General features: G+C 38.3%; 3 protein-coding genes across 3 annotated transcripts in view; 2 read left to right on the top strand and 1 right to left on the bottom strand.

Moving 5' to 3' along the window:
• The window catches only part of COL4A3 (collagen type IV alpha 3 chain), a 175,015-nt gene extending 160,292 nt beyond the window's left edge, over window positions 1–14,723 (top strand). The window contains 7 exon segments of the mRNA XM_020970941.2: window positions 622–720; window positions 6,324–6,536; window positions 7,955–8,132; window positions 8,276–8,390; window positions 8,518–8,690; window positions 11,604–11,641; window positions 11,644–14,723. Of these exon segments, the coding sequence (XP_020826600.1) occupies window positions 622–720; window positions 6,324–6,536; window positions 7,955–8,132; window positions 8,276–8,390; window positions 8,518–8,690; window positions 11,604–11,641; window positions 11,644–11,687 (860 nt within the window). The 3' untranslated portion in view covers window positions 11,688–14,723.
• A 6,212-nt stretch (window positions 14,724–20,935) lies between these two features.
• On the top strand, window positions 20,936–61,838 carry MFF (mitochondrial fission factor). The gene is made up of 13 exons (XM_078147658.1): window positions 20,936–21,161; window positions 26,387–26,495; window positions 29,361–29,430; window positions 29,549–29,733; window positions 30,728–30,945; window positions 37,699–37,871; window positions 38,085–38,120; window positions 40,433–40,524; window positions 43,343–43,417; window positions 48,067–48,225; window positions 54,924–54,980; window positions 59,158–59,248; window positions 60,957–61,838. Exons 4-13 carry the CDS (start codon window positions 29,696–29,698, stop codon window positions 61,086–61,088), a joined length of 1,071 nt encoding a protein of 356 aa, XP_078003784.1. The 5' UTR covers window positions 20,936–21,161; window positions 26,387–26,495; window positions 29,361–29,430; window positions 29,549–29,695; the 3' UTR covers window positions 61,089–61,838.
• Window positions 61,839–65,108: 3,270 nt separating this feature from the next.
• Window positions 65,109–72,089, bottom strand: part of TM4SF20 (transmembrane 4 L six family member 20) — a 26,216-nt gene continuing 19,235 nt past the window's right edge. Inside the window, 2 exon segments of the mRNA XM_020970957.2 lie at window positions 65,109–66,171; window positions 68,710–68,861. Of these exon segments, the coding sequence (XP_020826616.1) occupies window positions 65,880–66,171; window positions 68,710–68,861 (444 nt within the window). The 3' untranslated portion in view covers window positions 65,109–65,879.

Genomic DNA, 72,089 nt, shown 5'->3' with positions numbered 1-72,089 from the left:
CTCCCAGATCCTTTTTTTTCCCCTTCCAGATCCTTTTTTTTCCCCTTTTGTCTAGGTAAAGAGGCCATTCTCTGCCTCATTTCTTATTAAACTGTGATCACTGAATGCACATTGCCTCAGTCAAACTGAGACCTGTTACAGACCTTAGCTAGAAAAGGCCAAAGTCCCCCACTGTATCCCGGGCCATCTCCAGCTGTCCAGATCTATATCTGGCCACTGTACCCAGATGGCCCTGGAGGAAAAAGTGAGGCTGATGACTGCACAACCCTCTCTCACTTAAATCCAATTCACTTGCAAGTCATGGCATCACCTTCCTGAGGTTGTGATCCTCTTCAAGAACAAAGGACAGACCACAAACACCCCCATTTTATAATTGAAGAAATTGAAGCAAACAGTGACTAAATGACTTGCCCAGGATCACACAGCTAGTCAGAGGACACATTTAAACTCAGGTCTTCCTGACTCCAGGTCCAGCGCTTTATACACTGTGTGCTACCTAGCTGCCCCTTACTTCTTTTTGTTATTGTTTTCTCATGTATGAGAATGGTGGTTGATTTGTTGTTTTTTGTTTTGCGTTTCCACATGCATGAATGTAATGATGCAATGTTTGGTGCTGAATAGGACTGCAAGGACCAAGAGGTCAACCAGGGAAACCAGGAAAACCAGGAATTCCTGGCCCAGTTGGAGAAAAAGGCAACAAAGGCTCTAAAGGAGAAATTGGTAAATACATCTCTACTTATTTTCTCAACAAAATTAGGCTTGTAAAGAGTCATTTGCTAAGAGAAATAAGTACCATGTTGTGTTTAGCAAGAGGTTGTGTAACTTCAAGGTAATATGGGATTTCTTCATTTACCCTTCCTGTTAACCACAGAGAGAAGTAGTCAAGAGGAACAGAAAAGAAATCTAGGAATTACTAGACAGAACAGTTTCATCTACTCCATAACCCTACATGGCTCAATCTCCAAAACCAGGAGAAGGGAAGGGAAAGGCAAAGGGAAAAAGAATATTTTATAGATATATTATATGTGCCAGTCATTGTGCTCAACACTTTATAAATATTATTTCATTGGAGCCTCACAATAACTCTGCAAGATGGGTGCTGTTCTTATTCTCCATTTTACAGTTGAGGAAACTAAGGAAAGCAGAGGTTAAGAGATTTGCCCAGGGTTACTTGGCCAATAAGTGCCTGAGGCTAGATTTGATATCAGACATTCCTGACTCCAGGCCTAGCACTCTATCCACTCTGTAGCCTGGCTGCCTCTAATACAAAAGAACACAGGGGAAGTCAAAGTGATCCATACTGTTTTATCTGCAAGGCTATTTTGAACAGATCAGTTTCTAACAAGTCAGGTAGAATGTTATGGGACATTAATAGATATTTTAATTTGATAAGGTTCAATCCTGCCCTTTAGGTACATAGATCTGTCACTAGATAGAACAACTATCAGTAAAACCAGAAAAAGAATGAAACAGATATTGCTGGAGAAGCATCTTCATGCTTACATAAGAATGACTACTTTTAACTAAATCATAAACACATTTCCTACCTTGGTTGTTCTATTGACATCTTGTACTTGGACACAAACCAACTGCTTGACACATACATTCTACTTGGCTTTTAAAATCCATTTGTCAGAGTGATCAACCTGGATTAAATATTGCCTGCTGCCAAAGCTGCATGAAAATATTCTGTGCATCCATGTTGAAAACTAACCAGCTGTTCAAACTTAACACTTACCACTGAATTTTTTAAATTAAGAAAAATTGAAAATATCCTTCCTATTTTCTAATATAAATGCCCAAATCTATAAGATACAACAGATGTTAAAAGTCCAAAGTTGAAAAAGTTGAAATATAAGGCTAACAATTTCCCTTATTAAATGCTGGCTCTGGAGTAATCCAAAGTACCCTGAAAACATAGGCTTTGTATGACTGTACAGATGGCTTAGGACCAATACATTTTCCTAATTTGAAAATATCAGTGACAAAATTTGCTTCCCACGATTAGCTCAATGCATAAAATGGGGTACTTTTATAGAACTTCAGTATCTCTACCACCAGAAAAAGAATAACAAAAATTCATTGTACTTTATATATTAGAATTACAATATAAATTTAAAGTATTGTATGCAATAAATATTTAATAAATGGAAAGACCAACTAATGTATATAGAGAAACAGATTGTTATTAAGCCATATGTAAAAACTTATGGATAAGGCTTGCCCAAATGCAGAGAAAGATTTAGGGCTGTTAAAATTCATTAAGCTGGTTAGTTCTGACTTTAGACAGGTAGAATAGATAACCTCTCCTAGAGAAGAAACTATTTCTTCTATTTTTATCTATCTTTCTGATTCTTGAAGCTGGAACATCTCACAAAGTGTTCTGTTCTGTCTTATTTTGCTCACCCCTTCAATTCAAACCACAGAATTTTGGCATTGGAAAGACCTTCAGCAGTTCCCTCTTTCTTTGTAATCTCTGATCTCTCTTTATCCATTGGCACCCTCTTCCTCCCTCCAAACATGTCCCCAGCCTTAAAAAAAAAAATATTCCCTTGACATTGCCATCCCCTCAAGTTACAATCCTATATCTCTCCTCCCTTTCAGTCAAACTCAAAGAGAAAGCAGCTGTTTATAGGTGTTTTCCACTGTCTCAGCCCAGTCACTTCTCTCTACCTCCTGCATTCTGACTGCTAACCCCACCCCTCGAACAAAACTGCTCTGTCCAAGGCTACCAACAATTTTTAAATTGCCAAATCCAGCTGCCTTTTCTTAGTGCTCAGGCTTCTTAACCTGTCTACAGCAATCAGGACTAAAGATCCTGCCTTCTTCCTGGATTCTCCTTCCTGGGTTTCTATAACAGGGTTCTCCTCCTACCTTCCCAACCTGACCTTTGTAGTCTCCTTTGCAAGCTCTGCCTGGGCCCTTCCCTCTTTATACTTACTTTTTCTCATTGGTCTCATCTAGTCCCATGGGATCAATTTTTGTCCCTATGCATATGACTCCAAAATCTACATTATGTAGTCCTTTCATTTCTCCTATGCTCTAGTCCCCCAGCTGCATGTTGGATATTTCCACCTGAATGTCCCAAAGGTACCTCAAACTGAGGTTCAAAACATAATTTTCTTTCTTTTTTAGAAATGTCTAATTCGTATGGATAGCTTTTGTTTTTATATCACCTTCATTTTGGAATGTATACCTCCCCCTTCCCTACTTGGTGTACTTTTCCTTTTTTTTTTTTTGGCAATGGAAGTTAAGTGACTTGCCCAGGGTCACACAGCTAGTAAGTGTTATATGTCTGAGGTGACATTTGAACTCAGGTCCTCCTGAATCTAGGTGCTCCATCCACTGTGCCACCTAGCTGCCTCCCCCAAACCCCCTCATCCCCTATACACACCCCTCACTTTTCCTTTTAACAAAGAAGAAAAAGAGAATAAACAAGTTAGCAAAACTAACCACAGCATCAGTCAAGTCTGCTGGTATAAGCATTGTTCCATAGGCATACCTAGCGCCCCACCTCTGCAAAGGAGGGGAAGGGAAGCGTATTTTCTCATCTCTTTGGGGGAAAGCACAGACACTATAATTATACAACCTTTGATACACATACATATTTTTTTTTCCATTTACAGTATGTAATTTGCTTTCCTGGCTCTGCTTAATTCACTCTGCACCAGTTCCAAGTCTTCCCATGATCCTCTGAATTTTTTTTATCATGTTTTCCAGTACAGTAAGAATCTATTACTCATGTGCCACAATTTGTTTAGCCATTCCCCAATCAACCGACAATGTGCCAGGCAATGTGCTAAGTGCGGGGGATATGTAAGACCTTCTTTCCAGTTCTTTACAACAAAAGGAGCTACTATGAATATTTTGGTGGACACAGGAACATTCTGTCTTTAGTCTCTTCAGGATATATACATAACAGTGGGATCTCTGTGTCAAAGAAAATAGTTATTTGAAGTACAAGGAGTCCAGATAAGAATCATCATTCCACACAGAGAAAACTTTAGCAAACTACTGATACTCACAAGGGGAGGAGAACAGCTGGGCATGAAGCAAAACCTCAGAGTTGTTTTGATTTGCATTTCTCTTTTTATTGATCTGAAGCATTCTCTTATATGACAGCTGATAATTTGCAGTTCTTTTGAGGATTGTTTGTTAATATCCTTTGGGCGTGAATCCATTTTGTCTTACATATTTCTATTAGTTGCCTACAAATCTTGAACATTAGACTCTTATCAGAGCTCTTTGGTACTATGATTTTTTTTCTCAGTCAACTGCTTCCCTTCTTACCCAAGTTGTATTCATTTTGATCACATAAAAGCTTTCCAACTTCCTGTAATTAAAATTATTTATTTTTGAGATCACCTCTATACTTTAAGAATTCATTCCCTAGACATAGTACAAAAGGCACCTAATCTGATTCTTTTTAAAGATTTTCAAAGCATTATCTTTAATATTTTGGTGATACATCCGTTTTGAACTTATATAGTATATAAAGTGGTATAAGTATATATAGTGGTATATAGTATAAGAGATTGATCAAAACCTCATTTACACCAAACGTCTTTCCTTTTTTGCCAGGAGTTGTGAAAGAGGGAACTCTTTCCCAAGTAATTTATGTTATCTAGTTTATAAAAACTGGGTTATTTTTTAAAAACATCATTCCCTGAAACCCACTTCTCTTCCTAACTCCCCGATTTTTGTTGAGGGCACCACTGATTGCCTCTTCCAGTCATCCTGGTTTGGACCCTGGAGTTACTCTCCACTCTGCCCTCTCACCCTCCAACCCTCATCTGTTCTTCCTCCACAGCACCTCTTGCATCTGTGCCTTTCTATTCACTCACAGTGCCACTCCCCTTGTTCAGACCCTCATCATCTCTCCCCTGGACCACTGCAATAGACTCCTAATTGATCCCCCTCCTTCCAGGTCCTTCCCACTCCATTTCATCCTCCACAAGGCTGCCATAGTGATATCTCTTAAGCGCAGGTCTGACCATAAAACCTCACTATCCAATAACTCCAGTGGTTTCCTAGTGCCGATGGGACAAAATACCAAATACAAACTCCTTTATTTGGCATTTAAAGCCCTTCATAATCCAGCTTCAATAGATCTTTACAGCCTGATTACACATGACTTTGCCTCGTGTGAGGCACATTCCAGGTACCTTGATCTACTGACTATTCCCAATCCACAGTGTTACGCTTGCCACCTCAGTGCCTGTATAGAGAAGGTCCTCCCATCCTTGGAATGCTCTTACTTCTTAACCTTTACACCTGTTAGCATCCTTAGCTCCCTTCAGGGCCCAGCTCCAGTGGCAGCTCCTGCATGAGGCCCACCCCTCCCTTCAGGAGGAGTGCCCTTCCCCCTTGTGAAATCACATGTTTTGTATCAGTTTAACTATCTCTATGTGGGCACACACACAGAAGAATAGAAGCTCTTTGAGGTCAGGGCTTCACTTTTATCTTTGTATTCCTAGCACCTACAGCAATGCCTGACACATGGCAAGTGCTTATACATTTTTGCTGAGTTTACTGTTCAAGGGCAGGTAACCTCATAATTGTTTTGCTAACATACCTCTTTCAAAATGTGAAATTTCAGTTGATTCTGTTTGGCTTTCTAAGATCTCTGATATTTGAGCTAATTCATTTAATGAATATTTGAGTACTTACAATGTATAGGGTGCTAGTTACCGAGGTATTGGACAGGAAACAAATATGATTAAGAAATTTTATTTTTTAAAGAGCTTCAGTATATTAGGATAAGATAACACATGTACACAAAGAATGACAACACAAAACATCAGAAGATACTGTTTGGCCAAATCATAAAAAGTAATGCCCCCATTCATTCATTTCAATCATTCATTTCATTCTTTATTGGAGCACCTATTATATGTGAGGCAGCTAGGTAGTACATTGGACAGAGTACTGGACCTGGAATCAGGAAGATCTGAGTTCAAATCTAGCATCAGACACGTAGCAGCTCTGTGACCCTGAGCAAATTACTTAACCTCTTATCCTTGGTTTCTTCATCTGTCAAATGGTGATAATAATAGCATCTATTTCCCAAGGTGGTTGCGAGGATCAAATAAGATCATAATTGTAAAGTGCACAGCACCGTATCTGGCATGTATTAGGTACTATATAAATGTTAGTTCTTATTGTTAGGCACAACAAACATTTCCATGTATAAGCCATAATAGACATACATGAATATTTCATTGAACAATTTTGAGTGACGTTAGGAATTTAGCGATGATGGACATACTTTTCAGTAATTTTTTGTTCATGTTTCCTCTAACATTTAAGTATATAATTTTAAGGACCACCTGGATCAGTTGGATTGCCTGGATTAAAAGGAAAACCTGGAAACTTTGGACCACCTGCAACTGGGTCATCTATCAGAGGCTTTATCTTCACCCGTCACAGTCAATCAACAGAGATTCCTTCATGCCCCAGAGGAACGGTGCCCCTTTATCAGGGCTATTCTCTTCTCTATGTACAGGGAAATGAACAAGCCTACGGACAAGACCTTGGTAATGTCTCCGATGTAACTTAAATAATTTATTTCATAGGAGTGAAAACTTTGTATCATATAGTGAAGTTGCCTCAGAAGTTGGACATTAAAAACAATGCGAATCACTGGCAACCAGATATTGAAGTAAATAAAATATCCTCACCCAAATGACTATTTTTCTCTGTCTCTACATTAGACAACTTAGAGTATATATTTCAAGAAAGGGAAGAGTGAAAAAATGTGAGTTTAGAGATGAATTCAAGTATGATGGTGCCCCTAATCCAATAAGAAAGTAGTTTAGTTTCCATATAGCCTATTGTTTTCTTGAAATATGGGAGCGCCTGACTCTAGCAAAAGTTTTCACTTGGGACCTTGACCATCCTACAATTGTCCTATCCTACATTATCTACCAAATTCCTTATGAAGTTTACTTCCAATATTTATTTTTAGCTCAGAGGGCAAATAAAGCACTGATCTGTCTGTACTGTCATCCCAGAATAACTGTTAGAACAATCCTGCCAAATATTCCTCCCATTCATTCCACGTAGTATTGAATTAAAACATCTGCCTGCCTTTAAGTCTAAAATTTGTTATCTTTTTACAAGAGTCTACTGAGCAAGGAATATTCATATAGGAAAATTCAGAGTGGGGTTGACACAAGGGCATATCCTGTTCTTTCCCTGTACTCACACTACAAGGATACGGGATTTCATGGGTGTGGATATCCTCTGAACCACTGTACGTCACAGCTCTTTTAGTCTACAGAAGACAGTTTTGCTGAGTTTCTGTGGCTGAAAATAATGATCAGCTGGAGGTCAGCTTTAGAGTGATAAATCTCCCAAACTGAGCTAGGCTTGTTCTACCAATAAACATATAGTCTGTCACCAGACTTAGAGTTGGAACTTTTGCAGCTTGGAAGGACCTGCCATCCAGGCCTGGCACTTTACTGGTACAAAGTTTGAGAACCCAGGATCACTTCCATGCTCTGAAGAGTGTGATTTTAGCAAAGATTCTTTACATATACCTTCCAGAAAACTCCTAAAGCAATCTAAATACATAATGGAAAAAAAACTCACTGTAATTTTATTGAGTTGTCATATGAGCAGCCTTTCAATGTTACAATTTGGAGATGCTGGTTTCATAGAATTGGTAATTTGGGGACAACTAAGTGGCACAGTGGATAGAGCACTGGCCCTGGAGTCAGGAGGACCTGAGTTCAAATCTGGCCTCAGACACATAACACTCACTACGTGTGTGACTCTGGGCAAATCACTTAACCTCACCAAAAAAAGAAAAAGAAAAGATCCTCGAATTGATAATTTGCCATTATCCAGTTTTTTCCAAGTACTTTAGATTATGGCTTATTAAAGTGACCCTCTAGCTGAGATACTAAATTAATTTCCAGCTAGTAAAGATGCACAATCCTATGTTTTACAGGAACTCTCGGTAGCTGCCTACAACGTTTTACCACAATGCCATTCTTGTTCTGTAATACCAATGATGTGTGCAATTTTGCTTCCCGAAATGACTACTCGTACTGGCTGTCAACAACAGCACAGATGCCGATGAACATGGCCCCAATTACTGGCAGAGCTGTGGAGCCTTATATTAGCAGGTACTAAATTACTTCCTTCTTCTTTTGATAAGATGATGAAAATTTAGTTTAATAGTGTTTAAATGTTCTGTATAGCACACAACCTAGGATGATTATAATGCCAGAAAGTGGTGGTATTTGCCACATTTTTTGTTATGTTACAGATGTACAGTCTGTGAAGGTCCTGCCATGGCCATAGCAGTTCACAGTCAGACCACTGACATCCCTTTATGTCCTGATGGCTGGATTTCTCTTTGGAAAGGATTTTCTTTTGTCATGGTAACTGAAAAAGCTGAAGCAGAATCACAGCAAGCGTTATTTTTAGCAGCTTAACGGGCTAATACTGCACATGATAATCTGTTTGGCGCCTGGAAATGATAACTTCTAATGCTCCTGTTTTTCACAGTATACAAGTGCGGGCTCAGAAGGCTCTGGGCAAGCACTAGCATCCCCTGGCTCCTGCCTCGAAGACTTCCGCGCCAATCCATTTATAGAATGTCACGGCAGGGGAACCTGCAACTACTATTCGAATTCTTATAGTTTCTGGTTGGCTTCATTAAATCCAAGGAGAATGTTCAGGTAAACATTCAAAGACAACCCTTGTCTGAAAACTCAATAGAACTACTCCAAGGTTACCTAGAACCGAATTTCCTTTTGTTATTAAAATAAATTTTAGGGATATCTTTTCATATCACCTAAATGTATTCATCCCTTTGCCCCTCCCAGAGGGCCACTGCATATGACAAAAATAACTTTAAAAATAAGAAAAAATAAATAAAATTTTTGAGTAAAACTAGTGAATATTGAAAAAAATCTTAAAATTCATGCAATTTTCCATATCCGTGGGCCTCATGGCTCTACTAAGGAGTAGGCAGAGGTGTCTTTTCATGTCTCCTCCTTGGGCCATGCTTATCCTTTGTAATTTGGCAACATTCATTTCCAGTTGTTGTCTCTAATTACATAGTTGAAGTCATTGTATATGTTGTTTGCTTTGCTTTACTTACTTAACTTTGCATCAGTTCACATAAGTCTTTCCAAGCTTCTCTGTATTCATCATAGTTGGCATTTCTTAACAACACAGTAATATTCCATTACATGTACCACAACTGATTTAGCCATTCTCCAATCAATGGACATCTATTTTGTTTCCAATTTTTTGACAGCAGAATTTTGATGTTACTTGACTCACACGCAAAGAATCCACTTACACTACCAAAACCATCTTCAGATTGGCACCACCAACATCTAAGCACTTCAGAATCAATCGTAGCCAGAGCCATTTATTACTAAGTACATAATGTAATCATAGCTGTCAGCAAAACATCTCCTACACAAAATATCTCTAATATCATGGAGAGTATTCATTTACTAGGAAGCTGTGAGCTGCTTACGCAGTGGACAGAGTGCTAGACCTAGAGTCAGTCTGGAGTTTTAAATATAGTTTAAATACAGATTCTGACATTAACTGTGTGACCTTGAGCAAGTCACTGAACCTAAGTCTGTCTCAGTTTCTTTATTTATAAAATGGGGATAATAATAGCACCTACCTCCCAGACTTGTGTTTAGGATAAACTGAGGTAATGTTTGTAAAGCACTTTATAGCCCTTAAAGCAAACCTTAAAGCACTGCATAAATGCAAGTTATTATTATTATTATTATTACACAATGATGTGATGACTTTGTGAAAGGATATCAGTACAATAAGTGAAGTGATCTAGAACATGAGATTTCAAAAACTGGGATGGAGATGCTCCAATCAAAACAAAGTTAGGCCTAAGAAATTCTATTTAGCTTATTATTAATAATTAAATCACCTTTCTACCTGAATGCTCCTGGCAGGAAGGAAGTTATCATTCATAGGAAATCAACTTGTACCTATCGCCACAACATTTTTCAAATACAGTCCCTTACGTCCACTCACAAAGCCTCATCAATTCTCACCTGAATTAATACAATAGTTATTACAATATTATTATGATCCTATTAGAATACATAATGAGATTGTTACAACAGACCAACCATTTGGTCTCTCTGTTTCGAGTTTCTCCCCACATCACACCATCATCCACACAGCCACCAGAGTGATTTACCTAACTGGCACATCTAACCAGACCACCTCCCTACTCAATAAACTCCAGTGGCTTCCTGCTACCTCTATTATCAAAAGAAACCCCACTTTCTGGCATTTTAAGCTCTTCACCACTTGGCTTTTTACTACCTTTCCAGTCTTCCTAAACATTCTCCCCTTCCCAAACTCTGTGGTCCAGCCATAATTGCCAGTTTGCTGGTTGTCACATCTCCCATGTCCAGGCCTTTACACTGGCTGTCCTTCATTCCTGGAATGCTCTCCCTCTTCATCTTTGACTCTGGGAATCCCTGGTTAACTCCAATCTCCCCCACCCCTTCCTTCCAGAGCTCTTTCCTGGTCCCCCAGCTGTTAGCACTTTCCCTCCCAGAACAACCCCTGCATATTATTCCTCTACTTATACATGTATATGTTATCCTCCTCATTAGTGTATGTAAGGTCCTTAAGTGCAGGTATTGCTTCACTTTTTCCCTCCATATTCCCAGAGCTTGGCACAGAACCCGGGACATAATAAACACTTAATACTTGCTGATTGATACCATGGATTGAAATGGCACAACTGCCCTTATATCCACAGTAACATGATCATTTATTCTCTATTCCACCAGAGATTCATTATCAACATTTTTACCCTTTTCTAAATCAAGGACTTCCTAGTTCTGAACTAGTAAGTCAACAAGTTAAACAATCAGTGAAAAAAGTCAAAGATTTATTTGTTCAATTTCTATCCTCAACTTACTCTCTGAGCTTGAGCAAATTATTAAACTTTTTGGTGTTTCTGTTTTTTCAACTAAAAATAGGATAATTTATACTAAATATTCTGCTACGGTCACTGGAAAGATCAACATGTCAACATAATAACAAAATAAATCCTCATTATTTAAAATAATATAGATTGCTCTAAAACTGTTACATATGTATATGCAAATTTGAACTTAACAAAATAAATGAAAAAAAATCCATACCACAAAAAAGTTTCACTATAGGTTTCCTTTAAAGAAGGAAACTATAGGTTTCCTTTTAGTGGTTCTAATGTACAAATGAATCTGCAAAAATCTGATTTAGATTTTTTTCAGGAATTCTATTTTATATGACAAAATGCTCTTAAAATATGTTTTTGAGTTATTTGTCTTTTTGAGCTACCAAATTTATGCACATATGTGTTCACAATACATTTTCTCTCCTGTTTCCTAAAAGCAGTGTCTCCTCCAGAGTAATGTCAGTGATTCAGTCAACAGGCATTTATTAAGTGATTACTACATGCCAGGCACTGTAATCTCTTTAAGAAATGGGACTTTGGAGGTTTTTTGTCTTTATACCTGAAGCACTTACACTGGCTAAATGTGTGTTGACTTAAATCACATTAATTTAAACAAGTACTTTCTCTTTAATATTTTTTTCCCCAGAAAACCAACTCCATCCACTGTGAAAGCCGGAGAGCTAGAGAGATAATCAGTCGCTGTCAGGTTTGCATGAAGAGAAGAGACTGACAAAATCACAGAAAATAAAACTGCCACCTAAGCAGAGAATAGTAATTTTTTTAACTTGACAAATGGCAGTATAGATGTGCTATAACAAAAACTCCTTTTTAAGAATGAAACTACTGTGCTGTGCCACCAGATTATTCACAAAAAGCATTACTACTGTCTTTAGATCATTGTTGGTTTCATTAAAGTGCCAAATATATGATGGTTGAGATGCAGTTACATACCCCAAATCAAATGGAGGGAGGGGTATGGCTCAAGGTATCCTTAAGGCTTGTTTACTTCCATCCTGCTCTCCAACACTCCAGAGAAAGAGTTCTTTGTTGCTCAAGGACATTTGGAAGACTGTTTAATAGGCAAAGGTATTTTGGACAGAATTGACTCACACCTGTTGAACCTGCTAAAGCCTAGAACAGAAATGGCCAATTCAAACCATTCACATCTTCTATCAGCAGAGAGCCCAGGACTGATGCTAACTCACTAGACAGCTAAAATTTAAAGCATATTGACTCATTGCGTGTCTCACTGTAACATTCCCTTAGCTAAATATACAAAAGTGCTTTATTGCCAAATGCTATATAAATTTAAGCTATCAAATTATCAAAGTAGGCACAACTCTCACCTTTTAAGTACTGCTTTTGATAGACTATTTTCCATCCTTCCTTTGAAAACATACTTCCCTTTAACACTTCCTCTATTAAATAAATGCACAAACCATTAGGCACCCCTATTAGGAAACAGGTGCACTTGTCTTTCCACTTCATTTGCCAATAACCATGGAATTATCAAGGTTACCCATGGCTAGAAAGGAGATAGGCCAATTAGATAGTCACAGGGAGAGTCATGAAGGGACAGCACATGTGCTGCACTGGAATATATGAAATAGTAAAATAGCCCAAAGTCTTCTAGGACAAACAAGAAGGATCATCCAGGATGAGAAGATGTGGAGAAGGAGCAATTTGCAATGGTGATGAAAAAACCCATAATGGATAGGACCATGGATATCAACGAAATATCCCTATAAGTGCCAATGCTAACTAATTAAATTCAGTTACCTAATCAATCTTGCTCAAAATAGATGGTTTTTGATGCAATTTTACATTCTCACTTGTAGACTTATTTCCTTGTTTGTCTTATTATAAAATTCTTTCATATGTTGAGAGTAGTTTGTTAAATTAACTGGCAATGCATATATAATAAAAAACAGGGTTCTTGGATGAGCTTCAAATGCTCTCTATATATCTATATATCTATATCTATATATCTATATCTATATCTATATCTGTGTGTATATATACATATATATACACACACTCTTATAATTAATACCTGCTATAGCCACAAAAGAAGAACTAAATACTGTCTGAGATTCATGAAGAATCCCACATTTTTTGTCTTCTGCTGCACTATCTAGATCTACTGTCATGTCTAAAAATTCAATAGGCATGAGAAAAGAATTTAACACTGACTGCCCTGATCTGCTGTTAGAGATCTTAGAAGACAGGCTCTTGGAGCTGGATGGAAGCTCTGCTTCCATGTTCTGGTGGCCTTGTTGACACATCAAATCAGTTCCCCTAATTTGTGCCACACTCCCTCACTGGCTCGCCTCATGCCAAACCCCAAGCCAGAGTAAAGAAAACAACAACATAAACACAGTTTATACAAAACGGGAAGGCATGAGCCCAATGGATAGAAAATTGGCACTGCTCCCAGGAAGACCTGAGTGCAGGTTCCCTCCTCTGTCACATGCTGGCTCTGAGACCCAGGGCAAGTCACTTAACCTCTCAGTGCTGCAGGAAATTCTCTAGCTTGCAAAGATGCCCAACTGCATTGGTGGGAGGATTTCCCTCATCAGAGAGTTCCCTGCACTCACAGGTTCAGTCACCGACCCTAACTCTTGTAGAACCAAGCCCTTTAACTTTTCCATTTTATCTCCTAAGAAACATTTCAATAAAGACAAAATATAAAATGTTTACTAATTCTATGAATATATATTTTAAACTTTCCAAGAACAAATGAATGCTTTTTATTATTTTGTTTGATGCTTTTAAATTATCTCACTTTAAAAGGGACATCAAATGATAATAACACTGCTGGCAGGAATATATTGGGAATTCCTTTATACAGAGTATCCATCCCCAAAGCCTTATACAGGTTTAAACTAAGGCTGTTAAGACTTAAAGCTATACTAAGACTTTTAGTATTTATATATACTAAAACCATATTTGTAAATGTTTCTGTTCATTTTCAAGTTAAATACACCCAAGTTTGAAAACTAGATTTTTTATAAATCTATTGTCACAGATTTTGAAGACAGAAAGGATTGCAAAGGTCATCCATGGATCCGTCTCCTAACTTTAGAAATGAGGAAGGTAAGTCCAGGAGAGGTTGAGTAAATTGCCACAGCTGATTAGTAGCAAAAGCCAGAACCCAAATCTATTTTCAGGCCAGGGCTCTCTGAGCTTAGCTAAACTGCAAATGGAATCCTAGTCAAAAATTGGTCTTAACACACCCAGGTCATTTCCACAAATTGTATACTAGGAAATTTTGTATTTATGAGACTGCACTTTCAATTACACCATTATTTCTGACTTTAAAAAAGTAATCAATTTCTGTTAGAAAAATTTAGCTTTGCAGATGAGTCATGAATAATCTTTTTAGATCTATGATTTCAAATTGGGATTTAGCAATCTGTTCAAAGATTTCCCAGAGACCTGTTTTAATAGAATAAACATTTCAATTTACTTTCCAAATGAAATGAAATAATGCAATGCTTGACTGTTAAAATTTCAAAATCTAACCTAAATGAATTTTTCCATATGTCAAATGTTATGTTAGCACTAAACAACATTTACCATTAATTATATAAGAAATGAAGTGTTATTTTAAAACATGTAATGTTTTTGTTTCAAGAATGGATAACATTAATGTAATACATAAATACTTCAACATATACAACTAAAGTGGAATATTTTGTTTTTTAAACAATATTCATGCTGACTTATGATCTAAAAATAAAATTGTTTGATCTAAAATACTGAATCAATGCTTTAACTTTTATAATACTAGTTAAGAAAGCATATTTTACATATTTTCACATTTACATAATTGATAAAGTAGGTAATTGATTTATTTCATGAAATATTATAGCTAGAGGTGTGGAGGAAAGGGGTAGTTGTCCTGTTCATAGCAAAATGTTACAAACATAAGACAAAATTATTGGTAAAATAATTTGCCTATGCCAGACTTCACCTTTGTGCATGCCTATCCCATTCCTCCTCTAGTCTTGCCCAACATCTTAACCAAGTGAAATACTAAGCTGCCTCCAAGGCCTCCCCAGCTTCTCCATGAAACAAATGATCATCTCCATGGTCAAAAGGGATTTCTTTCTCCTTAAATTTTTCAAAGTATTCTGTTTGGATTTATCATATATGTTGCATTACAGTGATCTGCATACAACACGGTCCTATTTCTCCTAGTAGATTACAAACTTCTCATTTCATCTTTATCTTCCCAGCGCCTAGCATGGAGTGTTAAACACAAGTATTTCAGCTTTGGTACCTTGTCTATTGATTACCTAACAGACTGGCCTCCTAGTTCCTTACCTTCTTCAACCCATGAAGTTCATGACCTCCATCTCCACTCAACTTCAGCTACTCATGGAAGTGGTCTTCCCATAGACCTAGCCAGCCCCTGACACTGCTCTATCAGCAAGATCTGAAATCCCATTTTTCATCACACCCTTCTCCTTTTTGCCTCTTACTGACTCACACTTCCTAAGCTGATTCTCTCCCTTCACCAAAATCTCCAATATCTGTTTTCAATATCTATTATCTCTGGTTTGTTTTTGCTTACTTCCTGCTTCCAAATCTTGCCCTTTTATTGAACCATAACTAAAGGAACACCTTTCTAACAGCTGGAAGAAATGGTTTTCTACAGTCTACATTGTAGAGGAAGAATAGCAAAATACAGCGTTTATTTTGGAGTCAGAGGACCTGGGTTCAAATCATGCCACTGTCATCTACTGCCTGTGAATGATGATGTGGATTCACAAGTGCCTAAATTAGGAAATCCAGGAATCTTCAAAGAAAGAAGAGAAGGGATAGTTGGTGATTTCCTCATGAAGAATACTGAGACAGCTATTTGCCAATCTAACATGAACAACAGAAGTGATTAGCTACCTTCTCAAGGTATGTATCTGGGATATGACAGTGACCCTCTCAAGCTTTGTCAAATTTACCCTCTCTTGCTAATTCATAGGGTATAAAAGATGCAGCCAGAAATCACTTAAGCACTGCTGGGGATCAAGTCTTGGGCAAGAAATTAAGGGGTAGAGGTGGTATTTACCTGACTCCCTCCTGATGACATAGATTTCCTAGTCACTTTGCAGCACTGGTTGCACATTCTCTCATACTCCCCCTCCCCCAACTCATTGCATAAGATGAGAGCGTTGGAATACTCCTTGCCCCCCATCGTCATGTCCAGGCTTTCCCTCTACCACCATGACTAAGTGACATCTTTCTTTGAGATTCATTCAATTTGTATTTTTTACCCACTTAAGATTCTGGTAGCTATTATCTACCAATATTCAGTACACTCTCCTTTCCTCAATGGGTTCAATATGTGGCTCACAGGCTCTCCTCCCCAACTTCTATCCTCATACTAGGGGACTTCCACATATACCGATATTCTTTCAAGCACTCTAACTACCCAATTCCTCAAATTATTCATTTCCCATGAATGAACTCTTCCACACCATCTCAGCTACAGGAAGAATGCTATACCCTTCATCTTTCAATCACCCACAAGTACTTCACTTCCATGTTCATTAACTCTGAAATTCCCTTATCTGATCATAATCTGCTGTCCTTCTACCTCTTTCTCTACCTTATAACCCTTAATCCTGTTCTTTCTCCAAAGAGAGACCTCCAATTCCTCCAACTTTTGGTTCTTTTCAAAGCCATCGCCTCTGCACTTGCTATACTCTCCTGCCTTCACCATCTTGACCCCTTAAAATAGTTCAATTCCACATTGTCCTCTTCTCTCAAGGCCCTTGCCACCTTATCCTAAAGCCAATCACACCCTGCCAAGCCTCAGCCTTGGATTACTCCCACCATCTTTGATCTTACTCATGTGCTGCTGAACAATACTGGGCAAAGTCACAAAACTGTGCTAAGTCCACTATACATTTATGTTGCATAACCTGAACTGAGCCCTCACTGAGGCAAGGGAATACTTTCACACCTCTGTAATCGATTTAGTATCCCACCCATCATAGTGATTTTTACAAATCTTTTCATCGCTCCTTAAATCTCTCATGACTCTTCCTCTCCCTATCCTCTCAGTTGAGAATCTTGCTTAATATTTCACGGACAAAGTTAAGGCCATTCACCAAGAGCTCCTTCCTCTCCCTTCCTCTTTTCCCACATCACTGAGATGCCTTTTGACACTACCTCTTCCTTTACTCCTGTATCACACGAAGAGGCAGCCTTTCTTCTTGCCAAGGCAAATCACTCTACAGTATAAAGGACACCATTCTAAACCATCTTCTCCAAAAGACTGTCCCCTCTATCATCCTCACTTTCTCACTAATCTTCAGTTTCTCCTTGTCTACTGGTTACTTCCCTAATATCTACAAATATGCTCATGTTTCCTTATCTTCAAAAATAGCTCACCTGATTCATCCACCCCCACTTGTTGTTGTCATATCTCTCACCTCTCTTTCATAATTAAAATTCCTTTAATTGGTGTCTCTACCTCTTTTCCTGTTGTTCTTTTCTTAACTTTCTGAAGTCTGGCTTCTGAACCTCGTCATTCAACTGGAACTAGTCTCTCCAGAATTATCAATGATCTCTTGATACCAATTAATCTCTTAATCTTTTTTCTCAATCCTCCTTCTTAACCTCACTGCAGCCTTTGCCACTGACGGTCACTCTCTTCTTGGCACATCTTCTCTCCAGGTTTTCATGACATTGTTCTCTCTTGGTTCTCTGCCTGTGTGACCACTCAGGCTTTTTCACTGAAGCTTCATACAGGTCACTCCTGCTAAACTCGATGATTCTCAAAAGTGTCCAGCCCCAACCCTGACCTCCAGCCTTACTCTACAAATGCCTATTGGACACCTTAAACTAGATGTCCCATATACACCTTAAACTCAAAAGTCCAAAACTAAATTAATTATCTTTTCCCAAACATCCACCCCCCCCTTATGAACTTTCCTATCCCTGTTAAAAGTACCACAACCTTCCCAGTGACCCAGGCTTACAATATGTGTCCTCAACGCCTCATTCTCTCTCATCTCCCCATATCCAACCTGTTGCCCGAGTCCTGGCAATTTTACCTCCACAACATCTTATATACACACCCCTCTTTCCCCTAATATTCTGACACCCTGGTGCAGGCCTTTTATCATCACATCACCTGGACTATTGCAAAAGCCTACTGGTTAGTCTCTCTGACTCAAACTTCTCCTCACTCCAGTCCATCCTCTGCTCATCTGTCAAAGTGATTTTCCTAAAGCACAGACCTGCCTCTATCATTCTCCCTATTTGATAAACTCTAGTGTCTCCCTCTAGAATCAGACAGAAAATACTTTTAACATCCTTCATAACCTGTCCCCTTCCTACCTTTCCAGTCTTCTCATACTTCACTTTCCTCAGCCTATGATCTGACCCAATGACATTGGCCTCCTTGCAGTTCCTCAGCCAACCATATTCCGTGTCCCAGCTTCAGCCATTTTCATTGGCTATTCCTCATGTCTGAAATTCCCTCCTCATCTCTATCTTCTGGCTTGCCTCCCATCCTTCAAGTCCTAGATTCTTCTACAGGAATCCTTTCCTGATACCTCTAAATGCCGGTGCCCTCACTCCGTTGATGATCTTATTTTATTCTGTATATATCTTGTTTGCACTCAACTATTTGCGTGTTGTCTCTCCCATTAGACTGTGAGCTCCTTGACAGCAGAGATTGCTTTTATCTTTCTCTGTAGTCCTGGAGTTCCTACTGATGCCTGGCATACAGCAGGCACTTAATAAATGCTTGTTGACTTGACTCTTTGATGGGGATTCAGAAGTAAAAGATGTGGGAAACAGACAGGCTAAGCGGGTGGTGCATTGGAATTTGATTTAGAATTTTGACTCATGGCTTAAAACACAGGAAAGATAGCTTCTTGACCAGGGATGAAGTGTCCCTAACAAGAGCTGGTAAAAACAAACTTCTCCACAATTTAACAAATCTGGTCAATTGGGCTTTAATAGTAAAGGCAGATTACTCACATGTATCACTAAACCAGATACAATGGAGAATGGTGGGCACAACGTAAGAAGAAAATCAGTACAGAGAAAACCAACAATAAAACAACTGGCCTTAGATGCTGATATTTAAATGTATAAAAGTATGGGTAATAAATATGGCGACCTAGAGGTTATAATGTATGCAAACTAATCTACCTTCATAGATATGGCTGCGAGATGTTGGGTTTGAACATATGACTAGAGTTTATTTATAAAATTATATATTTATAAATTACATATAATATGTACAAATTTATATATTTATACATATATAGTTTATTTAAAAGGAACAGAATACATAAAATTGGTGGTGGTAGAGTAGGATTATGTATTTTAAAATACATATTATATATCACGATTATATGTTTGTTAAGATCAAGTGGATATCTTTTATAAAAGGAAACAGAAATTGGACTGGGCAACAAAAAACAGAAATTGTTAAATGAAGCATTCAAACAGAAGATGAGTAAGGTTACTTACTATAGTAAAAGAGAATTTAGCTGCTCTCAGTTCAATAAGCATTTAATAAGTCCCTACTAAACACAGGTTAGGGATGGTACTAGATGCTGAAGACACAAACACAAAATGAAAAACAGCTCCTGACCTCAAGGAGTTTACAATCTATTGGGAGAATACAATATTTAGAAAGATAAGTAAAAAATAAGGTAATTTGGGGCAGGATTGAACACTAATATCTAGGGGGCTCAGGACAGGCTCCCAATAGCGGGTGGCACATGAGCCGAGCTTTGAATGAAAGAAGGAATTCTCATCAGCAGAAATGAGGAAGGAATGATTTCAGGCATGGGAGACCACTGTGGCAAAACCTGAGAGGTAGGAGAAGAAAGGAAATAACAAGGAGGCCAGTTTCCCCACCTCTTCTAAAAGTAAAGTTCGTCATTCTTTTCCTTGTGTAAAATCTGTCCATAGTCAATAACACTGAGAAGAGGCGGGTTCAGAAAGAGTTGCGATCGATTCCCACCTCGGACACACACCGGCTGCTAGGTCCCTTTCACCGCTCCAGGCAACTAAAACCGCAAAGCTCAGAGGAAGGAGCTCCCAGCTTTGATGGAAGCTTTTGTCACCTGCAAGTTTCCAGTTCTGCATCCCTGTTCACGAACAAGTCCCCTCCCCCACAGACCTCCTTTTCCTTATCTACAAAATGAAGGAGCTGGACCAGGTGATCAAGAGTGAAATATATTTTCGATGCCATCCTTTTGTTTGCTTTTTGTACTTACGATGTACTATTTTTTCCCCCTTTAGTTTCTTGGTGAAAGCTAATTTTTTTTTAATTGTGGTAGCTTTCAATCCTATCATCTCATTCAAACCTCACAACTCCCTCTCACCTTCTGCAGGAAGCCCTTCTCCATCCTCCTTAAGCTGAGCGCCTTCCCTCTGAAATTTACCCCCAATTTAGTCTGTATATCACAGTCTTAATCAGACTGTGAGCTTGCTGAGGGCAGGGGCTGGCCTTGCTTTTCTTGGTGTCCCCAGGGTTTAGCACAAAGCCTGGCACACGGGAGGTATTTAATTAATGTTTAGAGTAAGAGCATCCAGTAGGCGCTTCATAAATGCTTGCTGACTTGGTGCACCTATGAGGTGAACGGAGCAGGTGCTGATGATCCCCATTTCACAGATGCCACTCGAGGCAGGTGTTAGGAGCCTCTGGAGCACGAGGGTCTGGGTTCAAATCTGACCTTTGTTAGTTGTTTAGATAACACCCTAAGCACGTCACTCGGGACAAATGGGGCGCCCACGAAGGCCCTAGGGGTCCTCCGTGGCTTTAGGCCACAGACCTCGGCTCGGCTGGCTGCCCCATGGACGCCGTGATCCGACGGCCTTTAAAGCCGCCGCCATGCAACACAGGCCAAGCCCGCGTGGCCCTGACCAGCTGACGCACGCCCGACGTCGGCCGCCAGGTTCCATCGCCCGCGCTGGGCCGGCGCCGCCGCACTTCCGCCAGGTTCTGGGTCACCTGATCAAGCCGGGCTACGACTACGGCTCCTCTAAGGGGACAGCCCTAGCCGTTCTCTCCCTCTCTCCCGGAGCCGCTGCGGGGCCGTCCAGCCGGCTGCCTGTCCCCGGCGTCTTCATGCGTCCGGCCAACGGCCTTTAAGAACGCTCAGCCCGAGCTACCGGGGGAGCCGGCCGGAAGAGGTCTCGCCGGCGACTTCACCAACGGGGCTCTAGGGTGAGTCCCTCGCCGCCTTCCCCTCCCCCACCCCTGGCCCAGCTCGGTGGGCCCGGTGGCCCCGGACCCCGCGGGGGGCGGGCTCGGAGCCCGAGGGCGGGGTCTGGCTCGGGCCTTCCCTTCCTTCCCGTCTGGTCTGTCTCTTGGCCTTCAAGGCCCCTCTTCCCTGGCAGCCCAGAGAGGCCTGGCCTGGGGGAGGGACTTGGAGGCAGCCGGGGCTCAGACGCCGGGGTTCACCGCCGGCTCCCCGGGTGACCTTTAGTTTGCCCTCCGGGCATTGACGTGCAGCCCCCTCGGGTTTGGTAGCGGGGCTGACCTTACTCGTGACCCCTCCTGGGGGGTGGGGGTGGGGTCACCCGGGATCTCTGCAAATATCCGCGGGAAAGCCAAGCGCAAGTCGTCCTTAGCAAGCGTTTGCTCACAGTGTATAGAGAGCCTACTGTGTGCAGGGCACAAGCTAAGGCGAACGGCGCCTGCCCTCTAGGAGCTGCCACACCAAACCTGCCTTTTGACTCGCATCCCTGTCTGCGGGCATTTCGAGCTCTTTTCTGATTACCTGGCAGGGTCAGAATTCGATCCCAGAGCCTCTGACTCAAATCCTTTCCATTGCACCGAGCTGACTCTAGATTTTAAGGAGATGTTCCACGGAGTCACGGTTAAGGAGGAACTTGGCCGGGGGAGGGGAAGGGAAGATGAAGCTACTTTTCTTGGCCGTCAGCGCCAACTCCTTTCTGCTTAGTGGGGGACCTGAGCAAGTCAAGTAAACTAGCGTTTATGAAGCGCCTACTATGTGCCACCTATCGTGCTTAGCGCTGGGGACGAAGAGAAAGGCAAAACAGCCAGCCCCGTGCTCAAAATGAGCTCTCGGTCTAGTGAAGGAAACAGCTTGAAAGGAGATACAAACAAGCCTTGTGAGGGGCGGGGCCTGCCATCTTCCCAGATAAAGTTTGGTGTGATAAAGAAGCTCTGGGGAGACGGTGTAAATAGTATACTGATTGGGGGAGGGGAAGAGCCCTTAAAAGTTTTGCGATGTGTTTTAGGGGAAAGAAAAAAAAAAGTCTTCACGTGTTAACAGAAAAACAACTACCTCTGCTAGAGCTTTACCAGCTCCTCCCAAATAACCTAGTATTTGATTCACATTAGATGTTTTCGCTGCCTCCCAGTGAATAGAAAAGGTACTTGTGATGGAACAAGGTCCTGGAATTGAATTGCTGCCTCCTGGTATTAACTTGTAGGGTTGTTTTGGGTTTTTTTGTTATAGCTTTTGGGGTTACATTTTCAGTTTCAAGTTGTCTCTTCCTCCCAGCCCCACATTAGAGAAAGCTGATATTTAATATAGATATATGTGTGGAACCATACAGTACATAATTTCCACGTATCAGTTCTTTCTGTGGAGGTGGATAGCATTTTCCCTCATAGATCCTTAGTTGATTTGAATGATGATATTACTCAGAATAGTTTTCAATTACCCTTAAAACAATACTGCCATTACTGTAAACAACTTTCTCTTCGTTCTTATTTCATGCACATGTTGGCATACTTTTCTAAAATCATCCTGCTTGTCATTTCTAATAGCATAGTAGCATTCCACCACAATCATGTGCCACAACTTGTTCAACCATTCCCCAGTGAATGGGCATCTCTTCGATTTCCAGCTCTCTGCTATTGTAGTTGATTATGATGATATTTTAAAGTAACTTATTAGCATATTTTCCCATTATTGATTGGCTGCTTAAAAATGGATACTTCTCAACATTCTGATTATTTGGTGAGAATTGCTCACCTCAGAGTTTAGGAGGTACAGAAGAAGTGTGGGATTGGGTTACATAGCCACAGGAGGAACCACATTAACTCCTTTCAGCAACAACCAGATGGCCCTGGTGACTCCTCTTTTGAGTGACTGACAGCTTTTAGAGAGTGTGTTGTTTCCATTTCAAGCATATTCCACAGCCTTAGTTATATGTGTTAAGGTAGATAGATACTTAGTGATAATACTTCTGAAAGCAGCATACCTCCCCAGAGTAGAGTTTCTATTCTGGATATGTAAGGATTCTCACCCAGAATGATGCAACTTGATAAGAAAAACACGTATGGTCTGTTTTGTTTTACTTGAGCAGTTGAGACACAACAGAGTTGAAATTGAGTGGAAATGCCCCTTTTTGCTCTTGGAACTTGTTAAAGATGATAACTGAAGCGTATCTTTTGTTTTCAGTTTCTTTGGGTTCAAATTAACTGGAAGAAAACTTGGCTCTTTCAGAAGCCATCTTTTCAAATGCAAGTCTTTGTTTTTTAATCCTAATGTAAGAAATACTGTAAAAACAAACAGATGTGCTTGTTGGAAAATATATTACTGTGGAACTGCAGTAATGCCCTCCTAACTCCTCTTTCAGCCTCCATTTTCTCCCCCTTTCATCCCAGCTTTCCCATTGTTGCCTAAGACATCTTAATACACCAGTGTCTGGTTAATCATCAGTGAGTATTTATTAAGCCCCAGCTTCTCTTTACACAGGAACCTTCTCTAGCCTTCCACTACACATAGACTATATAGTGTGAACACCTTATTTTCATTCAGGCCCATCCACACTCTGATACCAAGCTTCCTTTCCAATTTTGCCTCATAACCCTCTTCCGGTACTCTGTGTTCTGACCAAACTGCACTACTCTCAGTTCTTCCATTTCCTCCCTCTTCAGTCTTCCCTCTCTGCCTGCTTGAATCCTTCTCTTATTTCAAAGTCCACCCCAGGCCCTACCTCTGCTAATCATCCTGTCATTTATATGACAGTTGAAGATTTGCAAAGTGCTTTACATGTACCGATAGAATTATCACTACAATTTCTTGAAGTTGGTGCTGTTGTTGCTCTTTTACATATGAGGAGACTGAGTCTCAGAAAGGTTATTTGACTTTCCCAGAGTCACACAAATGTCTCAGGTGGGATGTGAACCCAGGTCTTTCCTGACTCCCAAGTTCAACACTCTGTTCCCTCCTTGATCCCTTAGTAGAAAGCATTCTCATCTCCCCTTAAATTTTTCATAGCACTTTTTCTGGAAGTCTTGTTGGCGCTGATCCCATGCTGCCGTACATCATAGCTATTTGTGTACTTGCCATTTCCCCGTTAGATTGTCAACTCAAGGGCAAGAGCTGTATCAGATTTCTTTATTCTACCGTTGCCTAGTTCATACAGTGCCTAGCCCAGGGATGTGGTTGGGGAGGCATCCCAGTAGCTACTGTGCAATTTGCTTAGATCAGGGCTTACAACCCACCTCAGGGATCTTTGTTGATTTAGGCAAGTCACTTAACCCTTCTGGGCCTCAGTTTCATCTGTAAAATGGTGGTGGGTTAGGAGGGGCAGGGAGAAAGGTTGACTAGATGGTCTCTGAATTCCTTTGCAGCTCTAGCTCTGCGCTTCTGAAGCATTTGTTGAAGTGAATTGGGTTCTCTCCTGACTTGTGCCTTGTGGTGTGGCAGTAGAAATTTAATTACTAAAATGAAATCCAGTGAATGGTATAAAAAAAATGATTGTTAGTGATCATGTGATATGATGGATCTGATGGGCCGTCAATTCATCATACTTACATATTTTGGATCTGTGATCTTACTGGTTTGGACACTCCACTCATGTAGATGGCAGCCCATCTACAGTTTCTCATTCTGTATATTTTTAGTCTATATCTTTCCAAATATGATCTACTCCGGTGTATGGAGACTTTCCTCTGAGTCTTTTAATATTTTGTGGCTAACAGTGCAACCTTCAGGCTCTTGGTTATCTCTCAGTGTTGACCATCTGGCTTCCTTTGCCAGTCATACATGTCTTTGAGGATCTTTTATGTCACTTCTGTGGAAGAAACTGCTAGCAATAGACTGCAGCCTGCTTACACCCACCGTGAAGGTTGTCATTTGGGCAACCCAACAATTTTGTTTCTCTTGAGGTTGTTGTGTTTTGTGTTTTGTAGCCATGTAAAGTTGCCTGGCTCACTGAGAGATTGAGTTGATTGTGCCACAGTTGTACAGTTAGTATTTTGTTAGAAGCAAAACTTTTTCCTAACTCTGAGACTGGACCTTCTATCCCCTATGGCATACTGCCTCTCACCAGTAGAATATCAATGTTTTTATGAGGCAGGGTAGTATAGTGCTGGTTTTGGAGAATGAAGGGCTTTGGTTCAAGTCTTATATCTGAAATATAGAGTAGCTGTGTGATCCTGGGCAAGTCATTTGATTCCTCGGAGACTCAGTTTCCTTATCTGTAAAATGCTAAGAATCAAATGAGATGTTTGTAAAGTTGGTCATTCAGTCAAGACACATTAATTAAGCACTTTCTATGTGCTAGGCACTGTGCTAAGTTCAGGGATAGAAAGAAAGACAAAAACCAGTTCTTGCTTCCAAGGAACTCACAGTCTAATGGGGGAGACAGGTGCCATAACAGTGACTTATTATTAATTGTTAAACAACTATGTTTAAAAAATAGGCTTTGGAGTCAGGCAGCAGTGTGGCATTATGGAAAGCAAGACATAATTTGCCAAATATTATAGGAGCAACGATTTAAAGCTGGACATTTAATTTAACCACCTTATTTTATAGATGCAGAACGTGAGGGCTAGAGATGTAATCCAGTGTGTTGTCTGCATGTTCACCCCTAATTCTGACTCCTCCTTCCCTGGTCTAAGTGAGAGATACTGTCTCTTCATTTATGCATAATCTGAGCAGTATGCAGCCTTCATCTACTTGAATGGTGACTACCTTATAAAATTTCTCAAGTTGAAGTGCCCCAAAGAGAAAATCCTCTTGACTTTAATTCCATTGCAGTTCTTAACATTGAGAATAATAAATGTAACAAAATAAGTCTTTTGCTGTGCTTCACTTGTCCACAAATATTAGTCTCCTCCATTACACTCTTGCTATTTTCTGAAATTATAAACTTCTTGTCAGTACATTAGGAACAGTCTTAGAATTCATCTTTTACTTCATTTTGGAGATATTTCATTATCAGATAAAGAGCCCTCTGTAGTAGTAAGTGGGAAATTATTCTTTTTTTTTTTGTCATTATATCTGTAGTACATTGCTTTGCACAGAGACACCTAATAAATATTTAAGTTGTTTGTTGATGGATCTGAGACTTGGAGCAATTGGAAATTTTCATTTTCTCCAGTGACCCCCAAGTCCTTGGACTGAAATGGATGGTTGTTAGCAGCATGAAGTTGTGTAAAATTTGGCTACTTTGTTTTTCTAGGGAAAAGAAGGAACAAGTACAACACATCCTAGTTGGAACAAGTTCAAGGATTTGATATGAAGCACAGAAGCAGATAGTGCATATAGCAAGCCATAGCTGGAATACTTTTGTGAGTAAGAAAATCTTCTCTTGCCCTTTACCCAGTGTTTCTCAGTACTGTGAGCAGTGGGTCAAACTAATTAGAAATGGATCCCTCTGGGCTGCAGATTGACTTAGAAAACCACATGTTAACATTATCTATGTTGTACTATGTTTTTATTTATTTTGTTAAGTATTTCCCAATTACATCACAGTCTGGTTCTGTGGCCTGGAAGTGTCACCGTTGGCAAGGCTGGACACATATTTGACATCTCTGGTGTGGACTGTCTGGATCCTGAAGTGTTGAACATTGTTGGGAAGGAAACTAGAAGAAAACGAGATGGACTGAACAGCTGAATTTTTTTCTCATTCTAAGACTCTTTCCTAGCATCTCAGAGATGGAAATAGAGAAGCATTTTAAAAGCAAGAACCTTTTTAATATCTGTATCATCTTCTGGCTCTTGGACTTAAATATGAAAGATGGTCTTGCTGATTTCACTGTCATTGACCTTAATATGTAAAGTCTTCAGAAAATCTCATTTGGCTGTTTTTGGAAAATTTGGAAGATTACTTTAAGCTGCTTCTTAGAATGCCCAATTTCAGAACACAATGTAAAATACTTTTTCTTATTGTTTCATGCCTTTAGAATTTTCTTCAGCCAGTTAATTTCCTCACTTATTTAATCTCTTTAAAGGAGTTTTAACTTTTGCTTCATGAGTTTTCCTTAGTATCTCTAATATTTCTCTAGGAGAGTGTTAAGGGATTTTTCAGATGCTAAAAAACTTCAATGAGAAACATTACTTGTGGAGCATTTTAATTAAAAATTGGAAACTATACAATCGGGGCAGCTAGGTGGCACAATGGATAGAGCTCCAGCCTTGGAAGCAGGAGGACCTGATTTCAAACCTGGCCTCAGACACTTAAAACTTTCTAGCTGTGTGACCTTGGGCAAATCGATTGCCTCACCAAAAAGCAAAAAACAAAAAACCTCCCAAAAAAACTGTACAATAACAATACTTTTCTGAAAATTTAATGTGGACAAAATCATTTTGGGAACAAAGAATTCTCATTTAAACCCATACACATCTGCTAAGTGCTTCCTTAATATGTAGGATGTGGTATGCTGGATAGAGGGCTAACCTTGGAAGTGATTTTAAAGCCTACCTCGAATCCATTGCATTTCACCTGTATGACGCATAGACTGCGTGCCTCTTAACATCTCAAGCAACTCTCTGAGACTCTGAGTTACATCAGTAGAGGGAGTTTGCAGGTGGGAAATTCTCTATACTGATGAAATCACAGATCTGGACCAGGTCCTGTGCTGGGTGCTGAGCACGCAGAGGTAAAAGGAAACAGGCCCTGTCCATCAGGACAGTCCAAGAACAGAAGAAGATAGTCAGGAACTTTAGTAGCTCAGTCAAGGAAGGCTTGACAGCAGTGGGGGCTCCTCAGAGCCTTGAAGGAAGAAAGAAAAGAAAGGCCAGGTGAGAAAGAAGTGGGGGGTGGATGAAGCTGATACAAATATACCGAGGCTAGTTCAGGGAACAGTAAGCAGTCCAGTTTGGTTAGAATGTAGAATGTGTGAATAGGGAAGAAGTATGTGGGTGCCACATTGCTAGAGAACCTGGACCGGCAGCCCAAGGAGTTTGCCCAGGAGAGTCACTGAATTTTTTGAAGAGGGTGGGCCATGGTCAGACCTATACTTAACGCAAATTATTTTGACAACTAAGATGAATTGGAGCAGAGAGAGAGAGAGAGTGAGTGTGAAAGCAGTAAGACTGGTTAGGAGACTTTTATAGAGGTAAGGCGAAACATGAAGGAGACCTGAATTTAGGTGGTGTCAATGTGAGCAGAGGAGATGGGACAAAAACAGGAAAAGGGAAGGTATTTGACAAGGTTCACAAATGATTCCAAGGTCACAGACCTTGGTGACTAGGAGGGGTGCTTGTATATTCAACAAACACAGGGACATTTGGGGGAGGAGAAGATGAGTTCTGTCAAGGATATGTTGATTTTGAAATGTTCTCAGGAAGTTCAGGTAGAGAGTATCTAGCAGATATTTAGAGATGATAGACTGGACTTAGCAAACTCCAGTTTGGGCAGATCGGGAGCAAATGAGGTCATCAAGAGAGAATATAAAAGAGTAGAAAAAGAACCCATGACAGAAGAGGTGGGAAGGGAAGGGGGTAGTCTGGGGAGAGACCCATTCTAAGGGACCAAGAGACTGAAAAAAAATTAAAACAGGTAGGAAGAAAACCAGGAGAAAGAAGTTTCAAGGAAGTGTCTAGGCAAGGGCCAGTTTTAAGAGTGTAGAAAAACTAGACAGGAGACAAGGAATATTAGGATTGATGAGAAAGCAAGCCAGTGGCCTTGACAGTGAAGACTTGAGCATTAATAACCAACCTCTGAAAGTGTCAGTAGAGCACTGGAGCTAGAGGACACAGAGTGAGTTAGTGGAGACAGGAGGTAGCGAGGATAGGCCACTCTGTGAGAGTTAGGCAGTGAAAGCCATGAAAAATAAGTTGCTTGAGGAGGGGAGCAGGGTCTAGGGAAGGTTTTTTAAGGCTGACTGAGACCCAGTGGGGAAGAAGCTCTGCAGGATTGGGAGTGGGGGAAGATTGAGAGACAAGCTTCTGGAGGGGACGGCAGAAAGTGGCCGAAGTCCACAGCAGGTGGGGCTTCATCCGAAAAAGGAGGAGAGCTCCCTCTTACTCAGGGGCTAGAACGAAGAAGGAGGGGCTGCCTGGAGGTACAGAGTAGAGAACTGGGGAGAGCCTATCAAGTAGGAGGCAAGGCTGGCTGGGAGGGGTCCCAGGGGCTTGCAGAAACAGCTTGGTTCATGGTACCATATGTAAAAAGTATAATTTTTTTTCTCTTTCTCCTCTTTGCAAAACAGTAAACTTGCTTAAAATTGTCTTAATGATCTCTGAGATGTGCAGCTAAAAGTTTGGAAATAAATCCCTCAGGTAAAGCTTCAGGGTATGTTTGAGTCCAAATAAGACTTTAAGCTTTGTTTATTTTAACTCTTGGATTGCTTGTGGAAATGAATTGCTAAAATGCTGATTTCTTCTTTCTGTTTTACAGCTGGGAAAGCAGAGTCCGTGCTCTTATGTACAGCTCCAAAACCCCCCCAAAAAAATCAGATCTGTAGGGGAATTGTGCAAAGTAAACTGAGCTGCAGGGTAGCAGTGTTTGAATAGTCCTTGTAAAGGTGCCCATACAGTTGCCAAAATGAGTAAGAGAACAAGCAGTGACACCCCTCTAGAAAGGTTAGTAGGAGTTCTATGAAGTTAAGCCGACATGGTAAAGGTGAAGATACACTGGCTTTAAAGCTGGCTGACTGCGTGTGGCTGCTGCTCTTTCTGCACCCTAATAGTGGCATTGTTTATTTGTTCCCCGCAATTGCCGCATTCCAGTTGCATTTCTCTATGGGCATGGATATCTTGCTAATTTAGGATGAACTCAAAACCTTTTGTTCTGCCTTTATTCCAGAAGGTGTGTCATGTATTTTTTACTACACATGATATATAACATAAATTTAAAAATCCACAACCCCTTAAAAGAGTTTGAATTTGGAAGATTTCCTTGATCACAAACTCTCTACATAAAGGTATACTTATATTATGTTACCTTAATAAACATCAAAAGTTACTTATTCAGCAGGCCCAGTTTGAACTCGCATTTCATGATTTTTAGGGGTCAAGCTTTTTTAACCTTTCCTTTTTAGTGAACTTGAATAACCCTGCTTTCCTTGTTTTATAATGTGAGCTTCATCATTCGCTGTGATTAAAAAACAAAAGTGAGAATACTTTGAAGAAGGGTGTTGTGCATGCCCGAGAGCAGTTTTCCAGTTTAATCTTTTAAAAAGCCTAGCATTTTCTCTTCCTGCCTCTGTAGGGAAACTCTGAGTCTGGGGTGGGGGGAAGGAAGGAGGAATTTTATATTTTGTTGTACATTTGTGAAGTAGCATGTTTTTTGTTAATGCAGTGAAAGCACTAGGGGAAGGGACATTTCTGTAATGTTCATATCATTCATTTTTCCACATTAGGGCTCAAACTGGAGGTTTTCACTAATAACAAGTCAGGTGGCTTTTTATTAGGAAAACATTTTTTGTGACTTTAATATTGTATGTGTTCACATTATTAAAATATCCTGTTAGGAATTCTCTTTTTTGGGCTCTTTTTATCTACTAACTGCACTCAGAAGAGGGGGACGTGGCTTATCACTAATTCCTGGCTTCACAAAAAAATGTTCTTTTTCTAGGATGAGTGGGGCAGCATTTCCTTCTCCCACAGCTGATATGGCAGAAATAAATCGTATTCAGTATGAGATGGAATACACTGAAGGTATCAGCCAGCGAATGAGGGTCCCAGAAAAATTAAAAGTCGCTCCACCACCTCCTGATTTGGAGCCAGCGTTCCAAGAAGGAGTTGCAAATGCTAGTGTCACGATGCAGGTTCCAGAGAGGATTGTTATAGCAGGTAGGTTTGTACTTTCCTGTGAAATTAACTAATGGACTCTCTTCTTTTCCATGCACCGCTGCAGGGAACAATTTATAAGGTTTTTGGTTGTTGAGAAAATACTTAGGAAGAAGTCTCAGAAATTCTGCTTGTGCCCTAAAAATTTGTGCTGCTGATGGCTTGATCATTCAGTAGTATTTTACAGGAAGCATTACATTGTCAGATTGAGAGTGAATTAAAGATGGTAAGCATCGGGGCAGTTAGGTGGCGCAGTGCATAGAGCACAGGCCCTGGAGTCAGGAGGACCTGAGTTCAAATCCAGCCTCAGACACTTGACACTTACTAGCTATGTGACCCTGGGCAAGTCACTTAACCCCAATTGCCTCACAAAAAAAAAAAAGATGGTAGGCACCTTAAAGATTCTTGGGCCTTGCCATCTACTCTATAGTTGTACTCTCTTATGTCTGTTAGCTCCTTCTCTCCAGTTATAGTATGAGCTTGAAAGCAAGGGACTGTCTTGATTGTTACTTTTGCTTGTTCTTTTCTGATTCAGAGAGCATTTTCCTTCACAGAAAACACCGAAGCAGAAATAATGTGAAGCAGCTCTGCCTTCTTTATTTCTCTTTTCGGGAACCATTGTCCCATCCAACTCTGTTGCTTCTTTCATCCTCTTCTATTTAACCACTTTTGTAAAAATCCCTTTTTGTAACTCTTAGCTTCCTTCTCCAGCATCAGCTTATCCTGAGCTTTAACGCCCCTGACACTTACTATGGCACTGCTTTACTTGCATTTGCATCTGTTTCTTGTTTTATGTCTTTTAAAAATGCAAGTTGAATATCTTTTAAGCAACGTTCTTCTCCTCAGAACATCCATCTCTAGAGTGCCTCATTATTCCTGAGAGGTCTGATAGAGCAATTAATTTTAGTCCAGGACACCCTAAAATCCGTCCTCCTCAACTCTGCAAAGGTGACAGATTGTTTCTGGCTTTTCTCTGCTCTTTCTGTCACAGATTCTATAATGGAGTCGTCACTTCCTTCCCAAGGTTGCAGTCATCTTCAAACCAGCAACCAGCACCTTCTTGTGAGTGAGAATGCCATCCAGAAGGTCAAGAATAAATACGTCAGCCAGTTGGTTGGCTTTTGTCAGAGACAGAGCTTCAGCCAACATCCAGATACATGAATTGTCCCTTAACTCCTGTAGCGAGCCTTTGTATTAGACTTGGTTTCTGTCTCCTCAGTTCCTAATCTGTTTACTATTTCTAGGTGGTCTATAGTATTCAAATTAGCATATTGCTTCTGGTTTTGTGTCACTGACCTTCACACAAATATTTCCTAATACAGTGTTGGTTTTTGGATTTCTTCACGTGACATTATCTTGTTATACTATTTTGCCCTGCCTTTCTACTCATCCTCTTTCTTTTGAATAACATATACAGAACCTTCGTTCCAGAGCCATAATTCAGTCACAGGTCTTATCCCACCAAATCTCAGTGATATTTATGAGATCAGATTTTCCTCCTTGTGTTATTTATTACTATTTGGTCTTGTTTGTTGCCAATACTTTGTCTACTATTTGTGTACAGACTTCTGAGGCCACAGATTTTATTACCAATTCCTTTCTTAGATTTTTGTCTATTGTGAAATTCTGGGCGTCTCTACTCCTTGTTTTCCTACATTGTAACTACCCTCTGTGATATCTAGCTTGGTGAACATACCTAAGCAATTATCTTCCTCTTACATTTCAAGTTAACAGCTTTTTACATTAGATTTCCAAGATTCCAAGCAAGTATATCCTTTAATTAAAAACCAAAACATTTTCTTGGTGCTTTTTTAAAAACAGCACATCCATTTTCAGATATTTCTGTTACCTGCACAGCAGGCCACTGTAACGGCAGTGTTAAAAGGGGGCATATGGGTGGCATCAGCACTGGAGCCCGGAGGACCTGAGTTCAAATCCAGCCTCAGACACTTGACACTTGGTAGCTTCGTGACCCTGGGCAAGTCAACCCCATTGCCTAGCAAAAAAGCCAAACAAAAACAAAAAAAAAAGTAGAAGAAAGAAGCATTTCTTCAAAACAAATATATTAAAACATATCTTCAAAACATAATATATAATATTTTTAAATGTATAAATTAAAATAATAACAAAATTAAAATTAAACAAAAGCATATCCACCATGTCTGACAGTATATACAGTATTCCATTCCCATTGTTCCTCATCTCCACAAATAGATTTACTCAAATTGAATGTTAGATCGGCGGGTTCTGGAGGGGTAAAGTGACTTCCTCAAAGTGAAGAACTGGTTAGTGAAAATTTACACTTACCAGAGAAATGTTTGAAGAGCGTGTTGTTCCCATCCAAAGATCTAACCTGGTATTGTGCAGACCTTCTCTACAGGCATTCACAATCTAACCGGAAGAATGAAAGCTTCAGAGCAGGGTTTATCCCTTTTGGTGTGTATTTGCCTAGGGCTTTGTCCCAGGGCAGAACCTTTACAGGGTACCAACCATATGTCTTCAGGCCATGTTGTTTTCTGAGGCTAAGATTAGTTGCTACTTAGCATTCAATTTCTTTTTGCATTCTTTCTATTTACATTATTGTAGTCACTATGTATATTGCCTTCCTGATTCTACTTCAATTCATATAAGTCTTTCCATGCTTTTCTGAATTCTTCATGTTTATTCTGTCTTACCGTACAGTAATATTTTGCTATGTTCACCTATCTTGTTCTCTAATCGATTGACATTTATTTAGTTTCCAGTTCTGATACCACAAAAAAATACTACTGTGAATGTCTTGATGTATATGAGACCCTAATTCAGTTTTTTAAAAATGAGTTTTTATTGATTTCTTCCATCATCGTAGTTATCCAAGTAACCCTCTCCCTCCCCCTCCAAGAGAGTCATCTTACGTGACAGTGGCATTTTTTAGAGGAGATTAAAAAAAAAGTAAGCATAACTGATCAATGCAAAGTCCAAAAATGTGCTCCCATTTCTGTGAAGGGATGGATTGTGGCAGTCTTCTTATATCTTTTCATTTGAGTCCTGCTTCATCTTTACAATTATGTCACATTTGCTTTTGATTTTTTTTGGTATGTAGTTCTTTCCATTTACATTAATCACTGTATATATTTTCTTGGCTCAGCTCACTTCACAGTGCATCAGTTTATATAGATCCTAGGTTTCTCTGTATGCATCACAAACTCCATTTCTTAAAGCACAGCAATATTCCATCCACTCATGTGCCACCCAGTTTGTCTAGCCTTTCCCCAATTGATGGGCATCTCTTTGTTTCTTATTAAGTGCCTTCCTTGTGCTAGGCACTGTGCTACTGTAAGTATTTTGGTGTATGTGGAGACTTTCTTATCATCAATGGCTTCCTTGGAATATGTGTCTAGTAATAGATATCTTCCTGTCAGGTGTATTTGTTAACCTGTTAATCCTGTATTTAAAATTGCAATCAAAAATATAATTGCAGTTCTCAGACAGTTTTCTTTGTCAACTGTTTCCTTACCAAATCAGTCTTCCTCTTCTGAAAGCCTTGCCTTAAGGCAGAACACTGATCGAAAACAACATCAGTGATACTCCCTTAAAGTCTTTATTTTCTTGCCCCAGATTTTGTAATCTCTCGAAGTTGTTTTTGGGTTCTTCTTGGCATTCAGTTTGTTCCCACGGGAATCCCCAGAAGTGGCTAGTAGTCATCGTATTTGCTGTTAGTCATTTCTCTGTCACTTCTTAGATCCATGCCTGTTTCTCTATGCTTGTTATCAAGGGGACAAGTGGAGCAATGACACGAGTGCAGATCTAAGACTGTCTTGACCTCATTACTACCTGTGACACCTTGAGAAAGTTACTTTCCCTCCTCCCCCTGCTGCTGGCCTTAGTTTCTTCATCTCTAAAACTAGAGGGTTGAACTGAGTGGCCTCAGCATCCTCCAAACTTTATTGGATATTTTCTTCTCTCCTGGTAGCGGCATCTCCCGACCTGGAAGCGAAGTAAAAGAGCCTTATTGTATCTGTTTCTTAACTCCGTGGTTCAGTGGTGGTTCTTTGTCTTTTGTGTTCTTTCCAGCCTCCTGACACAAGTCAAGGTCCCCCAGTTCCTCTTCAGATTCTTTTAATATTCAAACTGAAATTCTGCTTCCATTTTTAAAAAGGGATGCATTGATTCTCCCCAGTAACCTGTAGAGCAGAGAAGTGTTTCTCCTGCTTCTTTTGCTCACTCTGAGGGATACTCAGGCCTTCGCTCACTTGCTAGTAGTTTGCCAAGAGAACTGTTGACAGAAGGCTGTCACTGTCTCTGCTCTTGCTTTGTATCTTAAGACCCACAAACCTAGTGGAAAGGGTGGTGACTTACAAAACAAGGGGGTTGGACCAAGTGCCATCTGAGATTCCTTTCAACTCTAGATCTGTGATTCTGTTTCCCTAATTATTTACCATCTCAGGTACTTGTTTCCTCAGTTTACCTTGAGTCATTCTCCTCTTCTTCTAGTTTTCCTCATGCAGCTTCAGTTCACTTAGAGGGCCTTGCTCAAATCTTCCCAAATTTCTCCTCTTCAAATCAAAACTATCACCTTCTTCAGTTCTAGACCCTTTGCTTCTTTTCTGTGCCACCAGTGCCTAAGAAAGTAAGTGTCTTATGCAAGGGTAAGTGGGTAGAGACTTGGGCTCTGGAGTCAAGGATCCAAATTTTCTCTCAATTGGTTTCCTACCTGTGTTACCTTAAGCAAGTTCCATAACCTCCCTGGTATCTATTGTACCACATAGCTGCCTCTGTGGAGGCAGTACATGTGGTTTCACTGCATTCTAAAAGTAATTACTCTCCTTTATATATGAAGAAAGTTATACTGAATCAGCATGAGTAGGCCAGACCATGAACCTCTCCTTGTATTGATGGTGAGTCAGTTACATGTTAAAACAATTTTTTTAACATTTGGGGTTTTGTATTCCAAATTCTATCCCTCCATCCTCCCTGAGAGGGTGAACAACGTGATACATGTGCAATCATGTAAAACATTTCCATGTTAGTCATTTTGTGCAAGAAGACTCAAATAAAAGTTTAAAAATGAATAAAAGAAAGTGAAAAATAACATGCTGCAGTCTGTATTCAGATAATATCAGTTCTTTCTCTGGAGGCATATAGTATGATTCATCATTAGTCCTTTGGGATTGTCTTGGATCATTGTATTGCTAGGAATAGCTAAGTCATTCATGGTACTTCATCAAACAGTATTGTTGTTACTGTGTACAATGCTCACTTGGTTCTGCTCACTTCACTTTGCATCAGTTCATGTAAGTCTTTCAGGAATTTTCTAAAATCCTGCTTGTCATTTCATATAGTACAGTAATATTCCATCATAATCATATACCACAGCTTATTTAGCTATTCCCTAATTGACGGGTATCCTCTCGATTTCCAATTCTTAGCCACCACAAAAAGAGCTGCTATAAATATTTCATACAAATAGGGCCTTTTCCCTTTTTCTTTTAACATCTTTGGGATGTAGACCTAGCAGTAGTGTTGCTGGATCAAAGGTTATGCACAGTTTTATAACCCTTTGTGCATAGTTCTAAATATCAGTAGCAAACATATTAAAAAAAGGAAATTCTTGAGCCTGCCCACAAGAGTATCACACCAAAGAGCTTGGCATCAGTAATAAATACTATTCAGCTAAGTACTATGTTCGCTTCCTTAATTTGAAATCATGCAAGAGGAGAGCTGCTAGTAATAAAGAACAGCATGATAGGGAGGTGCACTTGAAAAGTACAGGTTAATTGCATTTAATTTATTAATTGCATTTAATTTATTAATTTATTTGCATTTAAAAATAGTAATTTATTTGAATTTTTAATAATTTAATGATAAACCACACATACACATATACACACACACGCCTATACTCATCTTCTCTTTTAGATTTTCCTGCTAAGCATAACAATTGATCATCTTTTTAAAACAAATAATATGTTTTGTTGTGTGTATATGTTAGCATAATGGTTCTGAGTTAGAACTTTTATTTTCTCCTTTCTTAAATTTTTCTTATATTAGAAAATAAAACCTTTTCTACTCCATTAAATCTGATTTTTTATTAATATTCATTTTAAATTTATTGATTTTTATTAGTAAAATAAATTTGCATATGATTCTATTAAGATTACTGATTTTAATGTGCAGTTGATTATAATTTTTAAATCTAATTATAATTGCTGTAGAATTTTAAGTAAAACCATTAAGAAAAACCTAGATCATGGTAACATCTGCACTATTACGTAGGAGTCAAAGTAACAAGCTGTAAAGAATTAAATCAATTTTGTTTAGAAGATAAGGATACTACTGGTTTTTGTATTTTGTATTCATAACACAGAGAGGGACTACTCAAGAGTCAATAAACATTTAGTAAGCACCTAGTATGTGCTTAAGGTGAAAAAAAAGACAGTCGCTGCCCTCAAGGAGCTTCCAGTATAATAGGGGAAGGCCACAGAGAAAAGGAAGTTGAAAAGCTGGGGAAAAGGAAGAGGGAGCATTTCTTACAGGAAGTAGGAGCAAGGCTGGTTAAGTTCCTGAGTAGTGCAACCAGGTGAGAAATGAGGAGGTAACTGAACTAGGCTTTCTCCATAAATGGAGGCTCAGAGTTAAGGCCTCTTACCCTCCAATCAGAGAGGCCAAGGAGGGTGATGGTGCAGAATGAGGAGGTTAATGACATTTTGTAAGATGGTGAGATTTTCCAACTAGTATGTTTTGGTGAAAAGGTTATTTTAACATATGTTCTTCCAGGTAATAATGAAGACATTTCATTTTCAAGACCAGCAGACCTTGACCTTATCCAATCAACACCCTTCAAACCGTTGGCATTAAAAACACCTCCCCGAGTTCTGACACTAAGTGAGAGACCACTTGATTTTCTGGACTTGGAAAGGCCCATCCCTCCAACCCCTCAAAATGAAGATGTAAGTAATTTCTTTCTCAAAATTCAGACTTCTTGTAACAAAACAAAAAGGGTATTGGGATGGGGATGTGATTAAGAAACAATGATTCAAATCAGACTGTCATCCTCATGGCGTTTAGTCACTGCACAGAACACTATACTGTACTCTGACATAGATGCAACCCTATAGAGCATAATACTGATGCTTCTTAAATCTAAACACTTTACCTTTCAGGAAAAGTCACATTGGGAGGAAGAACGCAGCCGTCAGGTGGGTGGTGAGGAAGGAGTTGATTAAGATGTGAGGACTTTGAGAATCAAGAGTTATGAAATAGGGGTGGTAGGCTATTATGACATTTCATTGTTGTGTCCAACACGAAGGTGAGGTAGGGGATTGGGGGGTAAAGGGGGAGCAGTAATCATTTTTTAGATGAGAAAAAATAATTTAATGGCATAATTTCCCTGTAATGAGGTTGGTGGTGAAAGTACCATTGGGATCAGTTTTCTGTTTTCAAAAGTAGGTGTAATAGATAGGGTTGAAATAGAATAGAGCAAACCATTTAATTCATCCTCTTGACATCATCCTCTTCCAAGGAGATATTTTGGCCCTGTGGACAGAATAGCCTAATATGGACCAGTCCAGGAATTAGTAATCTCAGTTCAACTTTTGGCTTTGCCAATGAGTTGCTTGCTTTACAATAGACTTTCTGCCTCTAGCAAACCCCCCTCCTTATTGACGTTCCCCATAGCTTCTGCTTTCTCAGCACAGCCTTTATACTTCAAGTACATGTGGCAATTGGAAGGAACAAGCATGATCAGCATGCAGATGTTATGAAAGATGTAGATAATTGAACTTTTAGCAGTGGTTCTGCTGGTTACTTCCGTTTCTACCTACATTTATCGTACATTGGATTCCACATTATTTTGATGTACATACTAGCTTTTTTCCCCCCTTACACTTTTAAAGATCCCAGTAAAGTGCCTGGTAGCAAATAGCTTTTACCAGTGAAAGCTTTTGTGTCTTAAATTTTATTGGAAAGTAATAGGAGCTGTTTGTATGATTAGAAGTCATGGAAGACTACCAGAATGCCTGCGAAACTATTCATTTGTGAAAAAAATATATTGCAAGTTGACCTTACAATCAATCATAGATGGTAAAAATGGCAAATTTAATATGAAATATACTCTTAAATGCAGATTTGATTTCTAAAATTTTTCCTACACTTGTGAAAACAGCAGTAGACTTGAGATTTTACTGTCTTGTCTGGCCGTATTAAAATCACATGTGTCTTTTGCCTACCTGACACTCCCTACCCATCCTGCTTAAAGCCCACATTTGTCCTGTGCCACTAGCTGAGTAAGTTTCCATTGGGTTTAAGAAAATTTATTTGAAAAATCCCTTAGGGATAGCAGCTCTTTTAAAGGAGCCCTGTAGCAATTAGGACTAACGAGGACCTTCAGTACCATGCAAACTGGGAAAGTATAAAGGGAGTTTAATATTCCTGAATTGATCTGTTTCATGAGTCCTTAAGACATGTAAGCTAAGTGACTAAGTCTGACATGTCGTGAAAATTTTTTTTTTAATCATTTCATATTTAACTCAGGTTTGGGGTCTTTGTCTCCAGATTCTCTGGTATTTTGCTAAATCAAAAGTTTTTTCTTATCTTTGACCAAATTAAAACCTGATGTCTTAAAAGCAAAATTATCATTTCAGAAAAATAATTATTCTACCTAGACCAGATGTTTAGCCTAAAAAGAAAGTAGGGGAGAATGTTTGACTAATCTAACACCACAAAAGTTTTATTTAATACAGCGTATGTTTGTCTCCTACTTTGAAATTAACCGTCCTTGACATCCTAGCCCCCAGGATTTTTCTTTTGCTTAAATATCCGTTAATGTTGATTGTGACAACTCTAAAAAGATAATTGTTCGTTTCAAGTCCTTTTAGGTGACTCACTTCATTGACATTTTGACGGTGTAAGCTAAATTTGAAGTTTTAAAGACCAATTTTTGTTACCTTTATTTCTTCCAACAATTAAAATAGATGTCTTAATTACATGTGTTCCAACTGGGAGCTTCATTAATTTCCTGGATAAACACTAGGAAACAAGGACCCATTTGGAGTTCAGTTTCCAAAACTATACTAAGACTTAGCCAACTTTTAATTTCTGACTTTGTCTTCAAAATGAAAACATTTATTCATAATCCCAGTGTACACATGACTTCCTGAAAAGTTCCTGTTAAATGAATTTGCACGAATGGAACAGTTTCCGTTACATTGTGTAAGATGGCCTTTTGAAGAAAATGTGTGGTGGATCTTTCTGTAAAGTGAATAATCTCCCCCTAATTTTTGGTTTTGTAAATTTAGATTTTTGTGTCTTCTTCCTCATCATTATTTGTTGCTTTACAAAACACCTTGAGTTGTCTTTCATTGATTATAATCTTTTCTAAATAATTAGGTGCTTTCTGGAATTAGGCTAAGAGGTTTTTATTTTGAGAAACAACAAAATTATGGGATAGTCACCAAAAATATGTTTTCCTCCCTCAATCCTCCACTTTCCCCCTTCTCTTTTTGTTCTTTAGCAAGTCCGTACAGGTGGCAGGCTGAAAAGGGAGAGGTCTATGAGTGAAAATGCTGTACGACAAAATGGACAGTCGGTCAGAAACGATTCCGTGTGAGTAGCACCCCATCCCCAAACACCCCACCCCCACCCCATTCAGGCTGCTGCCCCACAATGACAGCTGTCTCTCCATTCCCTCCCATTTACCTTTCCTCGATATTTGTTTCTAATAGCGACCCAGAGTGTGAGATTAGTTCTGGCTTCAGCCTTTACTTTGTGTAACCAAATGTTAGTTGAAAGCATTTTCAGTAATATCAGCCTGTTGATATTTTATATATATTGTAATATCTTTATTTCTGTTTGTGTGTGATTTGCTCATTTGGGGGTCACCTGCAAAGTATAACTTAAACTGATGAGCCTTTTTAATTCATTTAACTGGTTCTGAGAGATTTTTATCCAGCATGTTGTGTTATTAAAACCTGAAAAGTGGTGAAACTCAGCAAAGCATTTCCCTAGTTTCAGATTTAACGTGTGTGTGATCTCTTTAAGGGTTTTGAGTCTAAATGAGCTGTGGTAAGCAAAACCACATTGGAAAGTAAATATCTTTACCCACACAATGTTATTAACACTATCTGTCTTACATTTGTTTCCTTGGGGCTTGAGGATGCATGCAATTACCACAAAATATAGAATCCTAGGGGCAGCTAGGTGGCAGAGTGGATAGCACACTGGCCCTGGAGTCAGGAGGACCTGAGTTCAAATGTGGCCTCAGACACATAACACTTACTAGCTGTGTGACCCTGGGCAAGTCACTTAACTGCATTGCCTAGACAAAAAAAAAATAGAATCATAATCTTTAAATAATTTTGATTTTGTTTTTTCCATTTTGCTTTCTGATTTGGTGAGATCACAACCCGATTTCTTTTCTCTATTTTTAGATATCTTAAAGTAGAAATGCAGTTATTAGAATTTTTATGAAATAAAAAGCCTTTTACACTTTTAAAAATAATTAAATACCAAGATTTTTAAAGACTTTTTTTTTATAGGATTGGTGTTTTGGGAGGAAGTAATTACCATTTCTTCCTCACTTATTTTTTAAATTAAAAAAATTATTATCTGCAAAAGATGTTCCCTGTTAGTGCTGTGGCAGATACAGCTCCCACGGTAAAGCTTTCCATTTCATTAAGAAGATGGCATCTAACTACTCAAGAATTGTAGAAGGCAAAAAGTGGTTGAGTGCCAGTCTAAGAATGCAGAGAAGTGGGGTAGGGCGGACTTTATATAGGAAGGGAGTCTTCAGCAGTAATATGGCTTGGTTCTTTTTTAATATATGTTTAATTCACGTTAGACAGAATTCTCATGGGCAAGTTACCTGAAGTTTCAATTAAATTTTGAAGCTAAATGTTCATTTGCTTTGATGAAATCGTATCCGTTTCTTTAAAGAAAAGCAAGGAAGCAACCATCAACATTTCTTTGCTAAATTTATTCCCTTTAATGTGTGTGTTCTTTTTATCCTTTGGGAAAGACTAAATGGAAAAGAAGAGATGATTTATCCACCATCATCTATAAATAGTCAGAGGGTTATAGCAGATCAGGCAAGATACAGAAAGATTTTCTATGTAGACCAAGGGATCGATACAAGCCATATTCGAGGATTCCAAGTACTTTATGAAAATATGAGAAGAGCTATGCAATTTGGCAGTCTAGTTAATATAATTAATTTTTATGCCCTATAAAATAGCTGAACCAAGGACCCAAGTTATTACTTTTTCAAAAACTTCATTAAAGGGTACAAAGAATTTTTAGTGAACTCTGTAACATAATATAAGCCATATTCTTTATAAACTCTTTATTGCTTAACACTTTTCATCGCAGACCAAAAAAAGCCAGCAGTTGCAAAACTTACCTATTTCAAGTCATTTAAATTTCATCATACATAGCTAAATAATTGTTTGGAGAAACACAAAAGGAAAGGATTAACTGCATATTGTATATGTGGGCCATTCTGTTTAAAGTATAGTTGAGGGGATGAGTCGTTTGTTTTCTCCCAGATCTTAACATTATTATTACATAGTGTAGTTCTCATAGTAGACAAACGATTAACGCTGTTACGTCTTTTCATTGTTTTAATTGTCTTTAACAGCCTATCATCTCTTAGAACAGTTACCTTAATATTATTTTTATTCCCTTGTATTTTAATTTTTTACTTTTATAGTCTTAAAAGTCTGTATATTAACACAAATAAGACTTGAAATCACAGTTACACATTTTCAAACTTACAAGTTTTCAGCTTTGTCTTTTTAACAAGTGTTTCTATTAACCCCAAAATTTTCTCATGTTAATGGCAGTAGAACCTTGCGGTTTCTTTCCTGGTATCATTCCTAATGTATTTTGAATATGATAACACTTTTAATCTTATGATGCTTAGCATAAATATATCATTTAAAACTTATCGTTAGAGTTTGTCGCAACTTCATAGTATTACATAAATGTTAGAGTAAATGTTTGCATGTAAATAAATACTTGGTGGTGTTTTGTGTGATAAGTACTATACATATGCAGTGTTAATAATATGATGAGGTAGAAACAGGGACAGAATAAAACTTATTTGCCTCTTCCAAATTAATTTTCTTAATACCTTATGTAATTTTGGTTTTTCCTCACAAAATGAAAATATACATAATTGTGTCTTTATCATTTATCTCCATTTATGTTATTCCTGTCCTCTTCCCCCTCCCCTTGGCATCGTTTGTGGAAGTAGAATGAACAGGAGGCTGAAACCTCTTTAAAGGCCAAATTCTTATGTTACTTTTAAGAGACAGTAGGAAGTGCATCAAAACAAATGTGGATTCTGAACCAGTAGTATTGATTTTCAGCTTTTTTCGTGTGTTACAAAGATGAATATGTAAAAGAAACGTAATTATTATTTAAGGTGGCTCAGATCAGATTCTGCCCCAAGAAATAAAATTTCAAGGTTCCAGTCATCGCTTTCAGCCCCGGAATACACGTAAGATTTTATCTGATCTGCTCTTTGCAAGTAGGAAGTGTTTTAATTCTATAGGTTTGTAATACTAATTTGTTTTACAAAATAATCAGCACGTAATGCCTTAATTCTCTTACTGCTTGGCTCTGGAATACCTCCATTAAGGGTTTCTCAAACTATGTCATCAGACCCCTTAAAAGATGTGTGTGTATACAAACACACACATGCATACATACTTATATACAGATATGTGCAAATATATGTGTGTATACACATATATATCCAAAAATAAGGAAAATGGGGTGATTTAAACATTATTTCCTTGATATATTTCATACTGGCACATGAGTTCTGAACTAAAATTAACCCAGAACAGTGATTCTTGGTTTTGTTGGAGTTATAGCCTCGTTAAAGTACTATTTCGCAAATCTTTTAACATCTGACTGAACTAAAACTAAGATTTGTTTTGGAATTTTTTTTTTAATTTTATGATTCTTTGAAAGAGTTATACACCCCTATGTGGTTGAGCATCATTGACCTAGAATCTAATGCACGGCACTTGTCACTGCTTGATACCTGAGGATTGAAGAGCTGTTGTAGTTCTTCAGTCACTGGAGAAGCAGGTGACAGCACCGTGGGTGAGGGAGGGTGGCTTTTTTTTTAAATCTTGTTTTTTACAAATTGGCCTGTTGGTTTCTTTTAAATTAAGTTCTAAGAATCAGTTGTTTTGCCTGAGATAGGGCTGAAAAGAGTATTCTGTTATTTACAACTCGAGAATTAACAAGGAATTTATCATTTATGAAAATATGAATGTTTTCCTATTTTTTTCTCCTGAAAAAGGCCAGCATCTCACCGAAGTGGTTTAATTTCACAGTTTGAGAAACACCCTTTCCCATAGAAATCCTTGGGGGGAAAAGGCAATCGACTTTAGGCTCATTTTTTAGTAATGAACATATACATATTGATGCCAAATAAAATCGGATTAATCTAGTTCTGCTCACATCTTCTAACATTATTTAGCTAATACTTGTGTAATAGATTATTATGCAAGGCTGAAGTAGAGAGTACCAATAAAATAACATGATTGACACCATCCTAAATACTTTATAGGCTTTCTGACTGGCAAATTTAAGTGAAACTTTTGCCATGGTGGAATGTTGCTAAACATTAGTTTGAAATTAATGGCGTTCTTTCAGTGGTATAGTATGCTCTGCACTGTTCATAGGGTAACATCTGGGTAATGATAACGTTTCTACTACTTCTGTTATGAGATGTTTTGGTTTGGTTTTTTGCCTTTTTTTAAGTGGTGGGTTTTTTGGTAGCAGAAAATGTCTTGAATGCCAACAGCAATTTTCACTGAACAACTGTAATTTCATTGATGGCCCTTCTGATTCTGCTACGTCATGCATTAGTATTTGGTTCACTTTATTTGCCCCTGAATTTCTTTGTTATTTGTGAAAAGGTTCTTGAGGTTCAAAACTAAAAAATTTTTCTCAAAGTGAATATGTAGGGAAGAATTAATGTTCTTAGGGCAGTGATTTTTAAGATAAAGATCTTCTCTCAGTTCTTCAATTGGCTTCCAAAAAATAAATGCACTTATGACCAGAACAATCACGATCTTTTCACTTGCGTAGACCTCTTTTAGCAGTGGTACTTGGTGTGACATTGTTCTCTGTTTTTTTTGGATTTGCAGTTGTTGATTGTCAGTTTATCAGGTGCTGTAATATACTTGAATGGAAGACAAGACAACTAGATGTTTTCAATTTAAATGAAATTAAAAGTCATAAATTTTTGGCCACATGAGCTAGTAAATAGCTGGCCTTGGAGAAAAGAAGGCCTGAGCTCAAATCTGCCTCCAACCCATGTGTACATGTTGGTTTTGGGACCCTGGGCAAGTTACTAAACTACTCAGTGCTCCAGGCAGCAGAGGAGATGTTGAAAAGAAGGTGCTGACCTGCTTTGGTCAAATATGTTCCTTTTCCTGATGTATTGATTAATCACAGGTCTAGTCCTTATCCCTGTAGGTCTTAGATATTCTCTCTAGTTCCCACTGAGAAATAACAAGATAGCTGAGTATGTTATAGATAAAGTGGTTTGGGAGGAAAAGGTAGTGAGAGTATTCTTACCATCACTGATAAGGACAGTAGCCTTCATCTCTCATCCCTAAATATGTTCTCCCAAGTTTTACTTTTAGAACTTTTTCTTATTTTACTATATTGTAATCCAGGAAACCTTAAGTCTTCAGAACTTAAATAAACTTTTCTTTATTGCCAGTAGTGACATAAGATTTATCTCACAGGAGATGATTTTCACTAAACTGTTTAGGGACCATTAAATTCTAAAGGACCAAAAACATATGTAACGTGCTGTCAGGGCCAAAGGTTCAGCTTATCTTACTTTTTATCATTATGTTCTTGGACATCATGTATACAAAATGCTTTAAACTTTTAATACTAAATTAATATCATATGTGTTTATGTACACACAGATATAGACATATCTACAAATATGAATATTTCTGTTGATATATAAATCAGAATTTATGTATCTAACTCAGGGAAGTAACATAATGTTTAGAAAAGGATTAGGCAAAAAAATCACAGCCTTCAGTGCAGACACTGATCATTGTCCCTGGCTGGTGCTACAAAATTGTTTGGGTAACTATTGGATTGTCTAGCTGCTAGACAGACTTTTCAGTGGCTTGGAGGGTATGATATGGATAATTTGTTTCAGATTATGTTTTATTTTCTTCCTTTGCCTCCAGGTTCCAGTGGCATTCCTTTACTGTGAACTCACAACCAGGTTTTCCACTGTTAGATCTTCAGGCATTCCCCATTCTACCTAAAAAGAGTAAATTCCAAAACCATTGTTGGTTACTTCACAGGGTATTTTGCCTCTGAATCTTCAGCTCTTACCTTTCTCAGTCAGTTTATAGCCTGTCATAGAGAGTGAACTCAGTTCTGTCCCACAGTTCAGGATGACTTTTGCCATATACCATCTATTACCATGCAAGCACGTTCCTAAAATGGGCAAATCGACAGATCCTGAATCTAAGCACTTGAACAAGTCAGGATTCAGGCTCAAGGGAACAGATTTCCAATTCTCAAGACAAAAATTTAGGAGAGCTGCCAGTAAGGTGGTAGTACCCTGACATTTTTTAACTTTGGCCTTGGCTCTAACGTAGATTCCTAAATTGTTGGAGTTTTGAAACTCTGAAAAAATTTCAGAATTCAACTTTTAACCCTGATAATATTTGACTCAGTCTCTTCTAGGGTAAATAACTAGGAAAAAATGGTTTAATGCTTAATAAGTATTACTTTGTAATTAGCATCTGAAACAGTCAAAAATTCTTCCAAGAGTTTCTATAGGTTTGGTATCATGAGACTCCAAAATCTCGTTTTCTCCATAATTACTTCACTCATATTAGCAACTTCATAAGAAACTCCAGTCACATCCAGAAGTCTCACATAAGCCAAAATAAACAAAACATCTTCATTTTACTTGGTCCATTGCAGTCATCATTCTTTGACCCCAGCACACAAAGATAGAATTCATCATGTATACTGACCTTGTCACAAAGGCAGAATGTGTAATATTCACTTTTCTTGGGTGTCATAATTCTGCTTTTACGTAGTCACGAGTAACTGGCCCAGGCAATGGGGTGCCACATCTGTGTACTATTCCAGTACCTAATACTGAACTGAACATCTTCCAAGATTATTAAGGTTACCAAAAAGCCCTTTCCAATCTTAAGAAGACTTTATTTGGCAGGTAACCAAATAAAATAGATTTGTTCGAATGTGCTCAGCTTTTAGGAGGCTTTGGAGATGGAGCCAAAGAAAGTAAATCTCAGGCTAACTATGAGTAAAAGATTCAGAGTACTCGCACTCAAAAGTAATAATAGACCATTGTCTCCCTAATTTTAAAAGCGTTGTTGGCCTCCAAAAATTAGGCAGTGCTGCCTTCTTTAAAAAAAAAAGTTCTGATTTCTTTCTCAAAATTGTTTTTTACTATTTCAGTAATTTTTAGTAGTGCATATGAGTGTGGACAAATGAGTAATCACAGTGCTTCCCTACAGTTTTACAGGACTTAGACTTTTTTTTTTATTTTTTAAAAGTTGATTTCCCAAAAAATTATTTCCAATTGAGTTAACAGTTTCCTTTCTCTTTAAATGGAAGGTTTGTGAATCAACATGTTATTGTATGGGCTTGTGATATTCATTCATGTGCTTGAACTTTGACATCTGCATATTAATTCTTTATGAGTATTCTAATTATCACAGAGTATACAGTTCACGTGCTTAGACGTGTTTACTTCAGGCAGAATACCGGGTAAACTGAAAATGTCTCCAAGGGAGGCGGGGAGACAGCCCCATTAGACCTGATCTCTGCCCTTTTATGCTCTCTTTCATATGAATGCAGTTGGATTACTTTCATATTTTGGTACAAAAACTACGGTTCTTGTTTGCCATATAGTCTTGAAATTTTTTTTCTTAAGTGAAATACGTTATTAACTTTTTTTGGGTTGACAGTGTTTTTTATCTGCTGAAAATGGAGGGTGGGAAAAGGGAAAGAAAAATGAAGTATAAATGTTTGGGGAAGATATTTAATCAAAGTTTTGTTAAAATCTGACTCCAGTATTTTTCTCTTCATTTGCTGTGCTTGCATAAACAGTGTGACACCATCCCAACAGCAGGCCCGTGTCTGTCCTCCCCATATGTTACCCGAAGATGGATCTAATCTTTACTCTGCTCGGGGCATTTTGTCGTTTATCCAGTCTTCTACTCGTAGGGCTTACCAGCAGGTCTTGGATGTGCTGGATGAAAATCGCAGGTGATTGGCCATCAGTGACTCTTGCAGCTTTACCGCTTTGTTTTTCATTATTATCATTACTACTATTAATTATTATTGGCTTCTTGTTAGTGGAATGTGGTGTCTTTTGTGTTTTCTTCCTTATCTCCTCTTTCTAACTAGCAGTGGATGAAACAACTTGTTTTGCTTTCTTTTGCTTTCAGTGTTCTTAACTTATTGTCCAAAATTCACATTTCTTGAAGTTGTGTAATCTATACTTCCCCTTGGTAAAGCACAATAATTAGCTTCTAACTGCAGAGTGAACAGTTTTTGTTAAAGGTTTAGTTCACTTATTCTGGATACTTGACATTGGCTACGCTAAGAGATAATTAGTTGTTGTTATTCGCACAAATAAGACTGACCTCCCCAGGCCCAAAGGATTTATTGTATGAAGGACCCTCGGACATGGTCTAGTGATAGGTGTAGAGCTTTTATAGGTAAGGAGCTGAGGCCCAGAGAATTGACGTGGTTTCCCCATTTATATCACAGAGCCAGAATTGGAGACTGGGAACACTCTGGTTGAAGCCACCGTTTTTATTCCTATATCGTACTAAAGCACCTTTGAAGAGGATTTATCCAAATAGTGATCCAAAGTAATGTTGGTTAGATTTTGTAATACACTGTCATTTTACACAGGAGAAATTTAGGCTTTTTCTGTCTGATCACAGAGACATGATTTAAAACATCTAGGACATAAACAATAGGCACATCAGCTTATTTATAAAGCTAGGAGATTTTGATATGGGTAATAAGCAAATATTGATTCCTTTTAAATATTGAATATTAATCACAGCAGATGGCTAACTGATTCATTCTTACTCCTAATTGTGTGAGACACTGTACACTTTTACTGTAGGTAGCAAAATTTTATCTCGTTTTGTTCTTCACTGTCTTACTTGAATGGTGCTTTAAGACTACAAATCTAGCACCTTTTTTGACACTGACTGTGCCCACATTTATAGCTCTATTGAGAGTATTTCTTTAAAAGCATGGCAGAATGCCCTTTTCAGTAATATTTTTATGGTCAGTGTTTTGCTGACTCTCTTTATCTGGGGCATAGGGAGGTGTGAGGGAGGATTCCTGATCATGACTTCATTAGGGAAAGCCCAGGGGCTAAAGTCTTTACTGATGAAAATCAGCTATTACTCTGCCATTTAGTCTCGTAGTTGCTTGTGGGCAGTGAAGCCAATGCATTCCTTCCCGGTTTCTGTCAGAGATGGGCCTTTGTACCCAGTCTTTCTGATTTTGAGGCCAGCTCTTTATCCACTAGTGATATCACATCACCTCTTAATATCTTTAATAAAAGCTCAAAATTTTTTAGAACTTTGGGTTTGCAAAGCACTTTCTCCTCTACCGCTCCAGGATAGAATTAATTTTAGTTATCATGAAGCTCCATTTTACATATGTGGAAGCTGAATTTCCAATATTAAATTACATTCCTAGGGTTATTTTAAGTGTGCTGTGAACATGTACTTTTAAAGCTTGTAATACAGCTTGTAATAAATAATGTGTAGTTTTCTAGATTGCTCTTGTAGACACTATAGCAGTAAAGCAGGATTGAAAAAAATGTTGCTTAATATTGTAATTGCAATTTTAACATTATTTTATGAAGACCTGACAACAAAGCTGGTCTTTACTTTAAAAGAGTTGTTTATCAATCCCTTTCATAAGAGATCATATATTAAATATATGTGTATTATTGTACGTGGCTTATTGTGAAAGGAATTTTGCCACTTTTTACCATAGTGTGCACACATACATGAGGCAGTGGGAGAGCAATTAGCTGTCGTTTACACAAAACTTAACGGTTTAATCAAACGGCAGCGTACCTTGCCCATAATTTTAGACTGTGAGAGGAGCTGCTCTGGGATCTCTTCCCTTCTTGTCAGACTGGTCATGCAGAGAGAGATTATACAGTGATTTTGGAGTGTGCTTGTGGATTGGGTCTTCTCTTGTACAGTCCTGGGACTTTTCTAGAGTCATTCGGTCCCCTAACAGGAATTTTCTTAAACTTAACATGGCCTAGAACTGTTCCTGTATAGCCTCATGTATCTGGCATGATCTAGAAGTCCTCAGTTTAAAGAGCATGAACGAAAGTATATTACATGTCCACTGAGTGTGAATATTTTTCTGGCCTGTAGTTATTATGTATATCCATAATTCTCTGTAGGAGTTTTACTATTTCTTGGATAGCACTAAATTCCAGTATAATAAATGCTATTGTAATGAATATTCATGAATACTAAAAACAAATTCTCCAAATTCTAGAGCCTTAATTGTATTAAATTATAATAAAATTCCAGCATGATGAAATAAATTGGATATTTCTTAGAAAGGTCACTATAGTTTAATTAAACCAGTAATAATATCTTCATTTATTAGACGGAAAGAATTTGCATCAGGTTCACTGGTGCAGCTTCAGAATTCTTGCTACAGCAAGACTTCAGTTGAATTTGTCTGTTATTGTAAAGCTACTTCAAGCACTTTGTGAATTTTTAGATAGTTTTAAAATTTTGTTATTTCAGAGTTGTTTTTCTGGGCAAAAGCTTTCTGAATCTTTCCTTAACCACTTACAGCACAGCTAGTCTGTATAATGTAGATAATTTTTAATTATTCATGGATTAATTGGATTCATAATAGCACTATGTGGTCTCCTAGATCATCATCACAAGATATTTATTAACTCAGAGCTTCTAATGATAGATTCTAATCCTCAGTATACAGTCTCAGTGCATGGTTTCTTCAGGCAAGGTTTTATGTTGTATTCACATCTCTTAAATTCTACATGTTGGATAAGCTTTATTCAGAGTTAGCAGCAGCAAGTAAAATTCCTCTTACAATAACCTCATAGCATAATTTCTTAGAAATTAAAAAATAGGAATGTGAAATTTGGATAATTATTTACCTGCATGGTTCCAAAGTAATGCTGATTATACAGGTTTAAATGCTTTTTGTTGTTGTTGTTGTTATTCTGTAGGATAACTTTGTTTTCCTTTGTTTATTTTTGCTCTTGGGTTTAATGGGGTATCTTTTAGCTTTGGCCCTGTCCCTTCAGAAAGAGCATTTTTAAGTGATCTAGAGCTGTTGTGCTATTGAGTTTCTGGGGGTTTTGTCCAATCAGCTTTTCTCTCTGCTTTGTTATAATTGTATCATAATGACTTGGCTTAAGTGCCTTTTTTAAAATTATTATTAAAAGGACACTGATTCTTTTTATTTTAAAATTAATGATTTAAACTTATCACTGTGATTACTTCTTTTGCATTTCAGAATGGACAATGAAAATAGGTCAGTTTTGCTTTGCCTCTTGAGTTTGTAATTGTACAATGAAAATTCAGATCATTAAAAAAACAAGAAAATTCTAAAACATTTGTTCATATCAATTTAGTAAGATATTTATAACTTTTGACAGTGTCCCTTTAATGTTATTCCTATTATGCATTTGGTAATCAATAAAATGACATATTATTTATTCTAAAAATGAACATTGTCACATACAAATGAAAGCAAATTTTGAATTATTTTATGTAGGTTGAATTGTTTTCCATTTTGATGTTCTGACACTCAAGCTCATTTTGTTTTAGAAATCTTGACCTATGAATCTTGGAATTTTAGCATGTAGAAATAAGGTACATGTATTAAGGGCCACCAAGTTAGAATTAGATTTAAATTATTTGACTTCCAGATTAACTAATAGAGGAATGCATCATAATCTTCATTTCGTATGTTTAATTAGTGTCATTTGATGGTGGGTCATCAGCTTATAATTTTAAATTATTTAATGTATACACGTATGCATACACACATGCATGCATATATGATAGAAAATCTCCGTAGTTACTTATTCTACTTGATTAACTGACATGACATATCAAAGTTGTCATTAAGGGTTACCATAAGAGTAATTAGAGTCGGTACCCTTAGGACCACAAATGAGTTAGCCTGTCGAGCCACTTGTCAGAAATACTCTTTTCCATAGGTATCTGTGAGGAACTGGTGAAGAATTTCCACAAGACTCATTCTCTTCTCAGAAGAGTGGTGTGTGCAGCAAGACCTAGTGTCCCTAGGACATAAGGGCCATTTTGACTTAGTCCTTGATCAAACAAGAAGCATCTCATAAATGCTGTGTTTGGTCCTTTTACTCATTTAAGTGAGTGATTACAAGAACATGCCCATTGATGACCATAGTTTTGTTCATCCTGCATTCACAAATCTAGTTACTTGTGTATACATTTTGAAGTAAACTAACAGAAGCTCATCTGTCTTTGAAAGACAAATTAGTGTTGAAGTAATTTTGTCATGAGAGTAGCAAAATAGCTTTTTTCAAAGTGTCCATCCGATGTAAAAGTTATTGAAACTTTAAAGAGGAAATTATTATTTTCTTAATATGAGAATATTATATTAATATGAGATAATCTTAGTGTAAGAATATCATTTAAACCATAGTAAAAAGGCATTGTAATGGTTAGCAGGCCTCAAAATGTATCTATAGGTTTTGGTTTTTTCCCCATTTTTTAAAAATACACACAACACACAGGCGCTAATATATGGTGAGAAATGCAAAGTTGTAATTGACACTCTTCCCTTAATTTGAATTATATAATTGTGCCTATGTAAAATTATTTCTTGTCTGCCATTCAAAATATTGCTACAGCAATTTACATTGCTGTATAATCTTGACCCAAGCAATCTTTGCAATAGGGCTGACTGACCACAGATGTGTTTACCTGATAGTTCTTCTTTACTAGGCAGCATATTTTTAACAATATAAACTTGTACTACCATCCATTTTGCCAGTTGCCACAGCATAGAGTTAATCATTCTAGTTACAGTAAGTTTTAGGAAAAAATATTCAACGTTAAAGACTACCTATTTAGGAAACTAGAATTTCAGTGCTACATAAGAGAAAATGGTGTGTGTATATATGTAACTCTGCCAGATGCCTGTCTGATTTGCCTTTATATTATAATTACCAGTTTGAGAAGACAGAATGAAATGCGATGTGAAAGGTAACCTTTGGCTTCTTGGCTGTGCATTATAGAATGGAAATCTTTGTGGCGGAAGTGACTCTTTCATACTGTTCATGCGGCAGATATGTTTGAAAAGAAGCATGCTTTTCAAATCCCAAATCTCATCTGTTGTTGAGACTTCTGCTAACATTTATTTAACAATTGTAATACTAGCATATTCTGGATGGTGTTTTAGTAATAATTTTGATGGAGTTATACAGGTTTAAAATAGGTCACAAATTTTTAAGATACAATTTTACTTCTCCCTTGACTTAACTAACACAATACAAGTTTCGTGAGCCTCCCCAGAAGTACTTCAGCATTTCCACTCGAAACCCTGAATCTTTAGCCTAGGATAGATACCCTTGTGCTGCCTTTAGAAAAAACAAATATTAAAATTGTTGGGTTTTCAGGTCACATTTGATGAGAATGAATTGTGTGGTGACCAGAAGTCCTGTGAACCTTGCTAACTTTTAGAGGAGACATCTCCAAAGGATATTCATATATTTATTATGGACACAAAATATAGAATCAGACAGCACTTGACAGTGCCTGTAATTAAATTACACCAGCCAAAAAGAATACAAATATTTCTCTTCTCTTCCACTCTTCCCTTTCCTTTTCCCTTCTATTTCAGTAAGCTTTGCTGACTACTTTGGGGAAAGTTGCTTCATGGCCTTCTAGTGCTTTTAATTTGGTGGGAAAGGCATTGATTTTTGTCTGAGTGGTGAACTCTGATTATTCCAGCTAGAGCCTAGTGCATTGTGTTTAGGCCCTGAGCTCAGTTCCCCACACAGTTTTCCACAGCACCTTAGCCTTCATTGCCAGCAGCCCTGTATGTCAGTCCTGGTTGTCTCTGAAGAGTAAACTTCAGTTATGGAGTTTTGCATGCTGCCTCACCTGCTCCTGCTCAGCTTCTAAAGCCCAGCATCCCCCTGAGTGACCTCTTTTGCTCCAGAACTGAGGAATACATCTCTGCTCTTAAAACTGAAGACGGGGTGCAAGCTAGGTGTGTGACTCTGGGCAAGTCACTTAACCCCAATTGCCTCACCAAAAAAAAAAAAACACAGAAAGCTGAAGGTCTTTCATGCTCAGTGGGTTGTTTTGTTTTTTTTTTAAATATAATCCAAAAATGTGAAGTGATACAGCAAGTCCACGACAGATAAATGATCTGGGGAGTAGGTTGGGGAGCCATGGGAAACATTAGTTAGTTGAAAATTATAATTTAACAGAGTAGGACTGATTTGTATCATATGAGCAACCAAGATCATGCAGGTGCAACTGATTGATCCGGAGACATATTTTTGAAGTTTCTCATTAAAAAATGAGAAATTCCAGAGGACTTCTGGATAAACTTGCCCTTGAGTTTCATAAAATTTAAATGACAGAATTATATTGTGAACACTTTTGTCACAGCAGCACGTATATATAAAATCTAGGTTTTATCAAGTTAGTTCTGTTTGTTGAAAAAAATTAAAAGGAAGGCATTTAAAATACAGACTTGTTTAAAATTATTTTAGGTAACATTATATTGTATTGAAATATCATACAATATAATTGAATATATTTGACATTTCTCTTTGTCCTGTTTTTTTCCCGTTTTTGTGTTTTTCATTACTTCCTCTCTGTTTCCTGATCTGTCTCGTGTCAACTTCCTGCAAAACCCTGCTTTAGGCCAGTGTTACGTGGGGGGTCCGCGGCTGCCACTTCTAACCCTCATCATGACATCAGGTAAACTGAGTGTCCTCATTGAACGTTTTTGCCAATCAAGGGTAAATAAATAGTAGTAAAGTTTAGTCTCTATAGATCTATGGAATTTCGAATACATTAATTTTCTAATATATCTTGGATTTCTTTAGTTTTCACTTTTATGATTCAGTCACCTCTAAGGGAAATGCTTTTATAACTCATTCTTGCATCTATGTGTCAAGTAATTTCTTTATCTCAACAGTTAAAACTTTGGTTGCTTTTGCTTTCAGTGAGCTCTCCTAAGTTTTATCTGCTTCCTGAGAAAGACAACTTGTGGGATCCACTCGTACTTAAAAAAAAAAAAGCACAGTAAAAAGGCACAGTAAAAAGGCAATCATAGACTCACAGAATTATAGAACTAAAAGCCTTGAAGAGACCTTCGATGTCATTTAGACCAAGGTTCTTAACCTGGTTTCCAAGAATTTCATACATACATATATATATATATATATATATATAATTTTGATAACTGTATCTCTGTGTTTCTTGTGTTCTCAGTTTATCTCATTTAGGTTATTTAGTAATGTCTCCATGTTTAATTTTTGCATTTAAAAATATTATTCTGAGAAAGGGTCCTATAGGCTCGACCAGACTGCCAGAGAATACATGATACCAAAAAAGATTAAGAACCACTGCTCTCAGCCACAATCCTCATTTTGTAGGTGAGGAATCCTGAGGGCAAGAGAAGGGAATTGTTTAAAGGCACAGTCCTTTGATGACCAGTCTTTCTGCTGTACCCCATTGCTTCTCTCAGGCCTTGATTTATGTGCATCCAGTTGTTTCTTAAGGTTCTTCCATTGTTGCACATTAACGATGTTTCTTATTAGCACAGATGTGATTCTTAAGTGCATTAGGTCTCTAAGGAATCATTTTTAATTTGCAGAAATAAAAGTTGATAACCTAATTAAGCTTTAAAAAAGACTTTGATTTTAATTTCTTAATTCAGCTGTTCCACATATAATTGAAACCTTTTATTCTCTCCCATTGGTGGGATTTAACATAGCTTTACCTATTGTCATTGGCCCTCTACATCTGTATGTTTGAATCAAACATTCAGATGAATCAGGGACTCTGTGATCTCATGGATATAAATATTCTCTGCAGTAATGCAGATCACATCCTGTCTCTGCCTGCCCATCCTGCCTTCCCTATACCAATAAATCACAGTGCAGGCCAAAATTAATATGGGGAAGGATCAGGGACACCAAGTAAAACATCCCCTGCCTTACATTCTGCTGGAGGGAGTAAGACATTCCCCTTCTCAGTGGGGAACTGGTTGCAGAAGTATTGAAAAATGGGACATTATTGGACACCGGCTACTACTTGAATTTTTCTTTTTACTAACATAATTAAATTTATGACAATTCGTTTTTGTTCTATGGTCCACTTTACCTTTCCCTGTAAGCCTTTTAACTGGGTTAGCCAACAGTATTTTGACTCTGCTTTCTTATAATTTTCAATTTCAAGTCATGCAGACCTCAGTTAAAAAGGTAAGGTCTTTTGGAACCAGGAAATGTTTAACTTGGAGGCTGTGGATTTATTAATATTTTGATAACTATTTTAATATGATAGGTGTCCATTGTAATCCTATGCTCTATGCATCTAACTCTGTGCATTTAAAGAAAAATATTCATCAGCTTCCCCAGACTGCAGTAACAAAAAAAAAAGGTTGAGAACCCTAGAATAGACAGTATATTAAGAATCATGCTTGACCGTTGTGAGTTTCATTGAGATATGTCAGATTTCTTTTTGTTTGCTTAGATTTCTTTGACAGGTAAACCTTGTTCAGTCCTTTTTCAATCATATCCAACTCATCATGACCCCATTTGGGATTTTTTTAGCAAAGATACTGGGGTGGTTAGCCATTTCCTTCTCCAGCTTATTTTATAGATGAGGAAACTGAGGCAAACAGGGTTAAGTGATTTTCCCAGAGGCACACAGCTGAGAAGTGACAAAGGCCAAATTTGATCTCACAAAAGCCTTACTGACTTTAGGCTCGGTGCTTTATCCACGATACCACCTAGCTGCCCCCAAACTTTACCAAACTGCATGGCTTAGAAAATTTAGTACCTCTCTTTCATTTGTAATTGGCTATTTCTGTTCTGCAGATTTAAGTTTTTCAACTTTTTCAACTGTGTAGTGTAAGTGTATGTGCCCTATTGGTATTACCTAGGGACTTTTCAGGAATTTTTGTACGTTAGTTTGTCCATATTTTGTTTTCTCCAATCCTACTATATGTGATACAAGGAGAATAATATAGTATTAATGGTACTGGGGTATGGGAGAAATCTCTAGCCATATGGATTTTTAGCTCTTTACCTTTCCCGTTTTTTTCTTTGTTTGCCATTCTATGACTTGCCCCTGATCAAATAGTGAGTGTCAGGGTCTGTGTTTAAACTCATGCCCTGCCCCTAAGAACAGCGCTCCTCTCTGCTTCTTCCTCATGGCCTGGCATCTGTCTCATGCATCTAGTTAGTTTAGCTCCTTCACTAAGTTATTGAGGAATCCTGGGGGAAGCTGGGGCCTCTGATTCTAGGTCCAGGACTAAACTTGTTATGTAATTAATGTAGAGAATTCCCAGGTGAGGAAACTCCCTCTACCAGTGCAGCTTGGCAACTTCTCTCCTACTTCTGGTCTCAGAGATTTGCCTAGAAAACTCAGAGGTTTATTGACTTGTCCATGGTGACACAAGCCAGTATGTCAGAGGCAGAACTGGAACCCAGGCCTTTCTAGCTTCAACACCAGCTTTTTCTTTCCACTAGATAGCATGGCCTTTGTTGTACTATATCTTGATCACTAATGTTAAGTAGGATAAAATGTATGATAAAAATTAAATTGTATCCCCAGTACCCCTACACAATGAGGCAAGAACGGACATTTTAAGAAGATTTTTCATCAATAAGATTTGAAACAAAAAAAATTTAACCCATTTATCTGGGAAATTCAGTTAACCAGAGCAAAGTAGTCTTTAATTTTTCCAAATAATTGTAGTGTATTATGCAGGAAAAAATGCCAACAAAATTCCATTTAAATTAGTACTACAAGTTTTTATTTTGCTGTTGTACCTCCCTCCAAAAAAAAAATTCTTGTTTGGATACAGTTCATTTCTTTTTGTTGTTTTGGGGGTTTTTTGGTCTGTTTTTTTTTGTAACAGGGACATGTTTTAAAAGTAAGACCATTGCAACTCATTTCTGGTTTTTGTTTTGTTTTGGAATGGCAAGCTGTGTGTGGCTCCTATTGGTACCATTTATAACGTTGAGTTCCTAAGGTTGTATCATCCATTTAAAAATTTCATCATTGTGTATCTTTGGGAAAGAAATTCCTGCATTTGTCTCCAAGTTAGTAAGACATGGCATGCCAGGGTTTGTCTGCATTGCTGTCTTACATTGCCCTTCTGTCAGAGAATACAGAAGAAGGAACTAGAAACTGGAGAGAGAGAGAGAGAGAGAGAGAGAGAGAGAGAGAGAGAGAGAGAGAGAGAACAGTCACTGTACTGGGAAGGAGTAACAGGTAGTAGGGGGTGGTTGGAGAAACCAGAAGTACTGAACCTCCAGTCCCACTGTAAGACAGAGTTCTGCATTATATGAGTATAACTAACACATGAATAAAGAGGATGTTTGTTTTTCAGCCAGACTGTCAAAAGTCAAAGACTTTTATCAACCAAAGAGTTGATATTTTTTTTAAGATGCAAGTTGTTTTTCCCCTGTAAATAGACAGAATAGGGCATGTATTATGTGTTTCCATGCCAGCCTCTGGCTGATAGCTGTGGATGGAAGTGAGAGCTTGCCAGCATCCATGTATCTGGAATTTAAAGCAGGTTTTGCAAACCTTTTTCAGCCTGGTGCTCTTTTTGGCATCAGACTGAATTCCATTTGTCTCCCCTCAGTCTCAAAATTATCTTACCTCTCAATCTGGGTCAATGCTTCTTTGTATTTCCAGGTTCCTCTTCTCATGTCCCATCCCTGTCATCTGCATAGCTGCCAACCTGAACTCCTTTGTCGTTTCACAGTAGTGGTATCAGTTCAGATTGTGTGGTCCATAACTACTGCGAGTTGTGAAGATCTTTTCTGAACATTATAAAATCCATTGCATGTCTTTGGCACATTGTTAATAATATTTTCTTTTATTCCTGAACTCTTGTCTGTTTCTTCTCTACCAGATACGGTCTTTCAACTTTGGATGCGACAGTAGAAGGAACACCAGATGATGTGACTGTTGTAGATGCTGCTTCCCTTAAGACGTCAGGTATTTGAAAAACACTAGTTAAGATGTCCTGGCTAATAAGTTTGATAAGAACTTATGCTCCAGTTTGAGACTATAGATGTGTTAGAATTTCTTTGAATCCCAGCAACTTTGAAATTGGATATATCATCTTATCTACCTCTATACTCAATAGATGTGTTAGGAGGAAATTGGGCAAATTAATGAGTTTTTCTGAGCAAAGTGATGTAGTGAAAGAGTCTAAGATTTGAAATCAGTGAGCCCAAGTTCAAATCCTGGCTCAGATCCTTACTACCTAGCAACCCTCGGCAGGTCATTTTGACCTCTTTGGATATCTTGTTTCCTAATCTGTAAAATGAGGAGATTGGAGTAAATGGTTTCTAAGGTCTATTCCAGTTCTAAATTTGAATTCATTAAGAACGAGTTACGGCAGCTAGATTGTTCAGTGGATAGAGCGCTGGGCCTGGAGTCAGGAAGACCCGAGTTCAAATTTAGCCTCAGACACTTATTAGCTGTGTGACCCTGGAAAAGTCATTTAGCTCCTGTTTGCTTCAGATCCTCATTTGTAAAATGGGGACACCCTGCAGAAGGAAGTGGTAAGCCGTGCCAGTATCTTTGCCAGGAAAACCTGGTGGCCAGTATTGACAGGCTACACTGAACAGCAACAGAGAACAAGTTGCGTTAGGCAGCTTAGTATAGTGTACACAGGGCTGGTCCTGGAATCAGGAAGACTTACTTTGTGACCCTGGGCAAGTCATTTAACATCTGTGCCCCAAGCAACACTCAGAGGCTCTTAAGGTACAGACGTTGACAGGCTTCTCAGTTTGGCATTTAGAACCATTCACAATTTGACTCTAAAGTCCTTCTCCAACCTTATTCTACGTTACTCTCTGCACTCCAACCTGGCTCTTGTTCTTCACACACAGCCCTCCATCTCCCGTCTCTGTGCCTCTCCGCTAACCCCGGGTCTGAAGATCACTCTTTCCTTATCTCCATCTCTTGGAAAACTTGTTGCTTTTGAAACTCAGCTCAAATGCCATCTCCATAGACCTTTCTTGAAAGTACAGCCTTGTTTCCATGAGGAGTTTGACAGTCTTTCATAGTCTTCATATGTTGGAGAGATGTGGGTGGGATGATAGCAGTTTGGCTTTATAGTAAATAGAATCCTAGATTTAAGGGTAGACAGAACCTCAGAGTCACTTATTGTAACCTCATTTTACAGATGAGGAAACTGATGCCCAGAGAAGCTAAAGGACTTGCCCAAGGGATTGCAAGAGATGGGGAAACAAGGGAGGCATAGCTTGGATCCAACCCTTTCTGCTGTACCCTGCCGTCTCATTAGAATGTGGCGCCCTTGTATCACTGTGAATTCATTTTAGGGCGTCAGGTTGCAACCATTCCGTAAGCTACCCAATAAGAAGCAAATAATAGGACATTAGGCAAGCAGAGTAGAGGGAAAAAGGTTCAAAGAATGATGGAATTTTAGAGTTAGAAGGTACGTTTCAAAGCATCTCGTCCAAGAGAGTTTGGCAGGTAGTAATGGAGTGACTTTTGGGGATTTTTTTTTAAAATAGGTTTGGTTTGGTTTTATTTAGGAAATGTCACTATAGTAAATATTCATAGAATAAATCTATTTAGCTTTTGTGACATTTTTTAAGGCATCTTCATTATACCACTGTGTAAAACAGCTAAGATGTTTCGGGCACTAACATGCTTTGGGGATTTTTTCTTAATTAGATAATCAAACTTAATCGACGTCTCCAGCTTCTGGAAGAAGAAAACAAAGAACGTGCAAAAAGAGAGATGGTCATGTATTCCATTACCGTAGCTTTCTGGCTGCTTAATAGCTGGCTTTGGTTTCGCCGCTAGAGGTAACCTCAGCTTTCTAACGTACTTGTCGTAACAGCTGGAAATATAAAGCATTTGCAAACTTCTCTGTTTCTGTCTCTGCATTGTATGCCGTTTGATAATCCATGCACTGAAAATGTATTTCTTTATGGAAAGAGCAAAGGACCTAGAACAGAACTGAAGGGACTGCTATTGTTTGGTTGTATTTCTTTTTAATCATATTTGCAGTAACACCTACTTAAAATGACCTCCCTTTGCATGTTTTGTAAATAGGCCTAAATTTGTTTTTGAAGGAATTTGCTTCTCTTGCCTACATGGGAACGATTGCACTAATTCTCTGGGTAGTAGAGAGGGCTTATAAAATAGATTTGCAAAAGTATCTGTAAAAAAGAGTAGTGTCTGTTTTTGTCCTGTGTTTGAAACACTGTTCCATGAAATCATGTGTGATTAGACAGTTTTGCATCAGCTTCCTACTTTAGCTGACATGAACACTGAACGTTGCAGCCTGGTGCCAGATTCAAAAGAACTAAGTCAACATATTTCACAAGTATCTTCATTAAGCACATGTACAGAATAAATTAAAGGAATTCTTGCTAATATTTCAGCAGATTATCCAGGGATGTGTGTGATATGTATTTTCTTATTTTAGTCTTAATTTTGCAGATGTTTTTCTATGAAACACATTTTTAAGCAAGTCCATGTGTGAGTGATTTAAAAGATTACGGAAAAGGTACCAATGTAGTATATTTAATAAACTGTCAACTAAAGCAATGTTTGTCTTTTGAAAACTTTTTATTTCTTCACATTTTTACTGTGAATGTATATGTAGTATATATGATGCCAAATCATGTCTTCTGAGTCTCTGGATGGAAGTCTGTGTACTTTTTTTTCTTTCTTTTAGAATCTTCAGACCAGTAGGTGAGGGTGACAATAGCATAATAAGTAGTTTTCTTGTTTTTATGTCTATAAAGCATCTTACATTAAGAAGTCTCTTGTTTTTGTATCTTCCTTCCATTGTAGAGTATGGCCCCAGGATCGTTAATCTCACAGAGTGCAGAACACCAATGAAACCTGTTCCTGGGAGTCTTCAGTTATGAGAATACTCACCCTACAGTTCTTTTTTCTTTTTTAATTCAGAGACTGATGTAATCCCCATATCCTCAAATATCCAGTGTACTAGAGCCCAACAAAAGAAGCTCCCTCCTGACATGCTAAGTGTCCTCCTTCCAGGCAGTGAGTTTGGGATGAGCTAGTCCATGGAAACTCTGATGAGGACCAGGGAACTTTAAGTGTTGAGGCACTTGCCTTTGAGTATCAACTAACCTCATGTACTTAACTAGCCCAACTTCAAGTTGGGTCTGCAACAAAAAGTAATTGCACGTGCTGCTGGGCTTTTTGTCAATTAAAAAAAAAAAAAGAAACTTCTAAGTACAAATAGTATTTTGATGCACTGTAGCCAGCTAAGCCAAAAGGAAGAGGGCTGGCATAGGAGTATTGATCCTAAAGACTTGTGTCTCATTATTTGGAATGTAAATAATTCATTTCAGTGGAAGATCATTCTCTCTTCCTCTGGAAGTACTCTTAAGAATTACTGAAGAGGGGCAGCTAGGTGGTGCAGTGGATAGAGCACCGGCCCTGGATTCAGGAGGACCTGAGTTCAAATCCGACCTCAGACACATAACACTAGCTGTGTGACTCTGGACAAGTCACTTAACCCCATTGCCTAGCCAAAAAAACAAAAAAAAAAGAATTAAGAGTGGTAGTAATTATTCAATTAGTGTGAAAGTGGGCCTCTCTTATTATGTATCTCAGGCTTCTACTTGTGCCCATTCTTAATATCATTTATAGTAAAGAACTTGAAGCTAGTAGGTTGAAGGCAAGACTTGAGAACACTGGGGCCTGAACTTCATTCTCCTCATTCTGAGCTGTCTCATGTGCTATGCTGGACTCTGCCAGTTAGGATTCCCCAAGCATTTGCTCTTGTCATATTTACTAGCTAGTATGCTCTTGTGCAGCACCCTCTTTGTATCATATGTGTTCTGTACTAGGCTCTGGTGGTACCAGGAAAAGTCACTGCTGCTTCTCATCAAATAGGATGGAGTAAGCCACATCTGTAATCTCAGAATACAAATTAGTTGTTTGATTGATGGTTCAACTGGGCAAGCCTCACAGTGGAAACTATTGGAATTCTAAGTCCTCCAAACAGAATAAAAGGCTGAGTGTGAGAAAATGATTTCATAGTCATGAAATTCAAGGGCTAAAGGGTGGTGGTGGTGTTCAGTCTTTTTCAGCCATCCTACTCTTCGTGACCCCATTTGGGATTTTCTTAGCAAAGATACTGGAATGGTTTGCCATTTCCTTCGCTAACTCATTTTACACATGAGAAAACTGAGGCAAACCAAGTTAAGTGACTTGTCTAGGGTTGCACAGCTAGTAAGTGTCTGAAGCCAGATTTGAACTCACAAAGATGCATCTTCTGGCTGTGGGCCACACATTCTCTCCAGTGCACCAGGTAGCCCTTTTAAAAATTATTTGCTAGGCTTTTCCCATATTTACCACTGCACTAATATTAGACAATGAAAACTTAACATCCTATTTTTGCTTCAGTGACCTATCTAAAATGAGAAGGAAAAAAGGGGAGAAATCTTAGTGATACATAGAATCTAACAGTCCCTGTAAGTTGTTGGTATTGTAATCCATAGCAGTCAGTAATGTTTACAACTATAACTTATGTATACACACACACACACACACACACACACACGTTTTCAGGTGTATGCTTTTAAAACTTTTCCACTTATATTGGTAGATGCTGATTTTTGTTAATTTATACACAGGAAGAAGGTTCTGTAAAGTTCTGTTTTGAAGAATGATTTCATAGAGAGTATATTTTTAGGATAACTTTTTTTCCCTAATAAAGCAATCCCCTCCTGTCTTTCACCTTTCTTTCTTGGGTGTCTTTGGCATTGAAATGGAACCATTTTGATGGGCATTAAATAGAAAGGTAAGCTGAATGGTCTTATATGTGATATTTAGGTTAACAAGAATGTATTAGGTACTAAGTGCCCAGGTATTCTGGAAGGTACAAAAAAAGTGACATGAGCTTTGTCCTCAAGGAACTGACAGTCTAATTAGATATACATGGTTAGAAAAGGTCAACACAAAGTCTAGTTAGACATACATACAATTACTAAGGTAATAGTAATAAGACAGAATTTTGTGCCAAAATGTGTGGCACAATTCATACAGAACAAATGATCTTTGGAAAAACAGAAGAAGAATGAGACTGTGTGAAATAAAGTCGAGATGGCCTTGAAGGATGGGTAGGATTTAGATAGGGAAGAGACATAGCATTATGAACCATGGCATTGAGAAGGGAATGAACATGGAGTATAAGCATAAAGTTTCAGGATATGTACAGAAATGACTATAAACTAATTATTAAATTTATCTTCTTAAACATCAAACAGACTACAAAGATATTCTCTTTATCTTTTAAAATGGATAATTTTTATTTGCTTTGAAAAATGACCTTTTGGCTAAGAACTACCATGGGAAATATCAGGAAAAAAAAATGTATCCTTTTTTTGGAAGAGTAGAATTGGCCCTCAGGATGGAGTTACTCTTGAAGCTAAAAGGGGCACACACCTTGGAAAAAGTGAGAAGCCTCTGGTGAAGCAGAGACTTGGTAACAGGATTGTTACCAGTGATTTTGTATTCCTTAAACTACGATTCTCTTGCTAGGTACCTCAATTGAACAGATAGATGTCTTTGAATGCTTTTTATGTTGTCATCTGTGAGTCTCTGAGGCAAAGATGAAACTCCATTTCCCCTTACTGGGTCCCTAAAGAGACTTGTAGGCTCTCTAGCCCTTTATAGTATTAACAGGACATTGAGAAAAGCTCTGGCAACAAAATCTATGTTAAAATTGCCCAATTAAAATCAAGGTTAGTGATTCATAAACTTAACTAGCTACTGAATAAGTATTTCAATTACATGACCGCAATAAAAAGTGCTACAATTTTTTTCAAGAAGTTAAAATTTCAAGGTGGTAAATGGCTTTATTAAAAAAAGAATAGATCTACAGATCTTAATGATGCTGTTTTATTATAGCCATAACATAGGGAATATCTGTAAGTAATCAGTTTTTATAAGACCTTACACTGTATTCAGACAGAACATTTTTTCCCGCATTTAATATTTTTTTCCAGTTACACGTAAAAACAATTTTAACATTTTTTTTCAAATTTTGAGTTCCAAACTCTCCCTCCCTCCCCTCTCCCCTTCATTGAGAAGGCAAGCAATTTGACATGGGTTATACATGTGTAATCACACAAAATACATTTCCATGTAAGTCATTCTGTGAAAGAAAACAGACACAAAAAAAAAAAGAAAAAGTATCTTTGATTAGCATTCAGGCTCTGCTAGTTCTTTCTCTGGAGATGGGACAACACTTCTCATCATAAATCCTACAGAATTTTCTTGGATCATTGTATTGCTAAGAATAAGTTATTCATAGTACATCATCATACAGTATTGCTGTTACTGTATACAATGTTCTTCTGGTTCCAGGCAGAACATTTTAAAAACTAAAATTCTAGTTTATTTTGTTCAATAAGTATACTGCATTTCTTGTCTTTAAACAATGACCACATAGAGAAACCATTTTTTGAAAGCTTTGAAAATGAAACAAAATATGACTTAAAAATGACATTTACATCAGTTTCATGTGGTTGACTGATATCTGAAGGATTATATTGCCACTTTAAAATGGAAATCTCTTGAGAGAGAGAGACTGTCCTTGCTTCCATGTTATCGCCATGTCTGTCTACTTCTCCGCTTAGAAACTCCACAGAGACCTCCCAACAATCCAATCACTATCTGACTGACACTGAATAAGATCTCAAGAATCCCAACCAAAAGTAAACCAATAAATACTGAAAGGTGAATAATCTTATGCTTGTTTTCTTCAGAGCTAACGGTGTTTGTTTTCTGAGAAATTGTTGTACCATAATTGAGGCCAGAATTGTTGGAGAGATCAGGCACACAGGTACTGTAAAACCACTGCAGTTTGAATGGGTGATTCAATTGATCATGAATGTTACTGAGGAAAGAAAAAAAAAAAGAAATATCAGATAAGTCCAGAAAATAACAATGGATATGAAACATAAGGCAGATTGGACTTTGATGTACTATGTACAGAACCTGATAAATTGTGGGTGATAACTTTGTATTCTTTGGTCACATCTGTATAACCCAAGGTTAGTACAGCTGATTTTGTGCAAAGTTGCATCACTATCCTTTCCCTCTTGAACAGGATTCAAAGACTCATGCCTTTTTCGTTAAAAGCCATTTTAAAATGGGTTTGGTTAAAATGGTTTTCTTTTTAACTTAAACATGGCTACACTCAGAATTGTGACAGATCAGAAGCTTTTAGCCTGAAAACATTACTGTTGTTGTTAGAGGAAGAAGGTCTGTGTTTACTTAAAATCTCCTATTCTGCATTCCTGCAGCTGACTTTCAACCCCAGCAGGCTGCCATACAGCACACTCAGTCTATGAAATAGGGCTTCTTCACCAGTAGTCCACTGATCAGCGATGTATACATGATGATTATTGATAGGTTACCCAGGTGGGACTAGAAGTATGCATTACTGTTGACTCTCATCTATAGACTTAAGATTGTTCAAGAAAAATGTTTGCTTTTATTCAGATATTTCCTTTTATCCACAGTGTAAGTGACCAAAAACTTCTAGTATTGTTAGAGGAGTATCGTTTTATTTTTAATATATGAAAGCAGCAATAATTTTGAAAGAAATTGTATCAACAGTAGCTTGATTACCAGCAAACAGAGAAGTAAATTCTGCCCACCTTCTAAGCTAAGCATATTAGGTAGTAAAATGAAGGCACACCTTGTTTTATTGTGCTTCGCTTTATTGCACTTTACAGATTGAAGGTTTATGGCAGCCCTGTATTTGAGCAAGTCCATTGGCTCCATTTTTCCAACAGCATGTGCTACATTGTGTCTCCATCACATTTTGGTGATCCTTACTGTATTCAGACTTTTTCATTAGTATTATATCTGTTGTGGTGATCTGTGATCAGTGATCTTTGACGTTACTATTGTATTTGTTTTGGGGTGCTGCAGACCAGGCAGTGAACTTAACAAATGTGTGTTTTCTAACAGCTCCACCAACCAGCTCTTCTCCCATCACTCTCCCTTTTCTCAGGCCTCTCTATTCCCTGGGATGCAACAATATTGAAATTAGATTAACTAATAACCCTACAGTGGCTTCTAAGTGTTCGGGTGAAAGAGTCAATACATGTGGGAAAACTTCATTGTTGTCTTATTTTAAGAAACTGCCACAGCCATCCCAACCTTAAGCAACCACTATCCTGATCAGACAGCAGCCATCAACATGAAGGCAAGACCCTCCATCAGCAAAAATATTGCGATTCACTGAAGCCTTAGGTGATGGTAGCATTTTTTAGCAATAAAGGGTTGTTGGGGTTATTTTTTGAATATAGGGTTTTTGAGACATGATACTATTGCATACTTAATAGACTACAGCATAAGGTAAATGTAATTTTTGTGTGCACTGAGAAACCAAAAAGTTGGTGTGACTTGCTTTATTGTAGTATTTGCTTTGTTAAGGTGGTATGGGACCGAACCCACAATATCTCCAAGGTATGCCTACAGATAAAGATCAATATTATTTACTCTTGGTTAACCAGGATTATGCTTGGCTTGCAGGCATGAGCTCATGTGCCAGACTGGAATAAAGATTTGTGCATTTTTGACATCCACAAATATTGTCACAGACGTGATGACCTAGCATAGTGCTTTTTAAACTGTGGATTGCAACCCCATATGGGGTTGCAAAAAATGTGGCCGCAGTAAAAAGGTCCTCAACATGCAATAACCAGAGATTAATTAAAAATCAAATGCATAATGAATTAATCCCACGTGTTTCTGGTGGCACTTGCCGGTGTCGCATTGGGCAACTTCACTGCAGCCTTGGTTCTGAACGCAAAGCATGCTTACTATGCATTGTACGTGACCTCAGGCTACATGACAGCAAGGAACTCTGCCAAAATGCAACAAGAGGTCATCATGGTGGGAAAAGTTTCAAAAATCCCTGGTAGTGGATAGAGAATCAGCCTCAAGGTCAGGAAGCTCTGGGTTCCAGTCCCAAGTCTAATTAATATACTGGCAGTGTGACACTGGGTAAGTCATTTGATTTCGCTATGCTCCAGAAAACTCTTGAGACTTAAGTAATATAGTATTTGCAAATTTGGATTGGTGGAAGAAATTTCCTCTCTGAGAATTCCTTACACCATTGATATCACAGGTCTGCTAAAAAAAGATATGAAGAAATACAGCTGTGGCTGGGAGGAACCACCATGATTCATCATGTCCTTTCAGACATTGCATTCTGAACACATTGATCCCTTTTCCTGTATCAGGTTTGTGTGCCATTTATTACATCAGATCTCTGTCTCTGTGTCAGTACTTTGATCAAGAAAAGCACCACCAGATTTATTGCCACACTATTCTAAATCCATTTTGCTTTAAGATAAGGGAAATTAATGACTACTAATAAAGGAACAGTTAACAAGCGGATTAAATTTTGGCCACTCACCTTAAGTTTTTCATTGAAAATTCACAGTTGACTGTGCTGTTGCCATCATAGTTGCAAATGAGAGGTCCTTCAGAAAGAGCCAGTATAGACACCAAAATACAGTACAGAGCACCAGCAATAGTTACCACACTCAAGAAAGATGACAGAATCATCTGGGGGAAGAGGGGGAGAAAGTCCCACATTTGTAGTTTATTCATCTTAGAAGTTATAGTTTCCGTAGTCTGAAACAATATCTAGGACTTCCACCTGCAAACATCAACAGCTACATCTTGGGAATCGTTGATGAACTTGTTGCAGGCCTGCTAAGGCCTGGTTTAATGACTGCAGGTCTTGAGGTCAGATAGCTTTTTGAAAAAAGCAACCAAGCAACAACCAATGCTCTAAACTTCCTGTGACCCACAGGGCCGTCGCAGACCATACCTCAAGCATCTGCTGCTATGCAAACCTGTGCCAGCCACTAGACAAAGGATGGGTTTTGCTCAGGGCTCGGCTACTGATTGCAGCCATTTTGAATAGTACGCTGGGCAGGTAGGTGGCACAGTGGGTAAGAGCTGGGTAAGAGAGGCGGGAAGACCCGAGTTGAAATGTGTCCTCAGTCATATGCTAGCTGTGCCCCTTGGTAAGTCGGTTAACCCTTCTCATCTCCAGTCTTCTCATTTGTTTAAGTGGAAATAATAGCACCTGCCCCAAAAGGTGGTTGTGAGGATAAAATGAGGGAAGTAGAGATCTTTGCAATCCTTAGGGCTTTATATGAATGCCAGCTAGTGGTATTATCACTGTGTTGTTATTGCTACCCAGTAGCAATCTAGACAATAGATACTAGACTGACACTAGACAAAATAGTGTTCTCACATAGACTACGACTAGTAACTGCCAAAAGAAGACTATCAAAAACCTTATGTTTTGCCATCAGTATGAGTTCTGTGAGTTGTTATATACTTTAAATGGGTTCTTGATGTATATCACTTTTTAATTGTATGCCAATTTATAGAAGCAAAATAAAACTCTGGTGATATTTATCTTGTAAGAAATATATGTTATGTGGGAAAAAATTAAAATTATAAAGCTGAACCCACATGATTTCCAATGGATGTGCCCTTGGGATTGGCTAAATGTATCACATTATATAATATAGGCCCCTCTAACTGCAAAAGGAAAATTGTCCTCCAGAGTTGTGGATGAACAATCGATATTGTGATCAGCCAGGCTGTGCAGGTGGGAACGTACTGCTAATAACTGAATTCAAGCTTTCATTGCCCCTTACCTCTATTGTTGCAATGGTCTCTGCAGTGCCATGATCTTATGCACTGCCCCTGTAACACAACTCGGAAGTCTTACATGACTTTCCATTTCCTATGAAATAGCCTAAACTTCTTAGCCTAATGAATGAATGAAAAAGCCTAAACTTCTTAGCCTAATGAATGAATGAAAAAGCATATATTAAACAAGATGTACACTGCATTGGAGATACAAATGGGAAAACAGGCATTCCCTGCTCTCCAGGAGCTCACGTTCTAATGAGGGAAGTAACACACAAGAAATTTCAGCCAGAAGTCATATGGAAATGACTTTTTGGGTGTAACAGCACAGCGGATGGGAATGCATCTTTAATGTCATTTACACTGGTAAAATCACATCTGTTTTCTGATTTTGAACCATCTGACAGTACTGAGGACTTTGGTGTCAAGAACTTTCTTTTCTGGGTCTCCAGTAGCCGTGAATGCCTGTGTTCAAATACTTCTTGATCTGTTCCCAACCCACTTTTTCAATCTCCCACTACTTTTCTTCTTCTGACTTTTTCCCTGAACATGTACTATACTTTCTTGCCTCACTGCATATTCCTTCCACATGGAATGAATTTAGAAAACTAGGAAAAATGAACAGTATTCCAAAAAGTGATTCCATCATGAGATATTCCTTATCTTTCCACTTTTTCCCAATACTAAGTCCAAGTAGGTTTGCTTATATATAATTTTATAGTGATTTTTCCCCATTTAAAAATTATATTTATACATGTATTTAGGAAAAAGTATCTTGCTAAGGTGCTGATTTTTTTTTAAAATATCAATGTTGGGGCAGCTAGGTGGCGCAGTGGCTAGAGCTCCAGCCTTGGAATCAGAAGGACCTGAGTTCAAATTTGGCCTCAGACACTTGACACTTAACTAGCTGTGTGACCCTGGGCAAGTCACTTAACCCCAATGCCTAACAAAAATTTTTTTTTTAATTTTTTTAAAGGAAAGTTTTGCCCACCAAAGCCTTGCAAAGCACTGTCAAATGGTCGAACATCAGAAATGGATGATTATCCATAGAAATGACATGAAAGATGTATTACCATTGACTTCCACGCTGTACCCTAAGCACCATGGGATCTTTCCATATGACTGGCAGCTGAAAACCTACATGTGTTTGTCTCCCCATTACCCCTTAGAACACGAGCATCTCGAGAGCAGGGACTGTCTTAATTTTCTAATTTTATCCAAAACACAGTGCTTTGTGTGTTGTAAGTGTTAAATCAGTGCTTTTGCATTCATTGGCCTCATGTTTTTAGGGAAGGGCCCTGGAACACATGTATCCAGGCTGTAGTTTATGAGTGCACAGTTGGTGTCTGAGAACAAGACTCCTTAGCCTTTTTGATTGAAACACATGTTTGCTTTAAGACTTCTTGTGGTTGATTTGATTTTAGGTGAACAGCTCATCTAATTTTGGAGGCACTCACCGAATGTGTGGATGTCATTTGGTCTGTTCTTTTTCATTCTTAAGTGGCTTTTTTTTTTCTTTTTGGTGAGGCAATTGGGGTTGGTTAAGTGACTTGCTCAGAGTCACAGCTAGTGAGTGTTATGTGTCTGAGGCCAGATTTGAACTCAGGTCCTCCTGACTCCAGGGCCAGTGCTCTATCCACTGCGCAACCTAGCTGCCCCTAAAATGGACTATCCTCAGCCCTCAGGTTGTTTCCACCAAGTTAAAAAAGTGTTAAATGTTTAATAGCCTTGGCTCAATAGTCAGGATTATATAAAGTGACTATGTAGACCGGGCAGCTAAGTAGCTTAGTGGATAGAGTGTAGGGCCTGGAGTCAAGAATACTCATCTTCATGAATTCAAATGGCCTCAGACACTTACTAGCCGTGTGACCCTGCACAAGACACTTCACCCTCTTTGCCTCAGTTTCTTCATCTGTAAAATGAGCTGGAGAAGGAAATGGCAAAACCATTCCAGTAGTTCTGCCAAGAAAACCTCAAATAGGGTCGTAATGAGCTGGACGTGACTGAAACAACTGAACATATGCAGACAAATCACTTTCTGCATTCTAATTTTATAAGCAAAAGCTATGAATTATAATAAGTAAAATATGAAATAACCAGACCAAACTTCTTAAAAAAATT

This window comes from Phascolarctos cinereus, unplaced genomic scaffold, assembly GCF_003287225.1.
Source record: "Phascolarctos cinereus isolate Bilbo 61053 unplaced genomic scaffold, phaCin_HiC Scaffold_7;HRSCAF=346, whole genome shotgun sequence".
In the NCBI taxonomy this organism is placed as follows: Eukaryota; Metazoa; Chordata; class Mammalia; order Diprotodontia; family Phascolarctidae; genus Phascolarctos; species Phascolarctos cinereus.
The sequence above is the reverse complement of the archived record's forward strand: the minus strand, read 5'-3'. Positions and strand labels throughout refer to the sequence as shown.

What these genes read in the sequence shown, in the direction of transcription:
- MFF (XM_078147658.1), top strand. Translation starts at nt 29,696, where the DNA reads ATGAGTAAGAGAACAAGCAGTGACACCCCTCTAGAAAG. An exon ending in AGGAAGAACGCAGCCGTCAG is followed by an intron (nt 38,121 to 40,432) that starts GTGGGTGGTGAG and finishes TTTGTTCTTTAG; the next exon opens with CAAGTCCGTACAGGTGGCAG. An exon ending in TCGGTCAGAAACGATTCCGT is followed by an intron (nt 40,525 to 43,342) that starts GTGAGTAGCACC and finishes TTATTATTTAAG; the next exon opens with GTGGCTCAGATCAGATTCTG.